At 32.2% G+C, this 72,089-nt stretch overlaps 1 protein-coding gene across 1 annotated transcript; it reads left to right on the top strand.

Moving 5' to 3' along the window:
* The first annotated feature begins 39,283 nt into the window (after positions 1-39,283).
* LOC123227409 (protein kinase PINOID-like) lies at positions 39,284-41,655 on the top strand. Its single transcript, XM_044652198.1, has 2 exons — positions 39,284-40,202; positions 40,715-41,655. Exons 1-2 carry the CDS (start codon positions 39,652-39,654, stop codon positions 41,499-41,501), a joined length of 1,338 nt encoding a protein of 445 aa, XP_044508133.1. The 5' UTR covers positions 39,284-39,651; the 3' UTR covers positions 41,502-41,655.
* Positions 41,656-72,089: the final 30,434 nt, after the last annotated feature.

The raw sequence follows: 72,089 nt of genomic DNA, 5'->3' as shown, positions 1-72,089 counted from the left end.
TAACCTACATGTTGGAAATAAAACACTTATTGTTGTATTAGCCGTAAGCGTTTATTATCTTAGGTTGCCCACTAGGCTAGTTTTAGACTTAAAGTATTGTTATTGTGTACCTTATATTTATAGAAACTTAGTTTCTGTGTCTGTTTTAGACAAAGGGGGACATTCATTTTTTTTTGCTAGTGGTATTATAATCATTAGCTTAAATAATATTCTCTATAAAACAATTGGATTGCATAATGGTTTGTACATCCTAAAATTAGATAATGAAATTCTCAATATGTAAAATAATAAATTATTGAAATCAAATAATATGAATACAACATATTTGTTGCATTGCAGGTTAGGCCACATAGGATTGAAACATGTATCAAGACTTCTTAAAGAACGATTCTTACAATTATTTGACTTTTAGTCATATGATGAATGCAAATCATGTCTATTGGGTAAGATGGCAAAACACCCTTCACTAAACATAATGAAAGGGTGACTAAACTATTAAGGATCATTCACAACAATGTGTGTGAGCCTATGATAGTGTATAGTATATACAGGGAAACCTACTTCGCTATATTTGTTGATGACTTTAGTAGATATAGCTATGTGTTTTTGATGAAACACATGTTTGAATGCCTTGATAAATTCAAAGAATTCAAGAATGAAGTAGAAAAGCAACTTGGGAAATAAATTAAAATCTTCTAAAGTGATCGATGGAGTGAATACTTGAGTGTTAAATTTAAACAATACCTAAAGGAAAATGGAATAGTATCTCAACTCACTCCTTTTAGTATTCTAAAACATAATGTTATATCTGAATAAAGGAATAGGAACTTGATAGAAATGATCAAGTCCATGACGAGTTTTACCTATCTAGCCATGTTTTTCTAGGGTCATGCCTTAGAAATTCTTGCCTTTAAACTAAACTATTTCCTATCTAACTTTATGGATAAAACTTCATATGAGTTATGAACTAGACAAAAGCCTAATCTAGATTACTTGAAGATTTGGGGTTATGAAGTTTATGTCAAGAAATAGACATCGAACAAACTAAGCACTAAGTTTGAAAAGTGTATTTTGTGGGGTACCCAAAAGTTACTAAAAGATACTATTTCTACTACCCGAATGAGCAAAAGGTTTTTATTGCTCGTACCGGTATGTTCCTTGAGAAAGCATTTATTTTTTAGAGAACCAGTGGGAGAAGGTAGAGCTCGATAAAGTTTATGTACCATAAGGTATCACAAATGGTAAGTATAATGATGCGCTTCCATTTTAGGTGGAATAAACTCAATGCACAAAAGAGTTATGTAGGTCTGCAAGAGTATGTCACAAGCTAGAGAGATTTGGTTTTCTTTTAACTCAACACGGTGATGTACTAGTCATCAATGATGACAAACCTAGGACCTATAATAAGGCATTTCAAGTTGATGTTATAAAATATGAAATAGATTTTATATATTATAACCAAGTATGGACTTTAATGGATGCACCTGAATGGGTGAAACCCATAGGGTGTAATGTGTTTTAAAAAAGAAAACTGACATGGAAGGTAATGTGCATACCTATAAAACATAATTGGTTGGTAAAGGTTTTACTCAATAATATGTTATTGACTATGATGAAACCCTTTCACCAGTCTCTGTACTTAAGTCTATTAGAATTATTCTTGTTATAATTGTATACTATAACTATGAAAATTTTCAAATGGATGTCAAGATTGCCTTCCTAAATGGAAACCTTGTAGATGACATCTATATGGCACAACACGATGTTTTTATTCTTGCTAGATAGGCAAACAAAGTATACAAGCTATAAAATTTCATTTATAGGCTTACGTAAGCTTCAAAAATCTAGAGTATTCGTTTTGATAAAGCTATTCATGAGTTTGGATTCATAAATATGAGATGAATCATGTGTCTACAAAAAGGCCAATAAGATTATGATTATATTTCTCGTATTGTATGTTGATGATATCTTAATTATTGGAAATGACATTCCAAACTTGCAATAGGTAAAGGTTTGGTTATCCAAGTGTTTTTTCATGAAAGATTTAGGAGAAGCAGTCTAAATTCTTAGGATTAAAATTTACTGAGATAAAGAGTGTAGACTGTTAAACCTAAGTCAAAGCCATACTTAGACAATGTATTGACTAGATTCAATATGAAAGAATTTAAGAAAAGAATTTTGCCTATGTCCCATGGTATACATCTTTTGAAAGAGATATGTTTATGTGCACAATCTGAGAGAGATAAGATAAGTAAGAGCCCATATGTTTTAGCTAGAAGATCAATCATATATGTCATGTTATGTACAAGGATTAATGTCTCATATGCCTTAAAAGTTTGTAGTAGATATAAATCTAATCCAGATTAAAAACACTATGTGGTTGTTAAAAACATCTTAAAGTACCTAAGAAAGACTAACGCTGCATTCTTGGTTTATGGATGGGAATTCAAACTCATTGTAAAAGGTTATAGTAATGCAAGTTTTCAGATTGATCGAGATTATTATAAATTCCAATTAGGGTTTGTGTTTAGTTTAAATAGTGGTATAGTTAGCTAGAAAAGCTCCAAGAAAAGTATAGTGGCTGATTCTACAATAGAGTCTGAGTATATTGCCTTTTCAGAAACAATAAAAGAAGTAATATGGAATAAGAAGTTTATAACTAAATTTAGAGTGGTTCCAAGTATCGCCAAGTCAATTGAGCTCCATTGCAATAGCAATAGAGCGATTGCTCAAGTAGTTGTAGTCTCATTAGAGGTCCAAACACATACTCAAATGATATCACATAATCTAAGAGATTATATAACAAGGTGACATGTAGATAACAAGGATTGATACAAATGACAATTTGGCTAACTCACTGACAAAGCCTTTGTCATAATAGAAGCATGATAAGAATATAGCTAAGTTTGACATTAGATATAAAATCAATTGGTTTTAGTGCAAATATGAGACTGTTAGGGAATGTGCCTTAGATTCAATTGAATTTGGCATTTTTGAATATAATTTTATATTAACAATTAATAAAGAATTTATTGTTATTCAATTCATATTTTCGTCAATTTATATGATCATATAAATAACATGCCCTTTAAATAATAGAACTGTGATAAGAGGATTAGATGACTAATCGTGAGAACCTTATATATGTATTTAGTAGTCATTCTTAAAACGTCCATAATCTCGATATTACAATGAACGAGGGCACATGCACTAATGATAAGATTACAATAGTATTGAGTGACCTTACCAAAAGTAGTCATAGTTCTCACATATCGAAACTATCGTAAACAACTTAGTGCAACAGATGGGTGCACATTGTAAAAGTGTTCATCAAAATGACTAAACTAGAGGATATCCAAATGGATGACTACTCCAATGTCTATGGAATAAATCCTCTAAACACTGCAGAGACATGTGATCCTTAGACTTGAGAGTTACTAGATTGTCTCACGTAAGGGTTAGTCTAGTTTGGTGTAATCTAATATGTCACTGTAATTGGAGTAACTATAAAGTTAGTAATTGGCCATATCATGAGATGCATAAAGGTTACGGTTGATCAATAAAAGATTTGTTACTCTTGAGTAAATGATTAGATATCTCACATGAGAATATTAAATGACATCTATAACAGCTTGAATTTTTTGCCATAGTGTGATGAGGTTGTATCCTATCCATGTTAGTCATTAATATATATCAATTCATACCGAAGAACTACTGAGATAAATACTTTTTTATGCCTCAGCCTCGAGAAATATTGGTTGACAAAAGAATTGAAATGCACATAACTATGATATTGTAAAAGTTTAGGAGATGTCCACTGACACTTTATTATCTAGGTGGTCATGATGCGTTGCTAAAGACCAATCTTGCTTTATGTCTAAATTCAGACATTACATGTTCGATAGAAAGCTTATAGGTAACTTGTGTATAGGGGTAGATTTGAACACATAAACAAGGATTATTTGGTGATAATCCTAGTATTTAGGGAAAAAGATAATTCACGTGACCATGTTTTGACCTAGGTTCATTTAGTGGCACCATGCATAATTATAAAAGTATGGCACAGCTAGACAAAAAATCGTGCTTTATAAGTATGCTTATTACCTTTCAAGTTAGTTTTCTTCTTAAAAACCTATTTACACCCAATGAGTTTTCCTCTTTTAGATGGATCTACTAGAGTCCATACTTGGTCCTAATATATAAAGTCTATCTTAGATTTCATAGTCTCAAGTCATCTCTTAGACTTTGGAGCTAGCATAGCCTTAGTGTAGGTCATAGGATTATCATCATAGATGACCAGTATGTCACCATGTTGAGTCACAAGCAAACTAAATCTCTCAAGCTTATGGCATGCTCAGCTAGACTTACACAGCTCATGTATTTGCTGAGTCAGCTCATTGTGTTACACTTGAAAGGGAGTGACCTTCTTACTATAATTAACCATTTGAGATTGCATATCGCCCCATCCAATGTCTATGGTATCTTACAATGCTATAACTTTATCAAGTTTTACCTTTCTCCTATTAGTCTTCTTGAGAATAAGTTTTAAAGGCCAAAACCTTTAGTTCTTTTAGGTGGTAAAAGTAGTAAACCTTAGTTTCCTTAAGTTACCCCAGAAAGATATACTTTTTGGGTTTTGAGCTTAACTTATTCGATGTCAATTTCTTGACATAAGTCTCACTATCCCATAATGTTAAGTAATTTAGATTGGGTTCTTGCCCAATCCACAACTCATAAGATGTTTGTCCACAAACTTGGACAAGACACGATTTAGTGTATAAGTAGCTATTTCAAAGGCATAACCTTAGAAAAACATTGGTAGATTAGTAAAACTCACCATAGGTCTGACCATATCCATCTTGGACATATTCCTTTGTATAACACTTAAGTATTTACCTCCTCGATTGTTTTGAAGGATCTTAATAGTTTTACTAAGTTGTTTTCCCATTTTGTTCTTGAATTCTTTAAATTTCTCAAAGCATACAAACTTATGTTTAATAAAAAGGGGAAATTATAAAAAATGGCCAAACTACCCTTTCACTAAGCAAAAATGCCCAAAATCACTATTTTCAAGCAAAAATGCCCAAAATCACTATTCCCGAGCAAAAATGCCCATGACTTTTTCTAAAATATCAAAATTACCCTTCCCCTCATTTATGTAAGCCCTCCTCACTCATTATGAGGGGTTAAATAAAATTTTATTAAAATTAGGTGGTATTTTGATATTAAACACCATGATTTTTTTAAAATACCAAAATTAACCTTCCCCTAATTTATATAAACTCTCTTCACTCACTATGAGGGGTTAAATAAAATTTTATTAAAATTAGCGGGTATTTTGATATTAAACATTGTAAGGGCATTTTGATAATTCTTTATTTGATAACTTTTTCTAAAATGCCAAAATTACCCTCTCCTTCATCTATATAAACCCTCCTCACTCACTTTTATTACACACACTTCTCATATCACTCAAACACTCACTCTCACTCTCATTTTTATTCAAGATCAATTAGTAGGGATTCGTTCGGACGGAAGAAGTTCGTATTTTTGAATTCGACTCGAAAAAAAACTATTCATCGAAAAAAGGTATTTATACCAATCTTAGCCTAAAACTTAATTTTATTTGTTAAGCCTAGTTTATATGTCATAATATAGGGGTTAAATGCAATGTTAGATAAATATGGGGGTTAAATGTACTTTTAGATAAATATGGGGTTTTTTTTTATATTATACAATATATAAAAGATTTATATAACATGTTAAGAATAGATAGATATTGCTTTGATACAAGACAATATACAAGAGTGTTAAATAAAAAAAGAGATAATTGAGGGTTGAAATGAAATGTTATTAAAATTTGGGGGCATTTTGATAGTAAACATTGTAGGAGCATTATAAATGAAATTTTAGGTTTTTTCAAATTTCATCGTTTTAGGATATATCAACTCGTATTTTCCAGATTTTCGAAGAATTTTTTGATTCTTGCCATTCTAAGGTATTTCAACTTTTAGAATTCGAATTTCAGTTCCATTTTTTCGAATTTCACCGTTTTAGGATATATCGACTCTTATTTTTTAGATTCTGAAGAATTTTTTGATTCTTGCCACTCTAGGGTATTTCAACTTTTAGAATAGGAATTTCAGTTTTTTTTTTTCGAATTTTACTGTTTTAGGATATATCGACTCGTATTTTTCAGATTCCGAAGAATTTTTCGATTCTTGCCACTAAGGTATTTCAACTTTTAGAATAGAAATTTTAGTTCCGTTTTTTCAAATTTCACCGTTTTAGGATATATCGACTAGTATTTTCCAGATTTTCCAAAAAAAATTTTGATTCTTGCCATTCTAAGGTATTTCAACTTTTAGATTTCGAATTTCACCGTTTTAGGATATATTGATTCGTATTTTTCAGATTCTGAAGAATTTTTCGATTCTTGCCATTCTAAGGTATTTCAACTTTTAGAATTCAAATTTCGATTTCATTTTTTCGAATTTCACTGTTTTAGGATATATCGACTCGTATTTTTCAGATTTCTGAAGAATTTTTCTATTCTTGCCATTCTAAGGTATTTCAACTTTTAAAATTCGAATTTCAGTTCTGTTTTTTCGAATTTCACTGTTTTAGGATATATCGACTCGTATTTTTTATATTTTCGAAGAATTTTTTGATTCTTGCCATTTTAGGGTATTTCAACTTTTAGAATTCGAATTTTAGTTTCGTTTTTTCAAATTTCATCGTTTTAGGATATATCGACTTGTGTTTTCTAGATTTTGATATAAGATAACATACGAGGATGTTATATAAATTGTTAAATAATTATATGGGGTTAATTAAAATATTAGAAAAATATGAGAAATTTTTTTAATATTAATAATGGTATGATTGTTTTACATAGTTATTACAGATTTTTTTATTATAAATGAATAATTATTTTCAAAAACTTGTCATTGCAGGATTGATAATTAAAATGGATGGTTATGCGTCGGTTCGTTACCAGGGAGAATGGATTCAACGTGGCAACAACAAAATGAAATATGTTGGAGGTGCCAAACAATTTATTAAAATCCCTTATGGAACAACATTCGAGGGATTTATTGAGCTTTTGAAAGAGTCTTGCAGTATTGACCCAATGAAAAACTACCTTCAACTATCAATGAAACCAAGAAAAATTTAGCTCGACTGCCCCGTACAGATCCAAAATGATGAAGATGTCCAAGGTCTTATTGATATGTCCCAGTACTTACAGGAATGTATTCCTGTTTTTATTACATGTACCCCAATTGAAGGGCAGAAGGAAGAAGATGAAGATGAAGAAGAAAGTAGTGGGGTCAAGAAAGAATACGACTTGAAAAAGTTGATTGATTTCAGTAATGACCTGTTGTACATTGCAAACTCATGGGCCCATGGAGAAAAAGATAGAGTTCCCGACTAGGGTGACTTTGATGGAAATGATATGTCCGATATTCCTTCAGAAGATGTAGAGCCTGAGTATATGGCATCAATTACCGAGGGTATGGATAGTTTGCAGCTTGAAGATCCTATTTTAGGTGGTGGGAATTATTCTGGGCCATTTTTTGATAATGTCCCCACTAATCCATTTAGGTGGCTTCTTGATTTTCCTCCACAGCCATCAGCATCATCAGGTGGTTCCAGATTTAATCCAAGAGGAGAATGGTGTAAAGGTTGGTGATATTTTCCATAATAAAGTCCAATTGAAAGACACTGTGGAGCAATTTGCTTTACTTAAAGGATTTCAATTTGGTGTAAAAAAGTCTGACAAGAAGCGATGGGAAATTAAGTGCAAGGCTGAAAATTGTAACTGGTATATACATGCAACCAAGTCCATTGTCGGTGAAGTCTGGGGGATCAACTCTATGAATCCTACCCATACATGTTTAGTTGATCAAATCATGCCACATCACAGACAAGTTGGGGCCCAAACTTTAGGTCAATTAATGAGATCAAAGTTTGTAATGATTGATCGAATTTATCGACCTAAGGAAATCATTGTTGACATCGCCGACCGATATAAAATTGATATTTCATACTCACAGGCTTGGCGGGCGAGAAATTGGGTTATAAATTCTTTAAGGGGTTCACCGAAGGAATCATTTATGCTTTTATCAGATTATTGCTACAATCTTCAGCGTACTAATCCGGGCACCGTTACTGCTATTAAAACAAATGATGACCATCAATTTCAGAATTTTTTCATGGCATTAGGATGTTCCATTCGTGCATTCAGCCAATATCTCCGTCCGGTTATTTGTATTGACGTTGTATTCCTTAAAGGTCGGTATCTGAGGCATTTATTCATTGCGGTGGCTCTTGATGGTAATAACCAGATATATCCAATCGGTTTCAGTGTCGATAAAAAGGAAGATCATGACACGTGATGTTGGTTTCTCTGGAGGATTAAAGAATGTATCCATGACCTATCTGAGTTGGCAATAATCTTAGATCGACATCATGCTATATACTCGGCAATGGTTGAAGTCTTTCCAGATGTCCACCATGGATGTTGTTGTCATTATCTTCTGTGTAACATGCGGGCAAAGTATAAACGAGACTCAAAGGTATAGTGTTTTAAACAAGTAATTAACATTGTAACAGTTTATTCTTTTCATACATTTTGATTATACTCAGTTTTTCTTATTTTTTACCAACTTACAGGTTGCAGGTGCATATTAGAAAGCGACGAAATCATACACAGAATCAGACTTTAGGGTGATGATGTAATCTCTTGACTCGATGAACCCTCAAGCTGAAGCTTATCTACGGGATGTCAGATTTGTGCGTTGGAGTAGAGCGTACTTTTTGGGACATTGATACAACATCATGACCACTAATATTGCTGAGTCATTTAATGCCCTTATCAGACATGCACGGAGCCTACCTATAACAATGCTCTTGGAGTTTATTTGTGGTACCATGCAGCGCTGGTTTTACGAGAGGAAAACCCATGCAATTAAGTATCAAATCGTTATTAATTAAAAGTTTTATCACATGTACTTTTTCCTCTTTTCTTTTGGTTATTACGAAATGTGTAGTTAATATTTCTTCAAATTACAGATGAATGTCCTAACTTTATCACCCCTTAGGCGGAGGATAAGATTAGCAGTTGTCTTTCAAAGTCTGCAAGTCTGGAGGTTCGATCGATTACACCTCCTCGGTATCAGGTCGTCGGATTTGGTGGATTCATGGGTATTGTGGACTTTGGTGATGTGTCTTGCACGTGTAGAAAGTTTCAGCTTTCACGTATTCCGTGCAAGCATGCCATTGCTGTTGCACGACATATGAGGCTCACGAATGTTAATGCATGGGTTTATCCATTCTTTCGAACCGACGTATACCGTGTAATATATCAAAAACCTGTCAATCCTCTTGAAAATCAATCTGATTGGTTACACTTACCAGAAGAAAGAGTTATATTGCCCCCCGTCCTCGATAGTCGTTGTCCAAGTCGTCCATCCAACAGAAATAGATGTCTGTCGCAGGGAGAAACTGTTACACCAAAAATTTACAGTCGTTGCCATGAACTGGGGCATGCACGAACCCAATGTAAATCCCTAGCACCGGTCTCGAGCTCCGCCCCGTAACGTTCATCTAGAAAAGGCAAAGGAACGAGATCTTGACATGCTTATATGATTCTTCATTGTTGTACTTCAGTTTGATATAACCGATGTATTTTTATTATTGTTTCAAATGTGTAATTGCATTTTCATGTGATGTAATAACTTAAGTATAAATAAAGAGTTGTTTGAGTATATTTTTACCTTCATCATGTTGGTTCAAATGTGTTATTGTTTGAGAAATCCTACGTTTTTATTGTTTCAATTGTTGCTGGATAGTAACATCACTCAAATCACATATAAGCATGAAATCAAATACATATCGATATATAATGACAGATAAAGTACATCGTACATATATGCACATACAATAAAATATACATATGAACATATGAAGAACAATAAATAAATAATGAGCTAACTAAATATATATCCGTGAGCTACTTGATATAGTGAAAATACAATTGCGACGCTAAACGGTGACGCATAGAGGTAGACGACTCTCGGGGAAAATCGACGCTCCGTGATAATGTCAAACACTCAAAAAAACGTAACATAAACATGCCACAGTCACCAGATCCCAGTCCCTGCTGAGGGATATCCGCTCGATATAAAGTGAGGGAATCACGTCATGGAGTCTGTCTAGAAACGGTCCAAAAACTCGTCGCCTCTAATAACGCGAGTATGAATGTCAGATATGGTCGCATCCGCTACTTAAGAGACCCCATATTCCCCAAATATGATACATCCAAATCGTATACTATAATCGACCACTCACAAAAGTCTATAACTCCGACCACCCAATGTTCGCAGTCGAAGTTTATAAGGATGTAAACCTATAAACAGTGACAAATTTTAGTTAATAGTAGACTAATTCAACTAATTCAATGTAGTGAAAATACATATATACTATAACTGATCGACCATCCCCCATGGTCGATACAATAGTCCTGGGGTGTACACTGCCTCAACCATCCTCGTGAAGAGCCTTGAAAACTCAAACTCCTCAAACAGTGTGGTTTGCCAACTCTTCCAAACCATCTCAATATGACCTCCGAAGAATGTGTGGGCAGTCGTCTACTACTATGAAACAGTCGTACGGTGGTCGTCCTGGTGTCGACGTAATAAAGCGAAAAACGAATCAACATGCTAAAATGGTATAAACAAGTTCACATGTGTTAGTTATTGATAAATATATCAAACTTTTTCAGGAATTATATACTATAGACAACTTACATCGTCGGTCAGCCATTCGCGCAACTCTACCACAAGCCGCCAAAAATTGTGCTTTGACTTTGACCCGATGAAGTAGACATCATGTGTGCCAGAAGTCGCAGCTCTAGTGTACCACGTGAGGAAAGATTCCTCACGCTCTGAGGCAGAGGATGAAATGGTCCTAAGTTATCGTTTTGCCCTCCCTTTGAGTGGATTTGTATATGGAGTGTGAACCAGCGGACCCTTTCGGATGATCCGACCACGTGCTGTACGAATAAGCTGCATGATCCCAAAAAAAAATTAATTCATCATTCCATCTTATGTAACAATTAACATTAATCGATTTATTTTACCTTCATCATGTATGCGGGAGGAGGTTCAGTTGGAGAATCCTGAATCACGGTCAAGTCCACCACGCGTGCTCCCTCGGGAGACTTCAAAATTATAATTTTGAACATCTTAGTGACCAATATATACGAATATTTATATACTAAGTATAATTGATATATCTCAATATGGATGACCTCAGAAACGTCCTCCTGGAAGTCCTCCTCCTGTGAACCAATATCCACTATCTTTTTGGTTGAGCTCGGGATGTCAGCAAGTAACCATAATCGCTCGTCCTAAAAAAGAGTCAAAACATCATTAAATAAACAATATAACAGAAAAGACAAATCGATCAATGACATCATTTTAAAAAAATTAACCTCAACTTCTAGGGAACATGTTCGGGGAGAACCCTCTATCGATAATATATGAATGTCGGTTCCCTATATGCATGAAAAGGGTAAAATGGTAAGTGATATTTCATATAAAATATAATATCGTTAATAATTAGCATACCTCAAGTGGAGGATCTGAAGCAACTGGAGATCCGATCAGATGGCCTTCATGAGAAAAACCCTATACGAATATATATACCCTATATTAATCGATAACCGAACAATCATAAAAATAAAATTCTGGTCCTAAGTGACATACCTCAACTCAGACAAGTGATGCAACAGAAGGGCTAACCAGTGTCTCCTCATGGCGACTACCCTAAGATAATAGTTATAATAACTTAATTATATGACATTTCATATATAACAATACTATAATATAATAACGACATTCAATATAAATTTGAAATATCATACAGATCTCGTGTGGCTGATGGGATGGTATAGCGGTATCAATGGGGGATGTCGACCGGATATCGTCATCCCTTTCCTGTACGAATGTAATAATAGTTGTTAGAATAATAACAGTGTATGCATTTTTAATAAGTAATAAATTAGAAGTGGTTTTACAACCTGAGCGACGGGGGCTGGATATGTACGTGTGACGATGTCCTCTAAATGAGCCATACGATCCTATACTTGAGTCATATCGTCGCGTAATTGAGTCATCTGGGAAGAGACATCGTCGTGAAAACTCGATATCTCACGTAAAATCGTAGCACCCCAGTGTGCTAATGTAGCATCTAATGTAGAAACATTGGGTGCTACGGATGGGGGACACTGCTCGGTGGCATGAGAGGTAGTACAGTCCTCCACTCCAGGATGGCTCTAAACTACATGGGATGTAAAGGCTACTCCATAACAGAAGGCTGACTAAGCTGCTCCGTAACAGGAGGTTGAATAGGCTCCTCTTGTGTCTCAGAAGTGTCAACGAGTACATCTGAAGGTCTAAAGGCTGTAGAAGCCCCGTCTCTGATCGATGGAGAAATCGAAGAAGATGAGGAGGAATCAATATCGGGTAAATCAGTGTACTCACGAATCTTAGAATACCATGGTGCACCCTCCTTGATCGATGATGGACGAAGGGAGAATGTGACATCCTCCTAATGATGAAGATATATAAGGCAAAATAATAGCAACATCATATGAATTAATCAACTTATTAATTAACGAGTACATACCAGACTACTAGTGAAAATACGACCTATATGAGTCCAACTAGGGACGTCTCATGTACGCCACCTCAACATCCGTGGGGACACATAAGGATCAACAAGGTCAATCCAATCGTATAATGTGTCCAGAGTCTCATATATCCAATACTGCAATATAATCATTTACGATATAAATAAATCAATTTATATTTTTGTCAATTAATATATATAAATAATAATATAAAAATTACCTGATATGTAAAAGGAAATTCGTAAAGGTCGTATTTACGGATTTCAGACATCCGTCCAGAACAGACTCTCTCACTCGCCTTTGACATAGACTCGTATGTCATTTGCCACACAGCAATGCCCCATGGGTAGGAATTAAACCCGTCCAAATGATCAACTAACTGTAAGTAATCTGTGGACATCTTCTTTTGTCGATCATTCCCCAACAAAACCATGTGAAGAATATACAACAAGGCCATCTTGATAGCGTCAATATCGTCATCCCCCTATGGCCTCGACATGAAAACACGCTCTATGTCGTGATACTGCACCTTCGGACAATCGCAAAAGTACGTATCTCTGATCCTATGTTCAGAGGAGCGAGGAATATATGAAGAAACATCAGTCCGTCAGCTAAACAAAAGCCCTGTCACCAACGCAAACTCAAACGGGCTAAATCTCACATCAACCCCGTTAACCCTAAACTAAAACTCGTCTCTGGCAAAGGGTAGATGTAGCTATCGTAGTAGAAATGCATGAACCAATATCCCAGAGAATTTGGTTTTAGGTAAACGAAGGAGAGACCTGAAACATGTCCTCTCAAATAGTCGCAGCTGACCCGGGGTCAATGTAAAAGAAATCTAAGATAATACGGTACGCTGTGCATGATATATCGCATCTGCCCGAAAGTGTCTGGACTTGTCAGGGATTCTAGCTCGCTGTCAACCCGTCTTCTTTTGTGAGAAATATCCTGTAACAATTTTAAAAATTTGTTAGACATTCATAAAAATAAATATGTAAACAAATGTATTAGTGGAAAAAACATAAAAAGATGAAAAATACCAAATAATAAAAAAGAAAATGACAAAACTTAACAAATAAGAACTGAAATTCGAGTTCTATACGTTCAAATACCCTAGAATGTTAACAATCGAAAAATCGATAAAAAATAACGTAATATGAATCAAGATATCCTAAAAGGATGAAAATCGGGAAAAACGAAACTGAAATTCGAATTCTATACTTTGAAATACCTTAAAGTGATGATAATCGAAAAATCATTCAGAAATCTTGAAAATACGAATCGATATATCCTGAAATGATGAAATTCAAAAAAACAAAACTGAAATTCGAATTCTATACTTTAAAATACCTTAAAATGACGATAACCAAAAAATTGTTCAGAAAGCTTGAAAATACGAATTGATATATCCTGAAATGGTGAAATTCGAAAAAACAGAACTAAAATTCGAATTTTATATGTTGAAATACCTTAAAGTGACGATAATCGAAAAATCATTCAAAAATCTTGAAAATACGAATCGATATATCCTGAAATGGTAAAATTCGAAAAAACGGAACTGAAATTCGAATTCTGTACTTTGAAAAACCTTAAAGTGACTATAATCAAAAAATCGTTCGGAAATTTTGAAAATACAGTCGATATATCTTGAAATTGTGAAATTTGAAAAAATGGAACTGAAATTCGAATTCTATACGTTGAAATACTTTTTAATGTTAATAATCGAAAAATTGATCAGAAATGAATCAATACGAGTCGATATATTCTGAAATGGTAAAATTAGAAAAAACGGAACTGAAATTCGAATTCTAGAAGTTGAAACGGCAAAATTTGAAAAAACGAAAATGAAATTCGAAATCTATACGATAAAATACCATAGAATATGAATAATCGAAAAATCGTTAGATAATTTGAAAAGAAGACTCGATTTATCCTAACACGGGGAAAATCGAAAAAATGGATTTGAAATTTGAACTCTATCAGTTGAAATAACTATAAATGTCACTAGCCGAAAAATCATTTGAAGATTTGAAAAAAACGAATCAATATATCATAAAAAGACAAAATACGGAAAAACGCAACTGAAATTCAAAAACACGAATCAATATATCCTATAAACGAAAAAATCGAAATATTAAGTTGAAATTACGTTATTACATCGTAAAATGTGTCAAAAAGCACCAAAATTCAAAAAATCGAATCTCAAATTTGAAAATTACATATGGAAAAACCCTAAAACAGAAAAAACAGATATAAAATTCGAAAACTACACGATCAGAAACCCTAGATAAGAAAATTCTCAATTTACCCCCTCATGAAAATTCCTTAATTGAAAAGGTCTACTGTTATATGACAAATTTCAAAAAAACCCGTTGTGTTCTAACGAATCTCATTCGACTCCCCAATATTTTAAAAAAGCCACTTTACCCCCCTAACCCATGGTCAATGTCTGCTGCCGTGCGATAAATCGTTTGCTATGGGAAACGTTGTTCCCACAGTCGGACTGTCGATCCTTTCGACAGCCATTTCGGCTGAATCTTAGTCGTTTCGTCCTCCGATTTTCACATAAATCAAATCTACACATTGTATAACACAAAACCCCTCAATCAATTCAACGAAAACAACCAAGAATCAAAACATTTTAAACATTGTTCAAACCGTAAACCCTAAAATTTCAAACCAAAAAATCTCAATCAAATCTTAATAATATGAGCAATAACTTGATCTAAATAAAATTACGGGAGATATACTAACTTTTTTTGTCATTTGCGATTGTCGGAAAGCAAGAAAATCGGCGGAAATGAGGTTCGTCGTGGGATTACCGTGGGAGAGTGGGAAGCTTTGGAATTTTCTTTGAATTGCACAGTGAAATCGCAAATATTGTCGTGGGAAGAAATGAAATTTTGCTGTATTTATATAGAGAGGCAGTTTCGTAATTTTGCCAAACCCACGATCACGTGGGAAATTTCAAAAAAACCCGATGTGGGCTAAGGACTCTTCCCGACACCCCAATATTTTAAAAAAGCCATTTTACCCCCTAACCCACGGTCAATGTCTGCTGATCATGGGATAAATTGTTTGACCGTGGGAAACACTGTTCCCACAGTCAGACTGCCGATCCTTTTGACAGCCATTTTCGGCCAAATTTTGGTCGTTTCGGCCTCCGATTTCCACATAAATCAAATCTACATGTTGTATAACATAAAACCTCTCAATCAATTCAACGAAAACAACCAAGAATCAAAACATTTTAAGCATTGTTCAAACCGTAAACCCTAAAATTTCAAACCAAAAAATCTCAATCAAATCTCAATAATATGAGCAATAACTTGATCCAAACAAGATTATCGGAGATATACTAATCTTTTTTGCCATTTGCGGTTGCCGGAAAGCAAGAAAATCGGCGGAAATGAGGTTCGACCGTGGGAAAGGGGAAAGTTTGAATTTTCTTTGAATTTGTATAGTAAAATGACCGTGGGAAGTGATGAAATTTGCTGTGTTTATATATAGGGGCAGTTTCATCGTTTCACAAAACCTGGGCATTTTTGCTTAAGCCTGAAGTTTTTAGACAATTTTGTTTAGACCCCCTTAATTTTGCCTATTTTTTATAATTTCCTAATAAAAAAACATATAGTCATATCTGCTAAAGTCATCAATAAATATGATGAAGTGGGATTCCCAAAACTTGTTTTGAACTGTTATAGGGCTTTACATATCAATGTGAATGATCCTTACTTGTTCAATCAATATTTCACTTTGTCTAATAAAGGGTGAGTTGGTCATCATGCCTAATCAGCATAATTCGCCTTCATCATATGATTGGAAGTTGAATAATTGTAAACCTCCATCTATTAGAAGTTTTGATATATGTTTTGATCCTATGTGACATAGCTTACAATGTCACAAATATGCGGTATTTAGATAATTTGTTTTCAAAAGTTTGTTTTGAACATTGTGAATCTCATTATCCAATTTTAAAATATATATTGTTATGATGAATGCCCTAGAGCCAATCGAATTTGACTTTTATGGATGTAATTTTATATTAATGATTAATAAAGGATTTATTGTTATTCAATTCATATGTTGTCTACTTATATGATTGTATGAATAATACGTCTTTAGAATAGTAAAACTATGATAAAGGGATCAAATGACTAGTCATTGGAACCCTATGTATGCTTTTAGTGGCCATTTTAGAAACATCCGCAATCTCAACATTACAATGAATGAGGACACATGAAATGATGAAAAGAGTATTATAATGTTGAGCAACCCTATCAAAAGTGTTGATAGTTCTCATATGTAGAAGTTGTTGTAGACCGCTTGATGCAATAAATGGTACACGTTGTAAACATGTTCATCAAATTGACTTGACAAAAAAACATTAGTATGGATGGTTGTTATAATATCTATGGAATAAATCCTCTAAATATTGTAGATGCATATGATCCTTTGACTTGAGGTCGCTAAGCCGTCTTGTGTAAGGATCGTTATGGTTTGAAACTATCTAACCTATCACTATAATTAAGGTAACTATAAAGGTAGTAATCAGCCATAATGTGAGATGCATAGGGGCTATAGTTGATTGATGAAGGCTTCCTCACTCTTGAGCACATGAGAAGATATCTCACAGGAGAATACTGAAAGACATCTATGACTACTTGAATTTATGGCCACAACGGGATGAAGTTATAGCGTAATCCATATTAGTCATTGATATGTATCAGTTCATATCGACGAATCACTAAGATAAATACATTTCTAAGTCTTAATCTCAAGATGTATTAGTTGATAAAAGGATTGAATTCCACGTAACTTTGTTGTTGTAAAAACTTAAAAGATATCTACTAACACTCTGTTGTCTAGATGGTCATAATGTTTTACAAGAAACCAATCTTGGTCTATGTGTAGATTCACCTAGAATTCGAACACCAGTAACTCAATAGAAAGCTTATGGGTTAGAGGAACAAATGGCTTGTTGGTAATTCTAGAGTTCAGGGCCAAGAAAGAGACCAGAAATGGACCAAGTTTACCTAGTAGGTTGAGAGGACTTGGGTTTGATTATACCACTTGGTGTATGGTCTCGACCATGCAAATAACATGATGTTGGTTGACACCATGTATTTAATGGCCTAGTATGGTCGACACAAATTTGTGTGCCAGCCATGTAAATGACCTTGTATTATGTCAGTTGTTATTTATTTGTCCAATTATTCATGTGTGCTGAATGTGGCATGCATGCGTGAAATTCCAGTGTGTTGACTCAATGAGTCATTGTGCTCTTATTTTGATGATAACAAACTAATATGTCCCTAAACATATTAACTAATGATTTTACTTGAGTGTGAGCTTAGATTGCAAGAATTTATCGAATGCACTTGAAGGAATTTCAAGATGGAAATGAAAGACAAAACTCAAGTAAAGAATTCTTGAAGATTTGAAGTAAAACTCAAGTTTAGGTAGACATGTTTGTAATTTGGAGCATTCCTTTTGATTAGAATATTTACGTGCATGGGATAGCTTATTTGAAAACTCATTTTCATATCTTTCACATTTTGGGTTAAAATGTTATTTTTCAAACTTATTGGGTTAAGTTAATTTTTTCACTAAAGTTTATTAATTCATTTAAAATGATGAAGTTTTGTGAACTATATTTTCATATCTTAAAGTTGGTTTTGAAAGAATTTTCAAAAATGGGTTAAATTGTCACTTTTCAAAGTTTTAGGGGTCAAATTGTAATTTTTGAAAATTTAGGGGGTAAAATGAAGTAAAATTTGGTTGACCGAATTCTTCAATGGTAGCTTCCAAATTGTCCAGAAGTCATGTATTTTGGCTTTCAAAAATTTGGTTGATTGAACTAAATCCGATCAACCGAATTTTGGTTTGAATTTTTTAATGGCTAGTGCCACGTAGGCACCACGGGAGTGCTACATCACATCCGGTTGATCGAATTACATATGGTCGATCAAATTGTGTATTTTCTGGAAAACTAAAACAGTTATTCTTTGTGCACAACGGTAACTTTCCTTATTTTTCCTTATATAAACCCAATCAAATTCGTTCGAAAAGAACTTTTGCCACCAAGAACTTTCACATATTTGAGAGCAAATTAGTTTTGAGCTATTCACTTGCAAATTCTTCTCTCTAATTAAAACCCTTGCTCATACACTTTGTAATTTCATTTGCATTGGGTTGTACTAAGCTTTAACTTTCTCATATACACTCTTTGAGATAGATCATATTTCAATTTCGTACTAAAATTCATGCTATAAAAGAGTGAGGTTCACTCTTAGAGAGATTAGAAAATCTCTAGTGAGAGAAATTGAGCTTTAACATTTGTAAAGGTTAATAGCATCTTGGAAACTATTTTGGTTGTGAAGAAAAGCTTGGTTAAGGTTTTGGTCAACCAAGGACTAGTGGAATACTCCAAGGGAGAAAGCTTTGAGGAGTGGGCATAGGCCGGGTTGAGCCGAACCACTATATATCGTGTGTTTGATTTTCTCCTCCCTTTAACTCATACTTTATATTATGTTATTTTGATTGTATTGATTATTTGAAATATTTTTGTTATTCTCATAAATTGGATTAAAAATAGGCAATATTCATTGATTTGAATAAATTATTTTAATTCTCTAATTTGGTAAAGATTGTTTTAAATTGCCTAATTCACCCCCCCTCTTAGGTCATTCGATCCTACAATTGGTATCAGAGCTTGGTTGCTCATTCTCATAAACTTAACCGTTTAGAGCAATGGTCATGAACCTAGGAAAATCTCATACCGTTAGTGAAGGGTTTGCCCCTAATAGACCGCCATTGTTTGATGGCACCGGATATGCCCATTAGAAAAATCGTATGTCAATTTTCCTTCAAAGTGATTATGAATTGTGGGATGTAGTGCAAGATGGATCTTTTGTTCCTATGAAAGAAGTAGATGGAAAACAAGTGCCCAAAACTAGGGAAGAAATGACCCCTCAAGATAAGAAGAATATTGCCATTAATGCTAGAGCTATGAATGTGTTATATTGTGCATTAAATGAATATAACTTTAACAAGGTATAAGCTTGTACCTCAGCTAAAGAAATTTGGGAACTATTGATGGTGTCAAATGAGGGGACTCCACAAGTCAAGGAGACTAAAATTAGCATACTCACACACTCATATGAGTTATTTAAGATGAATGAAAATAAAACTATTAATGACATGTTTGATAGATTTATTACTATTGTGAATGAATTGAAAAATCTTGGTAAAGTTTATACTAACCAAGAAAATGTCAAGAAACTTCTTAGGTGTTTGCCTCCCTCTTGGGATACCAAAGTGACGACAATTGAAGAAGCAAAAGATGTCAAGACTCTACCTCTTGAAAAGCTTTTAGGTTCACTTCTCACTCATGACCAAAAAGATTTCCTAAAGACGTGCTGACTCGTTGGAATTCAATATATACTCAACGAGTCTTTTGATTATAGGGATTTATTATACTCATTTATTTCACATGTGTCACAAGTTACATTATATCCCCAATATTGGGATATTTGTAAAACAATTTAAAATTTATTAAGAAATTTTAATAATGCAACATATACTTTAAGTGGGGTTTATTATCCCACTTCTCATTTGTTTTTAAATGAAGCTGTTAATATTATTGGGGCTTTACAAGAAGCAGAACAAAATATTATTTTACAAGAAGCTATTTTTTTAATGAAAACAAAATGGTTAAGTTACTATAAAACAATTCTAGAACTTTTTCGTATTGCATGTTTTTTTGATCCTAGATTTAAATTAGATAGTGTCACAGATTATTTGACATTATATTATGAATGTTTGCAATTAGATGAAGTTAATATTCTATTAACTATAACTAACATTATGAATTTAATTAAAGAAATTTATGCTGAATATTCATTAATTTATGGTGATTCTTCTTCCTCTTTACCACTTATTGCCCCATCATTAACCCAAAATATGAGTTATGGTGGTCGTATTATAATGCAAAGGGACAAAAGACCAAGAGGAACATTAGGCTCCACTTCGGAGCTTGATATTTATTTAACTACTATTTTTGAGTTTGATGATAGCAATATAGGTAAAGACTTTCCAGTTTTAAAATGGTGGAGTCGACATGCATCAACTTTTCCAACATTAGCAGTTATTGTTAAATAAGTTCTGGCAGCACCAGTATCAACTGTCGCAGTAGAACAAGCTTTTAGTTAAAGGGGTAATATATTGGATGAGAGGCGATCAAGTTTGGTTCCCAAATCTATTGAAGCCCAAGTATGCGTGGACGATTAGACAAGAGTCGAATTACGCCAACAAGAAATAGAAGTGGACTTCAATGAAGAATCGCTTGATTTAACTACGGATAGTTCGATGACAGGAAATAATACTCAAGATAGTGGAGGTGAATGATAAGGTAAGGGGGTACTGCCAGCTATTAGATATGCAAAGGTAAGAGAACTACGTAGGCTTTGATTCTTCTAAACCCCAAGAAGATACGTAGGAAGCTTAATTGAAAAATTAAGTCCAAGCCTTTCTTTTAATTTTCAATTATTGTAATTAATAATTTAAAAATTAAATCAAGATTATGTATTAGCATTGACGGTTCAATGTTGGTTTTGAACTGAAACTGTCAGTTCTGAACCAGGGTCATGAACCGGAATCATCGGTTTCGAACCGTGGATGAACCGTCCTATTACGATCTTGGTTCAGGGTCCTTATTTTTTTGAACCGTAAACCAGCAGTTTCGAATCAAAACCATCGGTTCATGAACCGTGGCCAGGACTAGATAGATGAAAACCCTCATATTAAGATTTATATGATACACTTGAAGAGATGAATGAAAAACTTGCTTTTTGTATGTCTAAAAATGTAACCCTTAAAAAGAAAAAATTTAACTTGGAAAGGGAAAATGAGTCCTTAAAGAAAGAAAATGAAACTCTTAACCAAAAAATCTCTAAGCTTAAAGGAAAAGAAAATGAAGAAAACAAGTGTTCCATTTTTGAAAAAGAAAAACAAAAGTTTGAAAATGGTCTTTGCATAGCTAAAAAGGAAAATGAAATTGAAGTTTTAAAAAGGGAAGCAAAGGATTTAAGTGAAATAGTTTTAAAATTTAAAAATGGAAAATATATTCTTGATAAAATGCTTGGTGTACAAAGGGGAGTCTTAAATAAAAGAAGACTTGGTTTTAAACCTTTCATCAAGGAAAAATACTTAAAAAATTATTTTGTTAAAGCCTTAACTTCAAGTGAACCAAATATAACTTGCAATTATTGTGGAAAAAAAGGTCATATCTCATCATCTTGCCTAATTCAAACGAAACATCATATGGGCACTAAGAAAGTGTGGGTTCCTAAGGGAACAAAAACTAACCACCAAGGACCCAACATGATTTAGGTACCTAAGACAAATTCTTGAATCTCCCATTGTGTTTAAGAACCAAAAAACAAAAGGAAGATAAGCAAATGGTTCCTCGATAGTGTTTGCTCAAGACACATGACCGGAGATATTTCACTTTTTTCGACAATAAGCATGAAAGATGGAGGACATGTCACCTTTGGAGACAATGCGAAGGGTAAAATGATTGACATTAGAGATATTGGTAACAATTCTTATATTATCATTGAAAATGTTCTTTTGGTAGATAGTCTTAAGCATAATCTCCTTGGCATTACTCAACTATGTGATAAAGGATTTAAAGTCATTTTTGAGCCAAATAGTTACATTATAGAAAATATGAATGATGGAAAAACAAGTTATGTAGGAAATAGAGATGGAAATGTTTACACTATAGATGTAGCAATGCATCTCATGAAAATCTATGTTTCTCCGCATTGCATGAAAATAGTTGGTTGTGGCATAGAAGATTAGGTCATGCTAGCATGGACTTGATTTTAAAAGTCTCTAAGAAAGAGCTTGTAAAAGGTCTTCCGAAAATAGATTTTGTTAAAGATAAAATTTGTCATGTATGTCAATTTGGTAAACAAACAAAAAATTCTTTTAAAAGTAAAACTCATATTTCTATATCTAGACCTTTACAACTTCTTCATATTGATCTTTTTGGTCCTTCAAGAACTACAAACCTAAGTGGAAAACATTATGCTTTTGTTATTGTTGATGATTTTTCAAGATTCACTTGGATACTTTTTCTTGTATTAAAAGATGAAGCCCTTCATACATTTTCAAAATTTGTCAAGAAAATACAAAAAGAAAAAGAAATGCATATTTCTTGCATTAGAAGTGATCACGGGGAGAATTTGAAAATCATTTATTCGAAAACTTTTCTGATGAGTATGGTATTGAACATTAATTTTCTTGTCCTAAAACTCCCCAACAAAATGGTGTTGTTGAAAGAAAGAATAGGACAATTCAAGAGATGGCTAGAACCATGTTAAATGAAAAAACTTTACTTCAATATTTTTGGGCGGAAGCTGTAAACACCGCATGTTATGTTCTAAATCGTGTTTTAATAAGACCATTTTTAGATAAAACTCCATATGAACTTTGGAAAAACAAAAAACCAAATATTGGTTATTTTAAAGTTTTTGGATGCAAATGCTTTATTTTGAACACAAAAGAAAACTTAGGAAAATTTGAATCAAAATCGGACATTGGCATTTTTCTTGGATATTCATCGTCTAGCAAAGCATATAGAGTGTTTAACAAAAGGACACTAGTAATTGAGGAATCCATGCATGTCATTTTTTATGAATCTAATCCTTCAACAAGTGTGCAAGTTGATATTGATGATGATCAAGTTAAAAATGGAGACCAAACGGAAATTCATGATTCACCAAATGATGTCAAGGATGAAGAAAAACAAGAGCTAAAACATGAAGAAGATAAAGATAAAGATCTTCCTAAGGCTTAGAGGTATGCAAATGCTCATCCTAAAGAATTAATTATTGGTGAGGAAAATCAAGGTCTTAAAACTAGATCATCCTTTAATCTTTGTAATAATTTAGCATTTCTTTCACAATTTGAACCAAAAACATTTCATGATGCATTAAATGATGAATTTTGGATTTTAGCCATGTAAAAGGAACTAAATCAATTCGAAAGAAATAATGTTTGGGAACTAGTCTCTCGTCCAGATCATCAATCCGTTATTGGCATAAAATGGGTTTTTAGAAACAAAATAGATGAGTTCGGAGTGGTTGTTAGAAATAAAGCTAGATCAGTGGCTCAAGGCTACAACCAAGAAGAGGGAATAGATTTTGAAGAAACGTTTGCACCGGTAGTTAGACTAGAATCCATTAGGATGTTTTTGGCATTTGCATGTTCAAAAAATTTTATTTTATATCAAATAGATGTCAAAAGTGCTTTCTTAAATAGATTTATCATGGAGGAAGTTTATGTTGAACAACCTCCCGGGTTTGAAAGTTATGATTTCCCAAGCCATGTTTTTAAACTTCAAAAAACTCTTTATGGTTTAAAACAAGCACCTCGAGCATGGTATGAACGTTTGAGTAAATTCTTGCTTGAAAAAGACTTTTGCATTGGAAAAGTAGATACTATATTGTTTATTAAGAGAAAAGAAGATGATATACTTTTGGTTCAAATTTATGTTAATGATATCATCTTTGGATCTACTAATGTCTATTTGTGTAAAGAATTTTCTAACCTCATGAGCAAAGAATTTGAAATGAGCATGATGGGAGAACTCAAGTATTTTCTCGGACTTAATATCAAGCAAAGAGGGTATCTTCATCAACCAATCTTTATACATCAAGGACTTAATAAAGAAGTTTGGCATGGAAGGAGTAAAAGCCTCAAGCACACCAATAAGTTCAACTATCAAGCTCACCAAAGATGAAAGTGGGCCAAATGTTAATATTAAAATGTATAGAGGTATGATTGGCTCTCTTTTATATTTAACCGCTAGTAGACTCGATATTATGTTTAGTGTGTGCTTGTGTGCTCGATTCCAATCATGTCCTAAGGAATCTCATTTAAAAGCCCTTAAAAGAATCTTCAAATATTTACATGGCACTAGATTTTTAGGGTTGTGGTATCCTAGAGAAATGTCGTTTGACCTAGTGAGCTATTCAGATGTCGACTTTGCCGGGAGCCAAGTCGATAGAAAAAGTACTAGTGGTACTTGTCATTTTCTAGGTCATGCATTAGTTTCATGGATTTCAAGGAAACAAAACTTCGTAACTTTATCAACCGCGGAAGAGGAATATATTGCCGCCGGTAATTGTTGTGCTCAAGCTTTGTGGATGCAACAAACTTTTAGGGATTATGGAGTTAGCCTATCTAAAACTCCAATCTTGTGTGACAACACAAGTGCTATTAGCTTATCTAAAAATCCCATTTAACACTCTCGAACCAAATATATAGAAATTAGATATCATTTTATTCGAGATCATGTTCAAAAGGGTGATATTTGTCTTGACTTTGTATCCACCAAAAATCAATTTGCGGATATTTTTACAAAACCTCTTGGGGAAGAACGTTTTTGCAAAATTAGAGGTGAACTTGGGATCATGGAATCACCATATTAGCATTTGCACTTACATATCATTGTGGTTATGGTGTTTTGGATTAATTGAAAATGTCAATATATGCTTTATGCATCATTTCATGTTTGATCATCCTTGATAGTTTTCTTGTACCAATTATTCTTGCATTGATTTTTAATGTGTTTGATTTAATTTTCCTCATATTTAGCATCAAATTTCATTGTACTTTATGTTATTGAGTCAAAATTGCATAGTTGGATCATTTTGGCTTGTTTATACTCAATATGGGACAACAAAGTGCATAAAATATACACCAGAATTTTACAGAATTCGGCTAACGAATTAGAAAATTCGATTGACCGTTTTCTTCAGATTCTGCAATGTATAAGGGCAAATGTTTCTCCACTTTTTACATCATGTTTCTTCAACTTTTTTATATCAAATTGCTTCCCAACATTTTTTCTACACTTTCTAACCAAAATTCTCTTTCAAAAACATCATAATTCACCTAAAATTTCAACAAAATCTCCAAAAATTCTAAACCCTAAAAATTTAATTTTTGCTCCAATTCATCCAAATTTTTGTTATTTTATATAAAATTAAACACACATTTATCCCTTCTAGTATCATTCTAATATTTTCTAACTACCAATTTTTGAAATTAAGTCTTAAATCGAAAACCTCTAATTTTATCATCCAAAATTCGGTTTGTCTTAAAATACCTCTTTTGGTCATCCTTTTTGGATTTCAATTGTACCATTAGATTTCTCTCACCATTTTTAACTTGGGTGTGTATTCAAATTTCAAATATGTGAATGTTCATGTAGATTTACATTTTCGCCCTTGTACATACATTTGAAGCCATGGTGCATTTCATCACATTTTATTGCATTCAATATGGCATTTATACTTCTTCTCTATTTTCCATTTCGAAACTTACTTTTGTGCTTCATTTTATTTAAGTTGATAATTATGTGATTAGTTTGTGCATAGTTAAACATTTGTTAATTTATGTGATATATTTGTGCATTCTACATGAACTTACACTTTATATTGTCTAAGCATTAGTACTCTTACTTGGATGATTATGATTGTTTGGATTTTTTTTTATTGGTTTAGCCTTGATAATCCTATCTTCTATATATGTGTTAAGGTATTTTAGTCTTTCTTTGTCTTGTGGATATATAACTTGCTTATTTTCTTTTTTATAATGACAAAAGGGGAGAAGTTATACATGTAATATTTAATGTATTTGGACTTTCCACATTCTTTGATGCTTTATCTTGTTTGAATTGTTAATGCTCTTATTTTGATGCTTATACTTATGTAGACATTATATTTATGCACTAAGCTTTGATGATTATTTTTGGGCCATTTTGGTGGTCATTTACTTTTACATTATTTTGTCTCCTTGATTATATCATTTTATACATTGCCTTATTCTTTTTGATAATGACAAAGGGGGAGAAAAAGTTTGGTCGACGATTGATGCTTTGATGTTGTGGATATTGTGGATATTTTGATAAGAATATATTTGATTGATGAGATTAATGTTGGACATATTATTATTTGTATATATTCAGGGGGAGGAAACTTGATTTTTTAAGGTGAACTCTTGCAAAATTTTTTTGAAAATCAAGTGTTTCCTAACTTCAAGGAAATACATTCATTGATATATTTTATAAAATTCTTTGAAGTGCATATGTGTTTGTCATCATAAAAAAATGGGAGATTATTGACTCAATGAGTCATTATGCTCTTATTTTGGTGATAACAAACTAATATGTCCCTAAACATATTAACTAATGATTTTACTTGAGTGTGAGCTTAGATTGTAAGAATTTATTGAATGCACTTGAAGGAGTTTCAAGATGGAAATGAAAGACAAGACTCAAGTGAAGAATTCTTAAAGATTTGAAGTAAAACTCAAGTTTAGGTAGACATGTTTGTAATTTGGAGCATTCGTTTTGATTAGAATATTTACGTGCATGGGATAGCTCACTTGAAAACTCATTTTCATATCTTTCACATTTTGGGTTAAAATGTCGTTTTTCAAACTTATTGGGTTAAGTCAATTTTTTCACTAAAGTTTATTAATTCATTTAAAATGATGAAGTTTTGTGAACTATATTTTCATATCTTAAAGTTGGTTTTGAAAGAATTTTCAAAATTGGGTTAAATTGTCACTTTTCAAAGTTTTAGGGGTCAAATTGTAATTTTTGAAAATTTAGGGGGTAAAATATAATAAAATTCGGTCAGCCGAATTTGACCAACCGAATTCTTCGATGGTAGCTTCCGAATTATCCAAAAGCCATGTATTTTGGCTTTTAAAAATTCAGTTGACTGAATTAAATCTGACCGACCAAATTAAATCTGACTGACCAAATTTTGGTTTGAATTTTTTAACGGCTAGTGCCACGTAGGCACCACGGGAGTGCCACATCACATCCGGTTGATCGAATTACATTTGGTCGACTAAATTATGTTTTTTCTGGAAAACTAAAACTGCTATTTTTTATGCACAACGGTAACTTTCCTTATTTTCCCCTATATAAACCCAATCAAATTCGTTCGAAAAGAACTTTTGCCACCAAAAGCTTTCACATATTTGAAAGCAAATTAGTTTTGAGCTATTCACTTGCAAATTCTTCTCTCTAATCAAAACCCTTGCTTATACACTTTGTAATTTCATTTACATTGGGTTGTACTAAGCTTTAACTTTCAATACACTCTTTGAGAGAGATCATATTTCAATTTCGTACTAAAATTCATGCTATAAAAGAGTGAGGTTCACTCTTAGAGAGATTAGAAAATCTCTAGTGAGAGAAATTGAGCTTTAACATTTGTAAAGGTTAATAGCACCTTGGAAGCTATTTTGGTTGTGAAGAAAAGTTTGGTTGAGGTTTTGGTCAGCCAAGGATTAGTGGAATACTCCAAAGGAGAAAGCTTGGAGGAGTGGACGTAGGTCGGGTTGAGCCGAACCACTATATATCGCATGTTTGATTTTCTCCTCCCTTTAACTCATACTTTATATTATGTTATTTTGATTGTATTGATTATTTGAAATATTTTTGTTATTCTCATAAATTGGATTAAAAATAGGCAATATTCATTGATTTGAATAAATTGTTTTAATTCTCTAATTTGGTAAATATTGTTTTAAATTGCCTAATTCACCCCCCTCTTAGGCCATTCGATCCTACACAGTGTTCTCGAATACCTGCATATATATATATAAGGCAATTTTTCCTGTAAATACATACATAAGCAAACATAGAAAAACCCTAGTCATCTATTTTGTTCTTTCTCCTCCTACGAAAGTAGTAAATCAGTCAAGAGCCTTAGCAACCAATTTGCTTGGATTTCCTCTATCATGTTTGTGTTATGCATAGATACCAAGGTGCCCCTTCTCGAAGGTTGGATAACATTCAATCTTAAGTCATATGAAGATTTGGAGAAACCATCATTGTAAGTATAAATTCTAAAACACCTTATGAGTTTTTTATATGTTTATGAATATGTGTTTTAAAATGGGCATCTTAGTTAAGGTTTTTAGAATTGTTTGTTTTGGAAAATTTTAAAACTCTTTACCCTATATAAGTAGTGTTGTCATATCTTAAGAGCAAACACTACTACTACCAAATTAAGATCGTGAGTGGGGTATATGGTCTCATTCTCCTTTAACCAATAGGAAGCATAAGTTATCATTTTTTATTTTTTTGTATCAATATTGCTCTCAAACCTTGGTGTAAGACATCTATGTGTAAATCATAGTCCTCGACCTCTTCTAGTAAGACAAGGATAAGAGTTGAGGTCAATCTTTTCTTTAATTTCTAGAAACTCTGCTCACAGGCCTTTGACCATCTGAAATGAACCTCTCCGAATGTCCATTCTGAAAAAACTTAGCGAATCCCATAACAAAGCATCTATAGTAGCCTACCAATCCCAAAAAGCTTTTTACCTCTTTAGCTATCTTAGGCCTATACTATTTTAGCACTACCTCAATTTTGCTAGAGTCTATTGATATGCCATTTACTGAAAACACATAACCTAGAAATTCTACTCTATCTAGCCAAAACTCACATTTAGAGAACTTTATGAATAACTACTCTCTCTCAGTCTTTGGAACATAAATCTCAAGTACTACTAATACTCCTCTCAAGTTCTAGAGTAGACTAAGATGTAGTCGATAAACATTACTAAAAACTTGTCCAAACAATAATCTAAAGGGCATGACTACAAACTCATAGTGCTTATATTTATTTCTGAAGGTAATCTTGGGTATATCCTACTTTGCTACTCTAACTTGGTGATACCTAACCTTAAATCTATCTTAGAAAACACTGAGGCACCTTGAGCTGGTCAAATAAATCATCAATTCTTGGGAGTGGGTACTTATTCTTCACTATAGCCTTATCCAACTCCCTATAGTCAATGCACATTCTTATATAGTCATCTTTTTTCTTCACAAAGAAGATTGGTACACCCCATGATAAGTGACTCACTTTGATGAACCTACTATCTAGTAGTTCTTGTAATTGTTTCTTTAATTTTTGTAATTTGGTTGGGCCATTCTATAAGGGGTTTTAGAAATTAGTACTATTCATGGGGCCAACTCAATGTTAAACTTTACCTCTCTCTCTAGTGCTAACCTTGGAAAGCTGTCAGGGAATACATTTAAAAACTCTTACATTATTAAAGTATCTTTTGTGCCCGGAATGAATTCAGCTGATTTTTTAATCGTATGCACCAAATATGCCATACACCCCATACTCAGCATCTTCTTAGCCTTGACATTGCCAACCATCATGTTAAGGATTCGACCCTCTATAAATGTGAACTACTCGCCATTATCCATATTGAATCTAATTTTCCTTTTTTATAGTTTATTTCAGCTCTGTATCTATTTAAGAAATTCATGCTCAGTATCACATCAAAGTCTGGCATGTCCATGATTATTAGGTCCACGAACATTGCATGATATCTTAAGAAGATTGTCTCCCCTATTAACATTAAATTGTTGTGAACATGATCCTTATCTGGTTTCTCTATTTTGATCTAGGGAACAACTGAAGGCTCTAGTTCTAACTCTCAACTATGCCTCTAGTGACAAAACAATGTATGGTACCACAGTAAATTAAAGCATATAAAGGGCAAGTATGAAACAATAACTGACTTGTCATAATTATAAGGCTAGCATCCTCTTATGTTCGAGTAGTTACAAATACAGGTCTGCCCTCCCCTAGCTATCTGCTTTGTTAGGGCTAGCACTACTACTGTGGTTTTACACTACCTGACAAAGTATCCTAACTACTTACATTTGTGGCAAACTTTCTATTTGGCTAAGCACTTGCCAATGTGCCTCTTGCCATAACTACAACATGTAAGGGAATCATCATGTTTGGGTTGTTTTTGCCTCGATTACCACTAATAATTAACTAACTCTAGCTTTACACCTAGGCTGGTGGTGTAGGCTTATCTAACAACTTTTTATCCTTAGCCATGCACTGCCTCATGGCCTCTAAAATAGTCTTGGGAGGATTATCTACCATCATCACATCTTTGGATATATCTGGCCTCAGTCCTCCCATGAACACATCTAACTTGCCTCTCTCTCTCTGAATTAGCCAAACTAAGAGTATACTTGGCTAACAAGTTTAGCTTGGTCAAAAACTCCTTAATTAACATGTTCCTTTACCTCAGACTAAGGAACTTTTGGGCCTTCACATACATGACATCAACTCATATATACTTTAAATCAAAGGCCTATTTGAAATCTACCTATGACATCTTTGAAACTTAGTGGGTCCTATATAATGTCTACCACTAGACTTTAGTATCATCTCTCAATAGAAGGCTAGCATACCAGATCATACCAACATATGTCATCAAGTAGATCTTTATGATATCCTCTACTGTCTTAGCCATTCTTTAGCTAACAGTCCATTTGACACTATACTACCTTTGAAATCTAGGGGCTAATGGTGACTAGACAAGTTATAAATAGGATATGTCTGTCCTTTGCTACTACCTCCAATCTTAACTTAAGGTGTTCTTGCACTCTTTCTACTATGTTGGAAAAGTGCCTCTGTATCCTACTACTACTATAGCATTGGTAGGGCCTAGGTTGGATGCTCTACACTGGCTAACACCTCTCTATTCTACCTCAAAATCTTTTCCACAATATGGTAGATGACAACACTATTAATGGAATGCTTAATTGGCATGTCGAATGCCTGTCTCTAAGCCTCAACTTGGCTTCTTTCTTAACTAGAGACATCTGGGGCATCTCTAATCAATGTCTTAGATCTCCTCATCCTGAAATCATAATAACCTTTAGACATATATTACTTTTGATCTGAAATTATGTGTATAATACTTATAGCAGTAGACATACAGGATCGGTCAACGTTATGCGAGGGGTTACCTTCTTACTTAACTCTATATGCATTTTTCAAACACATAAAACTTTGTCACCTTTTTGGGTACTAAAATCATGCTCTGGTACCATAAATGTAACACCCCTCTCTAGATACATACTCTTGATAGGAATATACCAAAAAAAAACATGCACAACTGGACTATTTGCAAACTTTAATACATTATTATAACTATAAAGCATGCAAAAAAGTGATATAATAAAAATAACTCCTTTATTAATCAAATTCATAAAACAAAAGTATTTAAAATCTCTATCATAAAATAACTATATAAATCGAGAGTAAACCAATGTGTGTGAAAGTAATAATGATAACAATAAAAATGTTAAACATATGTCTAGTAAAAACTAGATAGACATAAACGACTCTCTTCTTGTGCAGCTATTTTTTAGACCGTTGGATCCACGCTTGCCCTGTTATTTACCTCTACTTGAAAAATATGCAAAAGAAAATACTTGAGTAAAACTTAGTAAGTGAAGACCTCTTGGCATCCTTGGATATTAAATTATCTGGTAAAAAAACTTGTATTTTACTTATAAGCTAACTATTGTCACATTACAACACCTCAGTGATTTAACATAGATCATCCATAAAAACTACAGAGACCCAAGCTGACATCAACATATCTGATGCCCTAGTGAAAATTGCTAAGGTGTCTCACACATATGCCAAATACCCTATTGGACTATCTAACTGGGACACTCTTATTACATAAAGAAATCTTTGATAGCAACTTTTTCCCTTACCACATAAGTTGATTAGAATTACTAACTAACCATCTGAAGATGGCCCCTATCTCAGGTACATATGTGGTGGCTATGTACCTTGGTATCGAGTGCATGATGCATCTCATGGGTATCCAACCCTATTGCTCTCACAAATATCGTCACTTATGCATATAGTTGGTGACTATCTAATTATATGACATTAGCATTAAGGTTGCTGACTTTTTGACTCGAATTCAACTCGATTTGAGTTTGTGTTGTCATCCACATAGTTGGGCACCTCATTTATGTTTTTTCTTGAATTCTCTATTCTTTATTAACTCATTATTGTTCTTATATAACTCTTCCCTCTTATGCATATAGCTTAGAGGTATAATCGTCTTTTGACTTTGTCTAAGGGTACACGGTTGTGTATAAGGCAAATGCACATGGGAAGTTCACCTGGACACACTTTCGTGTACTGGAATCCATATGTATGAGCCACGTGTCATCCACTTTTGAAAAGTCATACACCGGTATGTATCCTATATGCATTTCTCCCCTCAGGATAAACGTGGGATATTCGGGTTTTCAAAACTCGGAAATGACACATGAGCATGTAAAAGACCATACACGGTTATGTGTTACAACCTAAAAATTGCACCCTAAGGTTTATACATTGTTCCAGTCATACACAAAGCCATTCAAGCACACATTCAAGCTAAAAAAATGTGTCTCTAACTTCCCTAAATAGTTTATTCAATAGAAATCATACTTTATACCAGATACATACATCACATCAAAGACATTAATGAATTATCATCTTAAAACACATAATATTCAAACTCAAGAGACTAGGTATGCATATGGTTCATTATAGCCGCATACATAAACCAATACATCATACATATCATCTTATCCATGCTTAATTGACTCTAGATTATATATATAACAAATAAACTTCGAGAATTCCATAAGCAAATAAGGGATTTTGCTCCACTTACTTGTACTTCCATGATAAAGCCTCTCTTGCACAGTAACGATGATTCCGATGACTATTGGTGGCTTCACAAGCAATAAAAATACCCCTACTCTCTCTCACTCGCTCAGCTTTTTATGGCTATGAAAGATAATCTAAAGAGTTAGGGTTATTGCATTTTTATTTTTATTTTTGGAAATGATACACGGGCGTGTATGGACTATACATGGTTATGTGTCTAGTTGCATAACTAAGGTGACCTCCTACTTCATCGCAATCATGATATGATCCACTTATTAACTTTCTATTGACTATACACGATCGTGTATATCTTTATACATGGGCATGTACTATTACAATCTAAAGAAATCACCAAATTTATACTAGAAAAAAGATTGAAATGTCCTTAGACTTACCTGTGGGTGTTATAATACTTGCTCATAATAGAGTCGAGTTAAGATACAGTTGGTGTAGTGAAACCAAAAGATAGCTCATATAGCCAAGGTATCAAATCCTTATATTTGATCTAGACCAATTGATCTAGTTTACAACTTCAATTATAGTTTTTAGATTTAGATGTTTCCACTGAGTTTAGTATGGCTAAATCAGATAGAAATCCAAAAGAGTGATTCTTTAGTGACTGAAAGGGACATAACTCGATCTGAGAGTTATGACATTTAACCTAGTCCCTAAGGAACATTATAAGTACAAAAACAGTACATAGAACTCGTCATCATCCATAAAGGAGTTTAATGTTGACTGTAGATGATAAAGTTAATATGGGTCAAGTTTAAAGGCATTTTAGGAATTTACGTAGAAGTTATTAGTATAGTCTCCTACTCACTAACAATTCTTATCACTCATTCTCCTATTTTCTTGTGTACAAGTACAAGTGATTGTGATGGTTGCGAGATGAGTGATGGTCAAAAGGTGTAAAGTTGTAAGGGCATTCTTATCATTTCAATTTTATCAATTTTAGTTCATTGAGATTTTTATTATTGTATTTGACTATACATATTATGGGTTTTTAGTTTATGTTTACGAGATTAGTCACCTTTTGAATACTTCCAGTTAATTTTGTGACAAGGGTATTTTCATCATTTTGATTATTAATAAATGATGTTTATTCAAGTTCTTATAATAGTTTATTTATGAAGTTTTAAATGTTTTTAAAAAGTCAAGTATGCCTTAAATAGTCAATATAATGACACTTCCCCCAAAAGGCAATACTTCTTGAGGGGGTGTTACATTTTAAATTTTGAAAAATTATTGAACATAGAGACTTAGTTCCTATGGACCATAGAACCAACGAGCCAAGAAAGTAAATGGATTTTAATGATGATGATGAAAAGATGACAAGCTTGAATAAGAAAGTCATATATTATGTTCTTAATGCTATAGAGTTCAATCGTGTCTCAACTTATGAATTAACAAAGGAAGTATAAACCATACTTCTGTAATACCTGCAAGTACGTACAAAGATATTTTTTTCTTTTGCCTCTGTTTGTGGTTAATTATACTTTAGCATTTGTATTTTAGTGTTTTGGGGTTTCATAACCATACAAGAAGGCCACATGCTTATGTATGAAATGGTAAGGGCAAAATAGTCTTTTTCTATGTGATCCGTGTGAATTTGGCTAAGTTTGATTAACATACATGCTCACGTCTGGTCAACACATTTAAATATTGGCTAAGGATTCATTTCATGAAAATTTCAAAATTTGTGATTAATGGGTAACAACATATATGCCCATGTATGGAAAGACATTTGGTCGTGTATCGCGCGTTATAAGTAAAATGAAAAAGAACTTGGATGAATTTGGCTCATATTTCATCAACTATTTTTAGTTTACTCAAAGAGTTAAGAGAGATTTCTTAGTCTTGGAGAGCTTTAGGGCATAAGGAATCATCAAAGGGAATTTTAGCCATATGAAGATCAATTGCTCTGCCAAAGGAACGGTAGGTAAAAAAAATTTTGAATTTTTTTGATTCTTGATTTTCTGTCGAGTATGATGTGAATGGTGATTTGTCAGTTTTATGGATATTATGTTTATATGTCTGCAAAATGAGTGAACTTATGATGCAATGATTAAGGTATGGTTAGGTTCTGTTACTATGCTTATTTTGTTCTATTTTAACCTTGATTAAAGAGATATGTGTGTGTGTGTGTGTGATTTTGGAATCCTAAATTGTAAGGGATGGTTATGTGAATTCACTTAACAGTATAGGGAATAAGACATGTGAATGGAGATTTCAAGTTTTGTATAATTGTAATCATAATTTTAGTATACAAATATGATGGTAGTTATGATAAAATATGTTAGATTGGATGTATAGTTGATTTAAGTATACTGAAAGGCCTAGAAATTGGTTCAATAGCCAGAAATTTTGAATTCTAACAAGTTGATGATTTATAGACTAGACACTACATGCTTGTGTATAAGAGATACACAGTCGTGTACTTTTGGGTTAAATTATTCTTCTGTTAGGAAACACATAGAAGTGTTATTTTAGGGATAGGTATACCCCCCTGAATGCCACATTGGATTTTATTATTTTTGTGTCCTGTAAAATCTTAATCTATTTGTTATTTTATTGTTCTCGTGTGTCATAAAATTTGCTCTGGAATTTATTATGCTCTACATAAACTTGGTTGCTGAGGAAGTATTTCCTTTAATTTTTTTAAGATTCAGCCTTACTAGGTTCATATTAGTCATTACAAAAGTTTTTAATAAGCATGTATCATTCCTTTTTAGCTATCACTCATGAAAGTGATAGGCAAAACATCACCCATGAATTCTTTCAACATCTCTAGAAAATACCCCTAAGTATCATTGTTTTCTACTTTACAAACACAAATTGCCAATGAGAATATCCCACTATTCACATTAACTGCCACAACAAACAGTAGGACTCCCTCGAATGCCCTCTCAAATGGCATCTATCAACCCTTATAAAATGATGACATCCTTCCAAAAAACCTTCTTCTGTGCAGCAAAACTAAGAAAAAACCGATGAAATTGTGGTGTCGAAGGAATTTCTTCCCTAATTACCTTTAGGATAGTTGTTGATCCTGCATTGGTCCTTAACAAAATATGACAATATTTAAACAACCAGTTAAACAACTCTGCATGCTTCTTTGCTAACAAACCATTGGTTATTTTCTTATCCTTATATAGCTTTTTTGGATTTATCTTTAAGAAATGCTCTTAATCCAATTGAGCAGTTAAAGGTTTAATGCTACTCTCCTATTGTGACATTATAGAACCATCGAGTTTATCTATTTTCCATGATGCATTCGCATCAAGGTTATTACGAACCTGGAGGCAAGTGTGTGTATGCTCATACTGATGTATTTGGTAGGAATGACCATCCACCATCATAGCTTCATAGAGATGGAATAGGTAGCTTTCAGATTTACACAACTTTTATTTTTCTCTTCTCATTGTATATTTTTCTTGTAGCAAACCCATATTGTATATTGTACTATTTGAGTACACACTTGAAATGACCAACACTCTTGAAAACATGGCTAACCTCGAAATAAATCTTTCTATATGTACCTTTCGTAAAACTCTTTTCCTTCATATGCCTAGCTAATCTGTTTGCACCATCCTTTTCTTCCCTCATCATTTTCCCCGTCTTATTGTTAGATTTGTAATTAAGTCTTCGTGTCTCTTCATCACCTTTAATAGTTTCATATCTGATTTCAACATTAGCAACACTAAAAATCTTATCTTCATACAATGCATCACTCTAGTGTAAGTCATCATCATATTGGGTAAATACTTCATCCTCATCAGAACTTTCAAACAAGTCTATTGCATGTGGTGCTATAAAGGTTGAATCTGATGTTGTGAGTTAAGTTCTACTGATTAGGTGTTGGGTTGACTGTTTAGGTGTGGTGGTGTGGTGGTGGGATCTAATGTTTGTGTGTTAGGTTCTAATGGTTAGGTGTTGGGTTAATTGTTTGGGGGTAGTAGAGTTAGAAAGATTTTATTGTCTATTGGAATAAATTTAACATAAATCTGAATAGTTTCATCACTGTCAATGATGTAATTACCCTCTCATTAGGCCTTTTAGCTTCTACCTTTATCTGCTTACCTGGATAAAGTTGCACCTCTTCATTTTCATTTGCAATATAGTATTTCATATCCTTGATAAACACAATGAAGCTATAATTCTCCGGATCAACATTGTTTATTTCACATGTTATGTCACAAGCTTCAAATTTAAGAGTGAACAACATTGTAGAACTCATCCTATAACACACAAAATTAGTTAAAATAATAACATTTAATTTAAAATAGTAACACTAATCTGCATTAAACAAAACAATAACATAAAGGCATTCATGTAAGCAATTAGGAATGTCATTAATGTAAAATTATTTGTAAGTATTTACTCTAAACATTAGGGAAATGGCATTTACTTGAACATTCAAGCATGAAAGCATAACCTTAAACACTAAATTTATAAACAACTCAGAAATAAATGCATCATTAAATTATTGCATTGTTGTCATTAAAAAAATATTATATTATTGTTGAATTATTGTTACAACTTGCATCATTGTTATAAGGTCTTGTTACACCTAAGAGAATTAAAGTTTAAAGAAATTTTCTCTTTCACACCAATAGCATTGCACTCTCGAGTTTCCTAGCTTATATAACGATGAGGTAATTTACACAATGACACAACAACAACAACCATTTAATAGAAACATGACAGTATGTAAACATGACAATTAGGAAACATAATAGTACACAATATTAAGCATGTCAAATATGTAAACTCCATGTGCAAACATTAAGCATGTGCAATATCAGGCAAGATTGGTCATGTGTAGCATGTACACATACGAGTATGTACACTAACCAATGTTAAGTAAACATTTCAGCAAGTTTCAAACATGAAAGCATAACCCTGAACACTAAATATCCAATTAAATATATAAGCAACTCACAAATAATTGCAGCACTAAAAATTATTGCATTGTTGTCATTAAAAGAATATTGCATTACTGTTGAATTATTATAACAAAGGTCTTGTTACACCTGAGAGAATTAAGGTTTAAAGAAACCTTCTTTTTTATGCTAGTAGCACTGCACTCTCGGGTTTCTCAACATATATAACGATGAGGCAACTTACACAATGACATAACAATAACAACATCCATTTAACAATAACTTAATGCACTCACACATACAAACTGATCATGCATCACTAGGCAAATATACATATTAACTCCATTAAGCAAATTGATCATGCATACAAAAACTCATACACAAGCCAAACAAAGCCCTCTCTAGTGTGACTTCTTCATTGGCTCACTTTCCCTAGACTAATCCATTGTCGTTAATTTGTGCCAAAAAATTCCCACAGTTGATTTCAAAATAATCATATTGTATTTAATACATACTAAGCACATTGTTTGAGCAAGGCATTTTTAGCTGTCAAGTCCAATTTTTGTGCGTATGGGTTTTCATGTTTTCAACATGTGTCTTCCCTCTGTGCCACTACATCAACCACCAAGGTATACAAACCCTAAATCACTGAAAAAGGCCAAAAAATAGCAGTGCGTTTAAAAAGCAATGCCACACATCACAAATTCGTGCTTTGCATGTGCATGCCTCACCTGCAACATTAATTGCAAATTTTCTTTTTATTTGCAACCCATTTTCATCTTTCAAAGTCGTTTATAAAATTAAGAAACGGGTTTACCACATTAACCTTTTTTTTAACTAAAAGTGTTAAACTTAATAATTTATGAATGGGTTTTTGAAATTTCTATAGTTAAAAAGAAGAAACTTGTAAAAATGACAATGTGAGAATAAATCCTTTGGCCATGGCGAAATAATAAAAACCATTAAATATAAAATCCGGAAAAAATTCCCATTTCTTTTGTAGAATTTGACTTGAAGTGTAAAGACAATTTACTCCTTGATCTTATCACCTTTGTAGAAAGCAAGCATAAATACGGTCAACTCCAATCTCATTTCCTGTGTATCCTCTTTTTCTCTCTCTCCCTCTCTCCATGACTGACTTACGGTACGGACTAGTTTTTTTCTCAGAAACCCTAATTTTCAGGTCCACACTTTCTTAAAGCTTGCTTCTTTCAAAATGTCCATTCAAACCATCCTTTTTCTCCATCATCTCTTTTAATGCCCACCTTCAACTCCAACTACCTTGGCTTTTGTTTTCATTTTTCTCATCATTCTTTAGTTCAAACTACTTTTTCAGGTATCAATTCCTTTTCTATACGTTGTAGAAAAAAGTTCAACTTGAATTCCATTTCTCAATCCGATTGTGCCCTTGTTGTTTTTGTTCATATTCTGACTTTCTCTCTCTCTTTTGAAGAGAAAGTAAAATGGTGATAGACTTATCAGATATTGATACAACAACAAATTCAAGCTCGATAAGCAATGAAAGTTGCAGTAGTTTTAGTCGTCTCTCTTTCGAACTCCAAACTTCTAAATCATCCCCAGATAACCTAACTCTCAAGCCTCACCGTTCTTCAGACTTCGCTTACTCAGCAATCCGTTCAGCGACTTCTGCCCGAAAAGCCGGCCTCACTTTCCGAGATTTCGCTCTGCTCCGCCGCATCGGGGCAGGAGATATAGGAACAGTCTATCTCTGCCGTCTCAACCACTCTAAGATTATGGTTGGAAATGATGAGCAGTGTTTGTATGCAATGAAGGTGGTGAACAAAGAGACATTGGCTATGAAGAAAAAAGTTCATAGAGCTGAAATGGAGAAGAAGATCTTGAAAATGTTAGACCATCCATTCTTGCCAAGTCTTTACGCTGAATTTGAAGCCTCCCATTTCTCCTGTATTGTCATGGAGTTTTGTTCCGGTGGTGACTTGCATTCTCTTAGACATAAACAGCCTCACAATAGATTCTCTTTGACTTCTGCAAGGTACCTTCATCTTCTTCCTATCGGAAATAAATAAAACTGCAACTTTTTCAAGTTTTGTATTATTAAAATCATTTATGGAAATCTTTGTAAATATTTTGATTCTGGGTGTTTTGTTTTCTTGTGTAACAATGCACCGTATTGCTCTTATCTTGTCTCCTTTGCCACAGCAACGTCTTCTTCAATGAGAATATATATATATATATGAGAATAATAAACTTGATCTTATACATCGTTTCGATCAGTAATTGGGTCGTTAAACATCACTTTTATATTTCCCGGTTTCAGATTTTTCTTTCATAATCAACTGACTTAGCCGCAAATTTCCTTTATTTGATAATTTTCCATTATTAGCTCAATACTGTTTTAGTTTGCTTCTTGGATGGAATTTACCTCATTGTGCAAGAATTCAGAAGATTTTCTCTGAGATGGGATTTCGTTGTAGTTTTCAATCTCTTAACTTTTTGGTTGATAAGATAATTAAAATTAATTAATTACATTTTTTTTATTTTCAGATTTTATGCTGCGGAAGTTTTGGTGGCTCTTGAGTACCTTCACATGCTGGGAATAATCTACAGAGACTTGAAACCCGAAAATGTTTTAGTTAGGTCGGACGGTCACATCATGCTTTCGGATTTTGACCTGTCTTTGTGCTCAGACGCTATCCCAGCCGTTGAATCTCCATCCTATTCTCCTGACCCCGCGTCTCCACAATCTCAAACCTACACACGTCAACAAATTCGTAGTATCTCTACGCGCTTCTCTTGTTTTTTTAACCGGCTATTCCGGTCTAGAAAGATCCAAACGTTAACCCCTAACCGGCTCTTCGTTGCCGAACCGGTCACCGCCCGGTCATGCTCTTTTGTGGGAACCCACGAGTACGTCCCTCCTGAGGTTGCGTCAGGTGGGTCCCATGGTAATGCTGTTGATTGGTGGGCCTTTGGCATTTTTATATACGAGATGATTTATGGCCGTACACCATTTGCTGCTCCATCAAATGAAAATACACTGCGCAACATAGTGAAGAAACCATTGACGTTCCCCACCCAAGTGCCTTCTTCGACATTTGAGCTCCACGCGCGGGACTTGATTTCCGGTTTGTTGATCAAGGACCCCAGTAATCGACTTGGATCGAAACGTGGAGCTGCCGACGTCAAAACGCACCCGTTTTTCAAAGGTCTCAACTTTGCTCTTGTACGGTCACTGACGCCTCCTGAGATTCCGGGTCTTAGAAGGGCAAAAACGATACCGTCTCCTGAGAAAAAGATTAAAATACAAGCAGCAGCCATTGATTACTTTTGAGCCGGACAAAGAAGAATCCACGGCGTCCTGTGCCACGTTCTTGAGCCCACCTTGCCAAATTTTGTTACTGGCGGGTGATATATGTGTATATTTTTTTAACCTCTTTGCTTAATTTGCAGATATTATATAACTAATTGCGTAAATATTATTATTATGGAGTAAATGAAATTGAAAATAGAGTAAGAGATCAATATAGTACCTATTTTCGGTACAATTTGATGATTATTGCCCATTTGAGTGGCGCTTAGATTTCCATTTATTTTTTCTAAAAAGCAAGTAAGAAAGTTAATAATGCTCAAATTCATGCAGTGCCAAGCCTGTTTGTGTATTTTTGGATGTAATAATTTATGTATTAATGATTTTAGAAGATCATGTAACTGAATTTTATATTATTTTTAATTTAAAATTATTTTATATACATAAATTAATATTAATTATTATTATTATAAATAGTTTTATAATAAAATTATGTACATTCAAATTTGAGTATTTAAATAAATATTTAAATTGTCATTTATATGATTATATGATTTTGAATTAAAAATAAAATAACGTTCAATCAAATGATAATATATTATCTAAATATCTAATTAAATACTCAAAATTAATTATACATAACTTTATTTTTTAGTTTTATGATAATAATAAAGTTGTATACCTATTTTTTAATACCCAATTAGGTTGGGTGTTTAGTTATATAATATCATATAATTTAGATACTTAATTAATTATTCAAAATTGAATATATATATATAAAATATTACTTTCTATTGTAAAGAGGGTTTGACCACAAATATTTTCATTTTTATTTACTACCTAAGATGTATTACACATTTCATGCAATACAACTTGCACGTTATTGTATTATTTCATGGTTTTTCATTATTTTATTGGTAAAGTATGTTTTTTAATTATAAATCTAATGTTAATTAAGTGTAAAACCCGGTAATTAGAGAAGAGTATGATGTGTGAAGCATGATTAGTCTGGGACACAGCCAACGGCTTAGATTGCCTCTCAATTCCATTATAAAAATTAAAATCATTGGATAATAATAATTTAGTTGAAAAAGGAAAACGGGTTTTTGCATGAAGCAAAAGACAAGGGAGCGTGAGAAAAGGGCGAAGGTGAAAGAGAGGGTTGGTTATAATTGGCAAGACAACACATGGGAGTGTCGATGTGAACACCTGCCAACCAGGCAGATTTAACAGCTAACTTAATCGGAGTGGCCCCATGTCTGTCAAACTATACGTAATGGTATCCCCACCTAACTCTACCCAATCACATTCGCCCACACGGCATTTTTCTGTTTGCTACGTGGAATTCTTATTTCCGCTAATTATCCCTGCTGCAATGCGAGTGGCTTCATCATACAATTATTGAGAGATAAATTACTGTATAATTAATTACGTAGTTTACCTCCCATTCTATACTTTATCCACTTTTTGGTATATTACAAGTATGGTATATAATGTCCAATAATACAAGATAGGGTGTTAATTATTATAAATAAAGTGATTAAATTGAGTAATTTTAAATTGAAGATAATCTTGAGATCAAATATTATTTTAAAACTAAAAATTGAAAGATTTTCTAAATTATTATTAAATATAAATTATTAGTATATTTGATAAAATTGATATATATAAATAATTACTGTATTTAATTTATAAGAATAAATAATATTAAAATATTATATTACTTAAATACTTTTAAAAGATTATTAGGTATAAATTGATATTGTGTAAGATAAAACTAACATATATTCTATTGAATTATTTGTTTTCATGTATTTTAAAAAATATTTTTCATACTAAAAATATAATATTAGAAGTTTTAATGTTGTCAAAATTTGAAATTAAAGATTAAATTATTTTTTAGAGTCATCGTCATATTGTCAACACTTTTTTTTTTAATTTATTTTCTATATTACTGTTATTTCAAGTGAAAATTTTTTTCATCTAATAAAATTAAAATTAAAATTATTTTGATAATTTTTTAATAATTAAGATTAAAATAGTAAACAAATTAATTTTTATATTATTTATCATGTAATCATATTAATAAAAAAATAAAATAATTTATTACTTAACAAATCAAATGATATAAAATCAAAAATTAAAAAATATAATATCAAAATATCAAAGATTATCTTATTTCAATCATCTAATAGTATTTCTGTTTATGGTTGAATTTAAACTAAGCTAATTTAACTTTAAATTCAAATTTGATTCGAATAAAACCCGAAATAGGCTCTAGCTCAAGTGAGTTTGAACTCAATTCGATTTGAATCTAATCTTATTTCTGTTGAACACGGATGAGTAAGAGATTATTTTATTGATTTATAAGGTGGATATTTCTTTTTTTTAAATGTATTTTTTCTTTTATATTATTACTGTCCAATAATTTAAAACCTTTGGTGCCTATCATTAATTATGATCTCATTATTGGAACTTGTCTTTTGACCCTACTTCTGTTGAACATGGGTGAGTGAGGGATTATTTTATTGATTTATAAGGTGAATATTTCTTTTTTTTTTTTAATGTATTTTTTCTTTTATATTACTACTGTCCAATAATTTAAAACCTTCAGTGCCTATCATTAATTATGATCTCATTATTGGAACTTGTCCATAAGCATAATCCTCCATCATCACAAGCTTTATGGCAAAAGAAGAGATGGGCAACTACTATTTAGATAAAGTTTCAATAATTTAATATATTTTAATTTAAAGCAACATTGAAAAAGCTTAGAAATGATAAGGTCATAATAAACAATAACAAAAAAATAAGTCTAGGCTTCATGCCACTATCTAATTAGGCATAGATAGAGGTGTGGGTTTCAAAATAGTGTTACTTTTATATGAATAAAAATTAATTATAAATAAGAATTAAATATAATAACCATAATATATCTTATTTTACTTTGATAAAATATAAACAACTTAAGAATTTAGAAATACATAAATTATGCAAACAACACAAACTATAGTAAAGAAATCTCATAAATTGAAGTGAAATTCCCCTGTTAGCTTAACAAATAGGCCAATCGTGTATGCTAACAAATGGGCATGAATTTCTTTGGGTTATCATTTTAATGGGTCCAACTAAGATTATGCTCTAATTAACTATTAATAATTAAATTAAAAGTATAGTTTTGACTTCACTGTTTCAGACAGATTGCTTTGTATGCCTAATTCTATTTTTAATATAATCAGCAATTTGTGGGTTAGGAGCAAATAAGATTTGCTTGGTGGATAACCTTGGAGAGAATTCTGCTATATATATATATATATATATATATATATATATATATATATATATATATTTTAGTTTTCAAGTTAGGTGTAAAATTTTGTCATCCAAATTGCAATTTTATGACTTTTTTAAGGAATTTAATTAAAATAATTAAAAAAATTTTAAATTAAACTTTTTTAACTTACCTTTTGATATAGTTATTTTTCTAAGTAAACTTATCATTTATTTCAATAATATCATTTTTTTTATAGTATATTTTTGTTTCAACCATATTTTTTTTCAACACATCCAACTATAGTACACTCTAGTAATATATTATCATATTTAAAGTAAATAAGTTTGATAACTTATATCTGTATAAATTAAAATTTTCATTTAAAACTTGTTATTGTGAAAACTTTCATCAATAAAAATTAAAAACTTTAAATACTAATTTTTAAAAGAGATTAATATTTTTGTTTATTTATTAGTAGTTATCAATTATATTATTTATAAACAATCAATATCTATTGTATTAGTTAAAATAAAACAAATTTTAATGTCAATTTCGAAATGAAAAACAAAAATACAATTTCTTAAGAATCAAAATATGCGTGTGCATGCAAATACAAATGCAAATATATAAGTGCGTATGTGCTACAACATGATTGCAATAATTCTAACGAAAACAAGGCAGTACCAGCGCGCACTTGCATGCACAAGCTTAAAGTGATTCTGATGAAAACAAAGCAGTACAAAAGCAGTTTTTGAATTTTCAAAACTGAAAAAATAAAGTTTTTATAAAATAAATTATGCAACAATTTGTTTTTAATATCCCATAAATTGCACTAGTGCTGTCCATTTGGTGTCGCACCAAGCAGTACCGGTGTCAAAAAAAGTTCAAACAGTTTAATATATAATTTCACAAGAAACCATTATCAGATAAATGCGAAAGAACCGCAAACCCCTCATTCGCATATGCATTCACATATGTATGTCCATTCATATACGCATTTGCATATGCATTTATATTTGTATTTGCACATATATTTTGAATTTTAGAAAATTGTGGTTTTACTTTCATTCCGATCTAGAGATTAGAATATTTTATTTTGACAAATATAACAGATATTGATTGCTTATAAGTAATATAATTAGTAATTACTAACAAATAAGCAAAAACATTAACCTTTTTAAAAAATCAACATTCAAAGTTTACAAGGTTACGTTCGCGGTTTTTTCACGTTTAAGTAGGTAATGGGTTTTTGTGAACTACAAGAATGGAGTTGTCGGTAGTGCGTTTCCAATTTATTGTCTTCGACTAAAGTTTGGGGGGTTTTCGTTTGTTTAGAAAAGAAAATGTTTCTAACTCTTACTTAGATTTTCATAGTAAGGGTAAAATCAATAAATCATTTGTAATTTGCTTAAAAAAATGATTGTATCAAAAGTTGGTTTAAAAATGTTTAGATGGAAATTTTTTTGTTTAGTTTAATTAATATCCCCTTGTGGTTAATATTTAATCATAATTATACTATTTTAAAATTAGTTGTATTACTATCATCTCATTCTAATTATGTATCATAGTCTTAGGTGTAATGTTATGCATAGCCACTTTTGTGTAAATAAATTAATACAAATATGAAATGTCATTATGTAATTAAGTATTACCTTATCATTAATTCAAAATTATTTAATCATTTAACAATACATATTAAATATGTATCTATTTATGCACTTAAAGTAGATACGCATAGTTTTACTATAGTCTTAAATTTAGTAGGGGTGCAGAGCTAGCCTAACTATATAGTCATGTTTAGGCCTAGTAATTATGTTGGGCAAGTTCAATGCCTAATTGTTTGGTTCAAAAAATTTTGACTTGGATTTAACATAATTCGAGTCTTGGATGAGTCTAGACAAAAAAATTTGTTCATTAAATTTTTTGGTCAGAGCTTGAACAAAGATTGTTCAAGTGCAATGTTTGATAGATCAAAAAATTCATTATGGACAACGATGTATATGCCAAGTTTTTAGATTTGTAGTGCATTATAAGAGTGTTTTTGTAAGTCTTTTAAGTTATATGAACATTGTCGAAATATGCTTGAAATAGGTTTGAAACTCAAAAATTTTTATAAACCAACCCAAAACAAAACAATATGAGGTCCAAATGGGTAGACCTAAAACTCAACCTTAAAATTTTTTATGAAACAAAAGTTGAATAAATTAGGCCTGATTCAGTTGACTCAATTGACAGACCTTGTTATAGTATTCCAATTTCCAATAACACTCATAAGTAAGTCTAATAGCATTTTAGTCTTTTCTTTTTACCTTTAAATTATGTAATTAAATTTTTAGAGTGATACACACCCATGTATGGCAATATACACGTCTTCGTATCTTTAGCAAAAATCCAAACTATACATAATATTGTGATCATGGAAAAATCGGTGGTTGCCTTATTTGTGCAACACGATACATAGTTGTGTATAGTCAATACACGCTTGTGTATCGTGTTCAGCTGTACACGTCTCTTTAGGTCATATTCTCATCATGGGTATGTATCTATAAAGAGGTGTTAAATTTATGGCATTAGAGCATGATTTTGATACCTAAAAAAGTGATAAATTTTATGTGTCTAAAATTGCATATAGAGTTAAGTAAGAAAAGTAATCCTTTCATGCAGTATTGACCGCCCCCCCCCCCCCCCCCCCCCCCCCCCCTGTATGCCAATCGCTCTAAGTATATTAGACCTGCTTTCAAATTAAAGTAATATGTGCCTAAAGTATGATGCTATTTCAGGATGAAAAGATCTATGAGGTTGATCAAAGATACCCTAAAGGTCTCCAATCTAGAAATGAGCCAAGCTGAGACTTAGGGACAAACATTAAATGAGTAAATTATGTTTACCATTGACAGTGTTGTTATCCACCAAATTGTGGAAGGTACCTTGAGACAAAACTAAGAGGCATTAGGTAGTGTTCAGTACCTAGTTCAGACCCTACCAATGTTATAGCAACTTTCAAATATAGAGATACACTTATAGCATAATATGTTGAATATAGGAACACCTCAAGTGGAGGCCAAAGGTAGCAACAAAGGTTAGACACATCCCATTTACAACATATCGAGTTGATACCAACCTTTAGATTTTAGAGGTAATGTAGTGTTAAGGGGATTGCTAGCTGAGAAATGGTTGGAGGTAGTAGAGGATGTCATGAAAATCTACTCCATGACCAATGCCAAAAAGATTCAGTATGTTAGCCTTCTACTCAAGCATGATGCTAAGGTTTGTTAGCAAACACTGTATAGGACCTTTCAAGTGTTAGAGTTGACACAAGCTGATTTCAAATGGGCCTTTGTGACAGAGTATGTGTTTGTAGACATTAATTATGTGAAGGCACAAGAGTTCCTCCATCTTAAGTTGAACTCCTTAGCAAGTATGCACTAGGTGTGGCTAATTCAAATAAAGGTAAGCTAGAGATATTCTTTGAAGGGCTCAGATCCAACATAGCCAAAGACGTGATGATAGGAGATAATCCTTTTAGATCTTTTTTTGAGGCCCTTGGTAGGGCATTAAGGTTTGAGACCATGAGGTAACAGATGGCCAGGGACAGAGTAATCAAAAAAGCCTACACTAATAACCGCGATGTAAAGACAAAGCTAGATAATCAAGGGAGGCAACCGAGATGGTCTTAGCAAAGACAACATAAGTAAAAGCGTTTAACCCTAGAACAAGAAGAACTAAAGGGGCAAGAAATAGAGGAGAGATAATTAGCCTAGATGTGATAACCCCTTACATGTTGTAGATGTGGTCGAAGGCATATCGATAAGTGTTTAGTGCAAACAACCAGATCATTTTGCTAGATGATGTACATCTCTAATAACTCCAGCCCTAACAAAGTAGACAATAAGGGGAAGACAAACATGAGTATTTGTAGCCATATAGACTCAGGCTGATGCCAACCCTACAATAGTAAATGGTCAGCTAACTTTTCATAATATTCTTTCATACACTTTAATTGACTTTGGTGTCATACATTGCTTTATTGTTAGAGGCGTAGTAGAGAGAGACTAGGATTAGAGCCTACAATTGTCCCTCATATCAAAATAGAGATGCCAAATAAGGACAAGGTTTATAGAAATCAGATGCTAATTAGAGATTTAGTTTCCTTGAAAGGTTATAAGATGGTCATATATTTAATAGTAATAGGCATGCCAAACTTTGATGTGATACTCAATATAGACTTTCGGAGCAGATATAGGGTACAAATAGACTGTAGAAAGAAGAAAGTCAAATTCAGTCTAGATAGTGCCAAACAATTTACTTTTAGAGAAGACTAGGTTTTCAATATGATGATCAACAGTGTCAAGGCTAAGAAAATGTTAAGTAAGGGGAGCATGACATATTTGGCACACATAGGCAATAAACCAGATGAGGCAATCTCAAGTGTGAAGGATATTCTAGTAGTGTAATAGTTTCCATATGTGTTCCTTGATAATCTTTCACGGTTAGCACCAGAAAGAAAGTTAGATTTTAGTATTAAGTTGGCCCTAAACATAGTGCCAATTTCCAAAGCACTATACAAAATAGCCCCAACTAAATTACAAGAGTTAAATAAATAATTATAAGAGTTGTTAGATAGTGGGTTCATCAAACCAAGCCACTCATCATAGGGTGTACCAATCCTCTTTGTAAAGAAGAAAGATGAATCAATGAGGATGTATATTGACTACAAGGAGCTTAATAAAGTAACAGTGAAGAACAAGTATTCACTTTTGAGGATCAACAATTTGTTCAACCAACCAAAAAGTGCATCGATGTTGTCCAAAATAGACTTGAGGTCGCGATATCATCAGGTCAGCATAGTAGAACAAAATATACCCAAAACTATCAAGATTCGATATGGGCATTATGAGTTTATGGTTATGTTGTTCGGATTGACTAATGCCTCGACAGTATTTATGGACTTCATGAGCAAAGTGTTCTAAGATTGTTTAGATAAGTTCTTAGTGGTGTTTATTGATGACATCTTGGAATATTCCAGAACCTAAGAGAAACATGAGTAATATTTGAGATTTGTGCTCTAGAGGTTGAGGGAGAAACAATTATATGCCAAGTTCTCTAAATATGAGTTCCAATTTGACATGATGGCATTTCTTGGGCATGTTGTTTCAATAGATGGAATTTTAGTCGATCCTAGTAAGGTTGAGGTTGTATTAAAATGGCAAAGGTCTAAGATAGCAAAAACGGTTAGAAGCTTCCTCGAGTTGATAAGTTATTACAGGCATTTTGTTAAGGGATTCGCCAAGTTAGCCTGACCCCTTATAGAGCTAACTCAAAGGAATATTCCTTTTAGATAATCAGATGCCTACAAGCAGAGTTTCCAAGAGTTAAAGAAAAGGTTGACATCAACTTCCATTTTAGCTTTGTCAATAAAGGGCAAAAAGTATAACTTGTAATAGATGCCTTACATTAGGGCTTGAGAGTAGTGTTAATATAGAGGGCAAAGGAAATAGCTTATGCTTCTCATTAGTTAAACAAGTATGAGACCAGATACTTGTCATATGACTTTGAATTGGTAGCTATTGTGTTTGCTCTTAAGATATGACAACACTATTTCTATAGGGAAAAGAGGAACATCTACATGGATCACAAGAGTCTCAAGTATTTTTTCACCTAGAGAAAGCTTAACATGAGGCAGAGTCAGTGGTTAGAACTAATGAAGGATTATAATTGTGAGATCAAGTACCATCTAAGTAAAACCAATATGGTTATAGATGCCTTGAGTAAAAAAATAATCTTATCATAGATTACCGCTTACCATGAGTTACAATAAGAGTTGGTGAAAGAACAGATCAATGTGATTATAGAACAATCCACAAGTTTTCATATTCAATCAACCCTTCTAGATAAGATCTGTGTAACCCAAGCTTTAGATGAGGGATGTATTCAGATAAGGTAGAGGATTATAAAGGATGCCAAGATCGATTTCAATGTGGTTGAAGACATTTTAAAGTTCAAAGGTAGAGTATGTGTTCCTCTAAAACAAAGCTTGAGAGATAAGAACCTCTTAGAGGTGTATAGTTCCTTTTATATTGTCCACCCTAGGAATATAAAGATATTGCCCACCCTAAGAGTGTAAAGATGTATCAGGATCTGAAGAGATTGTTCTAATGGTTAGGAATAAAGAAAGATATAACTAATTTCATGGCTAAGTGCCTAGTGTGTCAATAGTTTAAAGCTAAACATCAAAGACCATCCGAACTATTACAACCTTTTAGTATTCCTAAATGGAAATGGGAACACATATTGATGGACTTTGTGGTTAGATTATCGAGGTTTAGAGAAAGATACAACACATTATAGGTCATAGTTAACAATTGACCAAGTTAACATACTTCATAGTAGTTAAGGATATCACAAGCACAGATCAGCTAGGTCAAATCTATATGAGAGAGATTATCAAGCCTTATAGGGCATCTAAGACAATAGTATCAAATCGAGACAATAGATTTGTTTTAACATTTTAGAAGAGCATGCATAGATCTTTGGGTATGAGATTAGCCTTCAGTATAATATATCATCCCCAGACCAATGGTTAGATGGAAAAAGTCAATTAGGTGATCGAGGACATGTTAAAGGTTTATTCCTAAATAAAAGAGCGAGTTGGATAGATGTGTTGTCATTGATAGAATTTGCATACAATAACAATTATTAGACAACCATCAAGATGACTTTGTATGGGGCTTTGTATGTTAGGAGATATAAATCACCATTGTATTAAGATAAGATAAGAGAGAAAGATGCCCTAACTCACTCATTGGGACCAGAGTTGACCTCGAAGATGTGAGGTTGATAAAGGAAAGAATGAAGCAAGCTCAAGACCTTCAAAAGAGTTATTTAGATCAGAAAAGGCAAGTTCTTGAGTTCCCTATGGGTGATAAAGTATTTGTCAAAGTGGCCTCCTACAAGAACGTAATTAGATTCTATAGGAAAGGCAAGTTAGCATCAAGGTTTGTGAGACTATTTGAGGTGTTAAAGTGTGTAGGTAAGGTTATCTATCGACTTAAGTTACTTGCAAGCATGAATTACATCCATAATGTGTTCCATGTATCATTGTTATGTAAGTATATCAGTGACTTGACCCATGTGCTTAGTATTAAGGATGTTTAGCTCAAGGATAATCTGGCTTATAAGGAGTGCCCAGTTCAAATCCTAGACAAGCAAGTTAAGAAGCTCAAACATAAGCAAATCCCTTTAGTAAAGGTCTTTTAAAGAAATCACAAAGTTGAAAAGGCCGCATGAAAGGTCAAGTAAGATCTACGGTAGTAGTTCCCATACTTGTTTGAGTGAATTTCAAGGATTAAATTCATATAGAGGGAGGACTGTAACACCCATAAGTAAGACAAAGGACATTTTAGTCTTTTCCCTTAGCTTTAAATTTTGTAGTTAAATTTTAAATGCGATAAAAGCTTATGTATAGGGGTATACATTCTTGTGTATCATCAACAAAAATTCAAACTATAGATAAGAATGTGATTGTGGCAATATTGATAGTTACCTTAGTTGTGTAACACAATACACAATCATGTATAGTCAGTACACACTTGTGTATCGCGTCCAAAAAGAAAAATAAAAACACGACTAAACCTAATTTCTTTTATATTTCACATAAAACCATACCATAGCAGAGAGAGAAAGATAAGACACTTTGGTTGCTTGAGCAACACTATTGATTATCGAAATCGTTGTTATCATGTGAGAGAGTTACTTGTTATCAGAAACCAAGTAAGTAGTTCTCTTTTGGCTAAGCTTATCATGAACAGTTTTGTATGTGGTGAATGTATGATTAAATTAAGGTTGTGCATCTGATCTAGTGTTATGATAACATGTATGGATTAGTTATAACATTTAAATGGACCCTTGTATGAAGTTAGTGTGAGAATATGGTTTAAAGTGTTAGAATCTATACCTCCTCATCTTTTAGTCACTAATGGTGTTTGCCATTGTACTTTGAAGGATAAACATGTCTGATACCTTGAAAAGCATGTATAGAGGGTTACCATCTAGGTAGACTATCGGTTGTGTGATTTAATAGTTGAATGAATTTATTTTGATGAATATTGTCCATTGAATGATATTACATTGGCTACATGTATATGGTTAACTATTTAGATACGTATTATTTAATGTTAAATTGGAATTAAAGAGACCTGTACATAATCGATTGTATGCTTAGTGATCAAGGAACTGTAGACTAAACTACATAAAAACCCTAGGACACTTTTTACAAATTGTAACACACGGTCGTGTATGGCCTCATACACACCCATGTGTCGCTTTAAAAAAATAAAGATCTCCAAAATTTTTGTGCACTTGTTTTGAGGAGAGACATGCATGGTCATGTGGTATGGGATGCACGCTTGTGAATGAATTTCCAAAAGTGGATGGTATGCATCAGAAGACACATGACCTTGTGTGCATGATTCGTCGTACACAAGAGTATGGCTAGAGCAACTCTTTGTGTGCACCTACTCTATACATAGTTGTGTGTTGAATCTAACATACCTATATGTATCTGCCAATAGGCACATGGACGTGGGAAGATAAGCACATGACCGTGTACCCTTAAGAATAATTAAAAAGACAACTTTCCCTTTAGGCTATGAGCATAGAAGTAAAGAACCAAAAAGAAAGAATAAAAAAGCATGGTAGCATAAATAAGGCAAGGCAAGCATAAAATAGATGTCTGACTTAGTGGATGACGACACAAACTTAGTCCAAGTTGAATTCGAATTGAAACTTTGAAAATCTAAGGATAGTGGTACACATCTAGATAGTTACCAACTATGTGCATAAGTGATGATAATCATGAAAGTATTAGGGTCAAATACCTATAAGATGCATCATGCACTCGATGCCAAGGTGCATAACCATTTAGTTTAGCTTAGTTGTGCATCGTAAGATTGTGGCTTCTAGTATCCCTTATGTGATCAATAGGATGCACCACATATGTACCCAAGGTAGGGGTCATCCTTAGATGGTTAGGCAACAGTTTCGATCAACTTATATAATAAAGGAAAAAGATGCTACCAGATAGTCCCCTATGTAATCAGAATGTCTAGTTAGTTGGACCAATAAGTTGTGTGACATGTGTGCAAGGCACGATAGTTAGTGACACACAAAGTGTCTCGAGCTTTTATTAGGGCATCAAATATGTCAATCCCAGCTTGGATCTTAACAACCATTGTAAATAGCCTATGTTAGGGCACCAAGGTGTTGAGTTATAACCACTTTCAGCTTGACAAATGGGACATCAGATCCAACATTATATATATATATATATATATATTTGGGTGTCGAGATGTCACCATTTACTAAGTGTTTTACTCATACGCCCCCTTTTGTATGTTTTGCAAGTAGAGGTGAATAGCGAGGTAGGCAAGAGATCCAATGGTTCAGCAAGCAGCTACACAAAGGAGAGGACATAACAGTCATTTCTAGTTTTCTTTCATGTTTTATGTATTTCAAACATTCAGTTTGGTCTCATTGTTAGTTTTGCATATTGATTTTTTTTATTAATTTCATACCGTTATGCTTTTAAAGATTAGTTAATGAAGTATTTCATATTTATTTTATCATTTTTTTGCACGCTTATGAATGATCATGCATTAATTATGAAATTATGAATTAAATATTTCAGTTATACACGTCTCTTCGGATTATATTCCTATTAGGGGTATATATCTAGAGATGGATGTTTCAAAAAAAGAATTAAAAGAAAAAATATGAGTGTTAAATTATATAATCACAAAGACTATTACAATTCACAAAGATGTAAATCACATCGTCGTAGATATATACTTTCAAAGAAAATGCCAAATCACATTAAGAATGTGATAGTCCTCATAATCTCTTGCGTAAAAATACACCTCAGTTCAACTCTTGATCATATCTTGTCGAAAGATTGCATATTTGATCTTAGGTATTTTCATTAGTATAAATTTTTGTATCAATATATTATATCCCTTAAAATTCAACTATTGGATTCTTGTTTGGCCAAAGGACTTATCTCCTCCTCCCCCCTTCCAAAAGTATGTTGATTTCCCTTCGTTAATTTTGAAAATTTCATTTACCCACTCATAGTATCATTTTTGTCCCCTAAACCCTAAAAATTTTCCCCAACTCAAGTTTTCAAAAACATCATTTCCCCTATAGGGTTTCCAAACTTTCAATTGAATTTTTCGACAATCTCCAAACGGTGTCTCTTCTCTTCAAAGTCTCTTCCTTCTGGTTGTGCTCCTTCTCGTCCTCCTTTCCATGCTTTTTCCATATGACAAAGCCAAAGAGGATGAGAAGGAGCACAACTAGAAGGAAGAGACTCCGAAGAGGAAGAGACGCCATTTGGAGATCGTTGATCGTCACCAAAAAATTCAATTGAAAGTTGGGGGAAAATGTTATTTTTGTAAACTTGAGTTGAGAGAAATTGTTAGTTTTTAGGGTTTAGGGGGAAAATAAAATCAAATTTAAGTTTATTTTTAATATTATAGATAAAATGACAATTTTTTTTTTGAAACCGTTAATTTTAATTATCTATGGGTGGGTAAATAGAATTTTCAAAATTAATAGAGGGAAACTTGAGAAATCAGTATACTTTGGATGAGAAATAGTCCTTTAGCCTTCTTGTTTTAAACTATTCAAATATTATTCTTTCATTATTTTTATACTGATAAATAGTAAGGTATTTTATTGAAAACCTATAATAGTTTAGAAATCAATAAAGTAACCAAATTATAAATATATTTTATAAGTTAAAAATTTATTGCTTACATTCATATAAATCAAATTCTGAAGAGTCTTAAAATTTTATGTTTTGTTTAATTTTTTAAAGTATAATTATCATTTTTTAAAGTATTATAGAATATATTAAAATTAAAAAAAATTAAAACTCTCTTGATTTTTTTTTTCAAATTTCTAAATCCCCTAAGCAATTTTATTAACAAAGTAACATTTTTAAAAACTATAATTCACCTTCCAATCATGTATTATTTTAAAAAGAAAAATTAAATAAAAAATCTACAGAAAATGACCATATTACGCTTTCAATTATCATAATTTATTAGCGAAAGTGCGTAATGACTGCTGGATGAGAAAATGATTTTTTGAAATTGAAATGGTCGAACTTTGGTAATTTAGCAAACCTTGTGTGGGAAATGGGTATTCGGCCTAAATATGACTAGTAAACTGATAATATTTGTGAGAGAAATTTAGAAAATTTCAAAGGTCGGTGCCGGTGGAAAAACGTAAACAGAAGCGTGTGGCGTAAAGGATAAAGAGGGTAGAAATGTCAACGGCAAAGTGCTACGTGGTAGAAAGGCAGTGGAAAGGCGGTGTCAGAATCAGATATTACGTAAAAATAGAAAGCAGTAAATAGGCAGACAAGGGTGTGTATTGTCACGTGAATCGTGCATGCAACGTAACTTGTGCCTATGCTACTCTACATGGTATAGGCACCAGTATGTGGTTTATGTTACGTAATTCTGAATAATTTAATTTAATTATTAAATTAATATTATTTATTGCATGGAAACAAAAGTGATCTATAGCTGTTTATAAGTAGGCCTGCCTTATGGCTGTGATGTTTACTGTAGGCCTTCTCGATTGCTAAAATTACTTAATTAACCCTGGATCTCTACGTCGTCTTAATTCCTTTGCCATGAATTGCACTCTTTTTCCCATTGAATAATAATAATAATAATAACAAATGGTTTGAGTCAGTCTGCATTCGTTATGGTATCAACTTAGTTATAAAAGATTTTAATTTAAATTGATGATATATTATTATTTATATTTAAATTAATATTTATTATAAATATATATAGTTTTATTGTTATGGTTTTTTATGTGTTATTTTTTAATTTAATTGAGCATCATACAAAGTTAGTTATTCAATATTCCCATAAAATAGAGGTAATATTATAAGCACTATCCCCTTAACCTGAAAGCAAGATTCAAATTACTTGTATTCATGCCAAAAAAGGCGCATGCCAATATGAACATTTCAAGGCATAAATTTGCTGAATTTTATAGTTGATTTGGTGATTGAATTGTGAATTTATTTGAGATTTGTTGTGTTTTAATTGTATTTATATGAGATTAAATCAAACTTTTATGTAAATTGGACAATTTGGTCATTTTTGCATTGGATTTTGAAATTTATCATATTACTCTAAATGTGTGCTAAATCTTAAGATCCTTTAGGTAATATTGTAAATGTTGAACCAGGACAACTTCAAGCTTTGCACTCTAAAGGGGTTCACAATATTTGTCCTTAGAGTACTCTAAATGTTGGTTTAGGATTACGATTAAAACTATTATATTCTAAGGGTTTTTTTTTTGGTAATTTTCAATTTTAACATGGTATAATGTTAGCATAAAATCTGAAATAAATTATTTGAATTGGGGCTAAAAGAAAAAGTGAAGGAGGATGCAAAAATAACATGCATGAAAAGAAGAGCAAGATTCAAGACTAAGAAAATAAACGTGAGAGAAGGTCATAGATTTAAAATGTTATTTTTACACTTATATAACATTTTATATGATTTTTATTATCTTTAAGAATGTGCTAGTGAATCTCGAATAATTAATCCTCACTCTTAAAGGTTTGGCTTATTGGTGTGACTTTTTAGGTTTATCATGGTATAGCCGTGAGTTCTCTTTTGGATGATCTAAAAGTGTATCTGAAAACTCAATGATTATGATAATTATCTAGTATTATGTCATAACCCTTAAATCATGATGAAGAAATGTTCTATTAAACCGAATATCCCCAACTGTACATTATGTGTAAGTGATATCTCTATATTATCTAATCTAAATTGATTTCAAGCTCATGGATCGTCAAAACCCTAATTTCGATTTTATACAAATTGTCAATTTATATATTCAAAACATGTTATCACGAACATCCTTCATATGAGTTATATTATATTTTGGATAGAGATTTTTGTTTTCAATATTTATTAATGTTTGCTCCGAAATTTAGATCCAAGTTAAATCAGTAGATATTCAAAACCCAATACTTTTTGAGTCAACAGATCTTATCTTGATCATCATTTGTCTCTACATACAAATAACACATGACCAATATGACTTCTTATACATAATATGGTTAGCCTCGTATTTATACACCATATGAATCACGTGCATTTGCATCGGATTTGACCATGACATCTCAGGTTAAAGGATTATTTCATTCACTAGTACAATAATATGATAAGTCACTAACTACAATTTAATGATCATATGACTTATCGTTATTGGTTACATTCAAAAGACAATTCTCTACTTTTTAATCCATACTAATATCCAATGATATAACTATCATCATCACCTTGTACTAGTGTCATCTCATGAATTTCAACAAAGACATTCAGTATGTCTACTATGCGATATTATTGCCTAACTTTTATCACATCCATAGGAAACAATTTGATGATTCAATTTATATATTAAATGAGTCATCCATATAGCTCACATATATATTTTCTATTAACACAAATAAAGGAATTAATTTTATGCATATGAACAAAAGATTTATTTCTTTTATTAAAAAATTATTACAAGTGTATATACAAGATAAGACGCCTTGAAATTGACAACATGGATGGTTCTTAGGGCATACATTAACAAATCTTCCACTTGCACTATAGTCATTCGTTGTTGTATCTCATACTCATCTTTTCAAGATGATGGTCCAATTGCATCAATGTCATTGCCTTAGTCATCGCATTAGCAATGTTCTCTACTTATGGTTTTTTTCTGTATCATTATCTCTCTAGTTTTAATGAATTCTCTTAAAATTTGATATTGTCACTAAATATGTTTGGGTTTCTGGTGTGCCTTTGGTTCCTTTGCCTATGCAATAACACCAATATCTTTCCATGTTTAGAACTACACCAAGTTCGGATATGAACTTGCTTATCCATATAGTTTCTTTTGCTCTTTCTGAAGTAGTAATATATTCAACCTTTGTAGTAGAGTTAGTTGTGGTTGATTTTTGGAACTTTTTCAACTAATCGTGTCTCTATTACATATGAAAATGAACCTTAACATAGACTTCCTATTGTCAACATCCAACTAGAAATTATACTATGAGTTTTCCTGAATGTTTAACTCTAAACATCTATAACTCAGAAGAAGATTTTTAGTTCTTCTTAAGTAGCAATTAACCAATGTTTTCCCCTTGGATTAACCCGATAATTGCTTATAAAACTTATGAAGAATGTTATATAAGGTCTTATACATAACATTGCACACATTACGCATTCATTATTACTCTTCATAAGTCTTTGTACCCAATCTTTAGAAAGATAAAAATTGTAAGTGAAGCGCAAAAGTCTTCCTTTTGAATTTTCCATGTTAAACATTTTCAACAACTTTTCTATGTGTAATTTTTGGGATAATCTAATCATCCTTTTCATTTTATCTCTATAGATACAAATTCCAAGGACATAGGTCGCATCTCCTAAGTCTTTCATTGAGAAAGTTCTTAATAACCAAATTTTAACCTCATTCATTATGCCAATGTCATTACCGATTACAAGTATGTCATCTATATACAATATGAGAAATGTAATGGTATGATTCTTAACTCATTTGTAGACATAGGAATCATCCAGATTCTTTTTGAAACCAAATAATTTGATTGTTTCATTGAATTAGATGTTTTAGCTTCTTGAAATTTGCTTCAATCCATAAATAGATTTATGCAACTTGCACACTTTATGTCTTTTAGCAGCGACTACAAATATATGTTTTCCTATATGAATCCATTGAGGAATGTTGTCTTGACATCCATTTGTCAAATTTCATAACTATGGTATGTTGCGATAACTAGTATTATCTAGATGGATTTAATCATAACTATGAGCAAAAAGGTTTCTCTATAATCCAACCCTTGTTTTTGAGTATAACCTTTTACTACTAGCCAAGTTTTATAGGTCTCTACTTGTCTATCCTTGCCAATCATTTCTTGAAAACCCACTTACAGCCAATAGAAACAATTCCTTTTGATAGATCAATAAGTATCCATACTTGATTAGCATATATGGATTTCATTTCAAAATTCATTGCTTTTAGCCATCTACTTGAATTAGTATCTAGTACAACTTTCTTATAACTTCTTGGATCCTCACCATGATTTATTTCTCCCACTAAGTAGGATTCAAAATCCTACTTATGAAGAAATTTGTATCTTTTCTAAGGTCTAGACATTTTAGAAGATTTTTGTCTTGGAACTATAATATCTAATACTGAGGTTTATTGAGTATACAGTCTAATCTTAATAATATCGGTTTGAGGTTCTTGGAACTCTTTATCGAGTTTAATATTTCTTCCAATGATTCTCTTTTGGGAAAATGTGCATTCCTACTGACTGTTATCCTTTGATCTATCAGGTTGTAAAAGTAATATTCTAAACTATCTTTCTGATATCTTATGAACTGACCATTCTTTGATTTAACATCTAGCTTATCTATTTTAATTATTTTAACATAAGTTGGACATCCCCAAATTTTCATATAATTAAGGTTGGGGTATTTATAATACTATAACTTATATGATGTTTTCTGGATAGATTTTGGCAATACCTAATTTAGGATGTGCACAGCAATTTGGAGGGCATATCCTCACAATGACATCAATAAGTATGTAAAGCTTACCATATCTAATAAGATATTATCCCTCGTTTCAGATATACTATTATGTTGAGATGTATATGAAGGAGTCATTTAGGAAAAATATTCTATTGTCCTTTAAGAATTCCTAAAATCTGCACTCAAGTATTCTCCTTCACGATTTGATCGTAAAATTTTAACACTCTTTCTAGTTTTTTTTCTACTCCATTATTGAATTCTCTGAACTTTTCAAAGGATTATAATTTGTATTTTATTAAATACACATACCCATACAAAGAATAATCATTGGTGAAGGAAATAAAGTAATGAAAACCTCCCTTGGCCATATTATTAAATAGTCCATATACATCTGTATGTATTAACTTTAGTAATTTTTTGGTACGTTCCCCTTTATTCTTAAAGGAAGATTTCATCATATTTCCTTGGAGATATGATTCATATGCAGGATAGGCTTTAGAACCTAGCGAACTTAAAAGCCTACTTTTTCCAAGTTGAATCAATTTTTTTTCTCTAATGTGACCTAATCTATAGTGCCATAGAACCTTGGGGTCTGTTTCACTTCGAATTCTTTCATTAGTAATATAATTTATTATATGATAATAATTCAGTTTCAATACATACAAACCATTTGTATTTACAACTTTGCCTACTAAAACATTTTTAAAAAATATTAAACATTCATTTCCATTAAACTGGACATTATAACCAAGTTTACACAATGCATAAACAAAAATGATGTTTTTAATGGTTTTTACAAAATACAAAATTATAGTCTCAAAACAGGTCCTGATGGTAGTTATATGTGGCACGCCCCCATGGCCTCGACTACAACTCTTACGCCCTTTGTCATTTTCAAAATGATCTCGCCTTGTAAGAAAGTACAACTGTTCAAAAGTGCTTGCGTGGAAACACACACATGAGATGTAGCTGTTGAATCGAGAATCCAAGAATGATGATCTGAATCCAAACTTAATTTGAATCCAAGAAGGATGATCTGAATCCAAACTTAATTTGAATCCAAGAAAGATGATCTGAATCCAAACTTAATTCAAATTCAATAACTTGATAATGGATTATACCTATTTTGTTCTTCTTAAGACTCTCCAAGTATTAAGGGCAGTTCTTTTTTCAATGTCCATCATACTGACAATGGAAACAATTCCGTTTAGCCTTTGCCTTTTCTGCCTTTGTGGCACCCTTCTTAAAATTCCTCTTCTTCAATTTAACATTTGAACCCTTTTTCTGTTGCTTTTGGGGCTTTTTGTTTGCTCTGCTGGTATAAGCCATGTAGACATCCATGTGTCTTGAATCTTTCTTCCCTTGTTTATAATATTCTTGAAGCTTATTAATAACTTGGGAAGTGTTCACTCTATTCTATTCAAATTATAATTGGTTATAAATGGTTTGTAACTCGATAGGAAGGACTGCAAAATCAAATTCATTTTGACGTGGTCTAGCAGAACCATGCCTTATATGTCGAATTGTCCAATTTCGCAAGGCAATCCTTCTTTAAGCTATATTGAAAAACGAAGCACATAACTCGTATTTTACCACTCTTGAGTTTTTGTTTAGTTTAGAGATCCTTATTCAATGAGGCTAACATGTAGCCTTGAGCTCTCCTATTATTTTCAACCTATGTTTTGAATGTCTTACATTTCTTGTCGGAGGCATTTAGAGCTATCTTGGTGGGAAACGATGCTTCTAAGATGTAAGCGATTTTTTCAAAGTCTAGAACTATTCAAATGTTTCTTAACTAGTATTTGAAATTCGGTCTAGTAAAAAATGTTGTTGTCCATTATTCTTAGGAGTACATTCTGGCCATTTTCGTTTTTTATCATAAATATTAAAAAAAGCATTGCAAAGAAAAATTAGTTTTTATTAGTATCTCATATATATACCAATTTAAACCTTTTATTACATAATTTCATTAGCTCCGACTATTTTATTCAAATTTTGTACTTATATAGGATCCAAAATTTTCATTAGATTTAATTTCTAGTAGGGAATCAAATTCTTATTAAACTTAATTAACTTTATATAATATAAATCTTAGTTAATTAAATTTCATAAGTAGGAAACCCTTTTTCATTTATATCTTTATATAAATCTCGATTCATTTTTCATGCTTTTTGCTTTGGATACCTCACATAATATAAATTTTGGTATCCGTGGCTAATTAAATCCGAACTATTATATTTTCCTAAAATGATAATTTTTATCATGTTCTCACATAATAGAAATCTTGGTCATGATAAAAATAACCATCTAAAAACAAAATAAACTTAATTTCATGATATAAATTTCATATCCCTCACATAATATAAATATTGAGATATTAAAATTTATATTATAGAATTTAGTTATTCTATGATAGGAGAACTTAGTTTAATAATTTTAATTAGAGAGATTTACGTTTAATTAAGTTCATTTTAGCATGATATATATACTTCTCATATATGCATAATATAAAACATGGTGAGACCATCATGAGGTTTTCGAAATACATTTTAGTGGCAAACTATTTATCTAAGTCCATATCTTCTTTCGGATCACCTTTTAAATCACCTTCGGGTCTAGGTGCTTAGATTATATCCCAAACTTAGGTACACGGGTTTGAAATAAAATTAAATAAATGGGATGAGGTTATTTAATACAAACCCCATAATTAAAAAATATTACAACTCAATTATTTAAACTTTGAAAAATGACAAATTACATCCATGATCATTCCTAAATAATCCATGCATCATTTAAATTAACATTTAATTTAAATTATGAACTTATTCATAACCAATTAAACATTAATCTATCAAAAATGACATAATCAAATATTGAATTAACATCATGCAATGATTCAAGCATAAATGACAAAGTATGCATATCTATAAAATCCAAATATTCATAATATTCAATTTTAATTCAAAACCATGAATAAAAGAAAAAGGGCACATGCAATATTTTACATTTCTAATCTTTATTTTATGAATATATCAATATCATGCCTATTTTAAATTATTTATTTATTTGCATTATGATTATATAAAGGTACATACAACATTTGATGTGCCACCACTTTTATAATATGAATATATTCAAGTTCATGTCAACATATGATCATGTCTAACACTTAATCACATTAAATACAAGTTGATAAATATGCGGAATTTATCATTTAATCAAATTAAACTAAATTATACATTAACCGTTCACAACACATATATGTCCATTACCATTCAACATGTCATGAATATTCTTTTACCATGCATCATAATTTTAGTTTATATGGAATTACATTAATCTCTTAAAATATAATATTTGCCCAAAAAGCTTTAATCATCATTAAAACCATTATTTAACATGTTTAAATTAAAGTTTGAAAATCTAGAATTTTTAATATAAACAATTCAGTATATATGTGCACATACATTAACATATCACCATATATTAATGTTGTCTATGCATATACTATAGATGCATTCCTCTAATTCATGCATTTCATGTACAATACATAAAATAACATCAAGTAAAATCACAATGTATATCATATACACTAGGAGGCTGAAACATGCATCTCATTCATCAAGATTCAAACTTTAATATTCAAGCTAAAATCACATAACATACCATACATGCATGGCCCTAATTCATGTATTTCATGTACTACACATAAAATTGACATAAAAATTAGAATGTTTATCATCATGCATCCATCATCTATGACTCAAAAATTCATTCCATAAGCCAAAAGCACATGCATGTCTAAATCAAACATATTCTCATGCATCCCATGGACATTTCATCATATACATGTCCTATATCACATGTTCTTCATCTTAAAATCATTAGAACATGGAATGAAAATAAAAAACCCAGCTAAGAAGGTTCAATCAAGAGCTTCAACAAGAGAACATGCTTGAAAAATTGATTCTAAGGCAAATCTATAACATGCATGCATACATGTGATACATATACATAATCTTACACACAAAAATCATATATTTGGCTTTAAAATCAACATGCAAGGAGCCATTTTGGCTCTGATACCATTTGAAAAAAAAAGTGAAAAGAAGGATGCAAAAACAACATGCATGCAGAAAAAAGCATGAATCAAGGCATAGAAAATAAACATGAGAAAAGGTCATAGATTTATACCTACTCCTTTGCTTCCTATATTGGTATAGGATGATAGATGTAGTCCTATAAGTGTAAGACCTCCAAAGAAAGTCCACCACCAAGCAACAAATCTTCCTTGGCTGAGAGCCTTAAGAGTGAAAGTGAGAGGATTATTTTTTTGGTATGTGAGAGAAATAAAATGGTTAAAATAAATTAGTTCATATAAAATGAACTAAAACCCTTCTTTTACAATGGTGGCCAATTTATATTTTTAAAATTCTTTTTTGGCCCACTAAATTCTCAATTTAAAGTATTGTTATGCATGTTTATCCATTATATACCATATCTACCCTAATTTCATTTTACTAACATCTTAACTTTTAAGATGTTACTTTTGCGCTCATATAACATTTTATATGATTTTTATTATCCTTTGAAATGTGCTAGCTAACCCTGGATAATTAATCCTCAATCTCAAAGGTTTGGTTTGTTGGTGCGACCCTTTAGGTTTATTGTGGCATAGTCATGAGTCCTTTTTTTAGATGATTTGAAAATACATTCAAAAACTCAATAACTATGGTAAACATATAACAATGTGTCATATGTTAGGGTGAGTGCCCTAGAGTCCATCGTATTTGACATTTGTTGATGCAATTTTATATTAATTATTAATAAAAAGATTTACTATTATTCTATTCATATGTGTTTACTTATATGATAGTATGAATAATATGCCTTTAGAATGGTAGAACTGTGACAAATGGATCATACGACTAATCATGAGAACCTTATGTACTTATTAAATTGCTATTCTAGAAACATCTGTAAGTGACAATAATTGTGACAATGATAAGGTCGTATACCAATGAGATATATCACATACTCAGCACCAAGGCACATAGCCATCTAGTTCAGTTCAAGTATGTGTGATAAAGATGTAGCTTTTGGATATTTCCTCACTTGATCGGTGGGATGCACCACATATGTACTTAAGGTAAGGGTCATCTCCAGATGGTAGTTTAGTAGTTTCGATCAATTTATGTGGTAAAGGAATGAACTACTATCAGAGATTTTCTTATGTGATCAAGGTGTCCCAATTAGATAGCCCAATAGGTCGTTTGACATGTGCACAATACACAATAGTAGCTTTCACCAGAGTTTCAAATATGCTGATTCATGTCAGGGCACCAAGGTGCCATAGTGTAATCTTATTTAGTTTATGAATGGAACACTGGTTTTCGTGGAGGATCCATGTCAGGGCACTAAGGTGTTATAGTATATCCTTATTTAGCTTACAAATGGAATGATCCAAGTAGAGGCTCATGGACAAGCAACTGGAGTGCCAGTTACATCATCTATTAATAGTGTTTCCATCTATTAGGTTATAGAGGAGGTTCTAAGATAGAACAGAAAGGCGTCGACTAGTGTTGTACACCTAGTTCAAGCCCTATAGATGCTAGATCAATATTCAGATACTAATTTACCATTCTAATAAAATAGAGAGAGTGTAGGGGCATCTTGAGTAGAGGTTAGTGGTAGTAGCAGATAACAAACACATCTTATTTATAACCTGTCTAGTTATCATTAGACCCTAGATTTCAGAGGTTGTTCAATGATAGGGGATTACTAGTTGAGGAGTGGCTAGAGGCAGTAAAGGATGCCATAAGAATCTACTCTATGATAGATGTTGATAAGATATAATATGCCAACCTCATATTGAAAGATGACACTAAGGTTTGGTTACAGATGCTGTGTAGGGCCCATCAAGTTTCAGAGATGACATGGGCTAACTTCAAATAAACCTTTGAGTCAGAGTATTTTTTAGCTAGTGTCGTGTATGTAAAGGCACATGAGTTCATCCATCTTAGACATAGGAACATCTAGGTCAGGGAGTTCTTGACTAAGCTAAACTCGTTAGCCAAATATACTTTTGGTGTGGCTAATTTAAAGAGACGCAAGCTTGATGTGTTTATGAGAGGGTTGAGACTAGACATAGCCAAAATTGTGATAATGGGGAATAATCCTCGCAATACTTTTTCAAAGGCCTTTAGTTGAGCACTAAGATCTAAGACCAAGAGGTAGCATATGACTAAAGATAGAGAATTGTTAAATGAGCCTACACCACTAGCCTTGGTGCAAAGACAAACTCAGTTAACTATTAGAGGCAATCAAGAGAGAGGCAGAAGATATGGTCCTAATAGACATAGCAGAGGTCAGTTATTATTTCACACTTGTCCTTTATATACTTTAATTGACTCTAATGCCATACATTATTTTATTGCTAGAGGTATAATTAAGAGATTAGGACTAGAGCCGTCAGTAATCCCTTAGATCATAATAAAGATGCTAGATAGGGACCAGGTTCATAACAATTCAATGTTTTATGAGAGAAAAAATTTCTGAGAGGTTGTGAGATAGGGCCTGATAATCATAGACATGCTAGACTTCAATGTGATACTTGACATTGATTTCCTAAGTAGATTGTAATATCTACACAGACCATAAAAGTCTAAAATATTTTTTTCACTCAGAAAGACTTGAATATGCGACAAAGAAGATGGTTGAAGCTAGTCAAAGATTATGAATGTGATATTAAATATTAGCCGGGTAAAGCAAATGTGGTAACCGATGCCTTGAGTAGAAAGATTGTCATAGCTCATCTCACCACTCAGATAGAGTTATAGGAAGAGTTTCAGAGGGAATATATTGAGGTGATAGGAAGTCAAGTGGCCAGATTGGAAATTCAACCTAATCTCCTTAATGAAATAAAAAAGAAGCAAGTAGAAGATTTGTGGTACCAGAAAATAAGTCAACAGATATGTGAAGAGAAAACAACTAAGTTTCAAATGATTGATGGTATTCTCAAGTTCAAAAACAGGGTATGTATTTCAAAAGATCTGGAGTTAAGAAAGAAAATCTTAAGTGAAGCATATGATACACTTTACACTACCCACCCTAGAGGAGTAAAGATGTATAAGGATTTAAAGAAAACTTATTGGTGGATAAGTATGAAGAAAGATATTGGTCACTATGTAGCTAAGTGCTTGGTATGTCAACAGGTCAAGACCGAGCATTAGAGACCTTCGGGTTTACTTCACCTACTTAGTGTTCCTAAATGGAAATGGGAAGATATTTCATCATTGGTCTACCTCGAGTACAAAAAGGTTATAATGCACTATGGGTGATTGTAGATAGATTGACTAAATCGGCACATTTTATTCTAGTGAAAGATAGTTTTACTTCAGATCAATTGGCCCATATCTATGTACGGGAGATTGTGAGATTACATGGCATACCCAAAACTATTGTGTCGGATAGAGACCCCAGATTTGTTTCAGCTTTTTGGGGTAGCTTACAAAGAGCATTGGGTATTAGGCTGGCATTCAGCACAACATATCATCCTCAAACAAATGGCCAGACAGAAAAGGTGAATCAAATACTAGAGGATATGTTGAGGGTCTGATGCTTAGATTACAAAATGACTTGGCATGAAATGGTTCCATTAATAGAATTTGCATATAATAATAGTTACCAGTCCACCATTAAAATGACACCATATGAGGCTCTTTATGGACGAAAGTGTAGATCCCCATTACATTGGGATGACATAAGAGAGCAAGATGATTTGAGTCAAGTTCTTGGGCCTGAGTTAACCCAAAGGATGGTGGAAGATATAAAGACTATCAAGACTAGATTGAAGCAAGCTCAGGATAGACAAAAGAGCTATGCAGATTTAAAAAGGAAAGAAGTAGAGTTTCAACTGGGTGATAAAGTTTTTGTGAAAGTAGCCCCTTATAAGCACGTGATGAGATTTGGAAGAAAAGGGAAACTTGCTCCAAGATTTATTGGCCCATTTGAAATTTTAGAAAGAGTGGGCAAGGTGGCTTATAGACTTACACTTCCACCTAGTATGGATCGAGTTCATAATGTATTTCATATTTCTTTATTGAGAAAGTACATTAGCGATCCTTCACATGTCTTGAAATCAGATTATATGGAATTAAAAAAAGATTTAGCTTATGAGGAGCAGCCGGTGCAAATACTAGACAGAAAAATAAAAGAGCTTCGAAATAAGACAATTCCCTTAGTGAAAGTATTATGGAAGAATCATAAGGTAGAAGAAGCCACATGGGAGATTGAGCAACAAATGAGAGAGAGATTTCCCAACCTATTTGTTAAATTTCTAGGACAAAATTCTTTTAAGGGGAGAAAAATGTAACACCCGAATTCAGGTATGCTGGTGAACTCTACTTCCAAAATTACCCGTAGAGTTGATTTTATAACTTATTGTTTAAAGAAATTGCAAAAGAATTATAGAAAATTACTAAATGAACAATAATTTTCAAATGGGGTAAAATGGTCATTTTAGAAGGAATTAAGAGATAAAGTGGGAATGAAAATTGAATGGCATACTTGAAATTATATGGTGGTGCTAAGGGTTTTTGATAATTGGCTTAGGATAAAATAGTCATTTATGGAAAAGGTGAAGGGCAAATTGGTCCAAAAGGTTTATAAAACCCATAACCTATTCATTTTCTTCTTCATTTGCCGAGAACCTCCATTATTTGAACTAAATCTTTCCTTCAATCAAAATTCATCTAAAAACCTAGCTAAACCACCTAATTTCCAAAGCCTCCAGTTATAAAAAGTATAGATCTATCAATTTTGGTCAGTTCCAAGGTAAGAAATTTAATTTTTAAGAGATGTGAAATTTAGAGTTTTGATGGATGATTATATTTTTGGTTTATTAAGGTTGGTAGGAAGAAGAAAAGAAAGAGGATAAGCTTAAATCACCTAATTACCAAAGAAAATGTAAGAATATCATACTTTACATACTTGAAGTAAATTTGAGTTAGGTTATTTAAATAACCTTTACTTGTATAAGTGTGTAAGGTATTAGAATTAAGGTGATTTATGCCTAAAAAGATAAAGAAATTCATTAGAATTCATGATGTAATTTTTGGCCATAAGGGTATTTTAGACATTTCATATTCCTAGGGTTAGCTCAGTGGATTTTGTGTGTTGAATATATGAGAATTGATCAATTGATGAAAGAATTTGCATTAAGGGTAAACATGTAATTTTATCCATAAGAGGCAAAAGTGTCATTTTATGTGATGTAGGTTAATTTCCACTTAATTATGCGCTTGATATGCGGAATAACCCTTATATTAAGCCTATATTGTATATTTGAAATTAATTTGATGCATGAGATATATATAAATGCATGAGAAAATAATATGATGTTTGATAAAGAATGAAAAAAAAAAAAAAGAGAAAACAATGAATGGGCATATCTCATATTATGGTTATACATGCATACATAAGGAATCATAGCATATGCATGATTTCAAAAAATAAATAAATAAATAAAGAGGTAAAACATTTTCTAAGTTATGTATGTTTTCAGAAAATAGAAAACAAGTATTTTTGGTTTTATAATGATTCATATGATACAGAAAAGTAGAAAAGCATGTTTAAAATCCTTACATGCTAGCTGTACTGTGTGGACAACAAAGAAAAATATCGGTTGTGTTGTGTGGACAACCAGCTGTACTATGTGGACAGCAAAGAAAAATATTAGTTGTACTGTGTGGACAGCAAAAAAATAAAATAAAATATGCGTGTAAAAGAGAATTGTACCTTTATGATGACTGCAAGTACTATCATATGTAGTTTAGACCGGTCAATAAAGAAAAAAAAAGAGAAAGAATTAGTAAATATTTTATGAAAGTCAATTGCATTAGAATCATACATGTAAGCCTATGTGGCTGATAAATAGTTGAGAAAGATGTACGATCAGAAAATAGAAAAGTGATGACACTCATACATGCATAAATCATAATGAGTGAATCATATTTGTACAGTAAGGAAATGAATGAATAGGTGAAAGGAAAGAATTATGTTATGTGTTTAATGCATGTTCTGTGTCAATTATTTTGTTGTAAATAGCTCAGACACGCTGAGTATGGAAGAGATTAGTACTGGTATGAAATACTTTGAGTATTGAGTATGATTTTCTTACTGAGCCGTGGTCGCTCACTCCGTTTAATTTAATATTTTATAGGTAAAGAGTTACAATAAAGGTTCTTGGGGAGCACTAGTGAGACATGAAACTAAGAAAGATGTACGATCAGAAAATAAAAAAGTGATGACACTCATACATGCATAAATCATAACGAATGAATCATATTTGTATAGTAAAGAAATGAATGAATAGGTGAAAGGAAATAATTATGATATGTGTTTAATGCGTGTTCTGTGTCAATTATTTTGTTGTAAATAGCTCAGACACGCTGAGTATGGAAGAAATTAGTACTGGTATGAAATACTTTGAGTATTGAGTATGATTTTCTTACTGATCCGTGGTCGCTCACTTCGTTTAATTTAATATTTTACAGGTAAAGAGTTACAACAAAGGTTCCCGGGGAGCACTAGCAAGACATGAGGCTGAGGAAGAAAGACACCATAATTTTATTGATTTATATATTTTGATGTATATGTGAATATATGTATATATTTTGTTTCTTATATGTATATATGTGATTGTGTATAGCTATATCTATATATGTATATATATATATAGCTAGTTATGAAAATTGGTTGTAAAGTTTCTGTTGGTGATAATTTTTATGATGGTTATTATTATGTACTTATTTTATTAATTGTGATTAAGTTGATTAAAATTCAGTCGGTTGGTAAGATTGGCTTATGTGAATTGCTAATTGGGAGTGTTACAGGGTATAATTAAAAAGAAGAAAATATTCCTCGGGCCTTCTAAAATAGGGAAACTCTTACCGTTTTTCTGTAACACACCTGTTGGTTAGGAGAGGTTACATATTATTGATTTAATGTATAGTTTAAATTTAATTTGTTTGATTGAATTAAAAGTAAAGGTATTGATTTGTGTATAAATGCAATGAATGAGTCTCGATATTACATCGATAAACAAAACATATTCTTTGTTTTTTCTTCTCTAAAGAATATATAATGTATGTCACATTTCATAAATAGATGAGTTTGAATTGTTTTGTGAAAATTATGCATTAGTGTATATATTTGCTAAACATGACAAAGACAATTTTTGAGTACATTTAGATTTAAAGATAGATATAAATAACATATGCATGACAAAGACAATTTTTGAGTTGTGTGTCCACAAACCCATAAAATTATTTTCTCATTTGTATGCACAATACAGGGAATATTCACATACTTAAATTGTTGCATTGAAGAAAATGGATGGGAAATGTTGCATACTATTTAATTTTTAGTGGTTATTGTTATTGGCTCTTAAAGTTAATTTCATTATGGATTTTATATGTATAAACGGTTTTTTTTTTAATCTAACGACGACATATAAAATATTTATAGTGGGAAATATGAAATAATTAAAAAAGTTTGCTTGAAATTTAATTATAATTTGAAATTTCTATTATGGATGATTTGTTAGTCACCAAAGTAACCAAATCTTAATGTAAATAAATTTAAATTATGAATGTAAATAAATTTGTTACCATTCCAAAGTAGTCAAATGTTAATGTA

The sequence above is a fragment of the Mangifera indica genome, chromosome 10 (genome assembly GCF_011075055.1).
Source record: "Mangifera indica cultivar Alphonso chromosome 10, CATAS_Mindica_2.1, whole genome shotgun sequence".
NCBI lineage: Eukaryota > Viridiplantae > Streptophyta > Magnoliopsida > Sapindales > Anacardiaceae > Mangifera > Mangifera indica.
This window is presented reverse-complemented; position numbering and strand designations above follow the sequence as displayed.

Bases quoted from the DNA above. Each gene is read 5' to 3' on its own strand.
- LOC123227409 (XM_044652198.1), top strand. From the start codon at position 39,652: ATGGTGATAGACTTATCAGATATTGATACAACAACAAATTCAAGCTCG. The intron at 40,203-40,714 runs GTACCTTCATCT...TTTTATTTTCAG, and splicing joins TTCTCTTTGACTTCTGCAAG to ATTTTATGCTGCGGAAGTTT.